At 57.0% G+C, this 72089-nt stretch overlaps 2 protein-coding genes across 2 annotated transcripts in view; both read left to right on the top strand.

Moving 5' to 3' along the window:
• LOC147086792 (uncharacterized) overlaps window positions 1-5868 on the top strand; it is a 13954-nt gene extending 8086 nt beyond the window's left edge. The window contains exons 2-4 of the mRNA XM_085978973.1: window positions 948-1099; window positions 2899-3016; window positions 4968-5868. Coding sequence (XP_085835099.1) covers window positions 948-1099; window positions 2899-3016; window positions 4968-5174 — 477 coding nt within the window. The 3' untranslated portion in view covers window positions 5175-5868. The remainder of the gene's footprint in view (window positions 1-947; window positions 1100-2898; window positions 3017-4967) is intronic.
• Window positions 5869-25679: 19811 nt separating this feature from the next.
• On the top strand, window positions 25680-51797 carry LOC147086793 (retinol dehydrogenase 12-like). Its single transcript, XM_085978974.1, has 6 exons — window positions 25680-26017; window positions 28693-28833; window positions 38553-38744; window positions 44994-45155; window positions 48364-48480; window positions 51589-51797. The coding sequence occupies exons 1-6, from the start codon at window positions 25885-25887 to the stop codon at window positions 51795-51797; spliced, it is 954 nt and encodes a 317-aa protein (XP_085835100.1). The 5' UTR covers window positions 25680-25884.
• The last annotated feature ends 20292 nt before the right edge of the window (window positions 51798-72089 follow it).

A 72089-nucleotide genomic window follows, 5' to 3' on the forward strand; every position in this document is an offset into this window, starting at 1 on the left:
CCTGGGAGTGTTTGATGGGGACAGTGTAGAGGGAGCTTTACTCTGTATCTAACCCGTGCTGTACCTGCCCTGGGAGTGTTTGATGGGACAGTGTAGAAGAAGCTTTCGAGGCACACCTTCATTCTCTTGTTAATAAAATTGATGCGCTATCAATTACTCAAAAGACTGAGGTTAAGCGAGTAACTAACAGGCTTTTATTAACAAGAGAATGAAGGTGTGCCTCGAGTGGTCGACCAGTCCAGAATACAGAGGGACTGTGGAGCAGTCACCTTTATACCTGGACTCGTGGGAGGAGTCAGCCGAGGCATGTACAGACATGTACACAGTGGAATACAAACACCCAAACAGGCAGGTATAACAGTGGTTTACCACATTCTGTATCTAACCCCGTGCTGTACCTGCCCTGGGAGTGTTTGATGGGGTAGTGTAGAGGGAGCTTTACTCTGTATCTAACCCGTGCTGTACCTGCCCTGGGAGTGTTTGATGGGACAGTGTAGAGGGAGCTTTACTCTGTATCTAACCCCGTGCTGTAGCTGCCCTGGGAGTGTTTGATGGGACAGTGTAGAGGGAGCTTTACTCTGTATCTAACCCGTGCTGTACCTGCCCTGGGAGTGTTTGATGGGACAGTGTAGAGGGAGCTTTACTCTGTATCTAACCCGTGCTGTACCTGCCCTGGGAGTGTTTGATGGGACAGTGTAGAGGGAGCTTTACTCTGTATCTAACCCGTGCTGTACCTGCCCTGGGAGTGTTTGATGCAGACAGTGTAGAGGGAGCTTTAGTCTGTATCTAACCCCGTGCTGTACCTGCCCTGGGAGTGTTTGATGGGGACAGTGTAGAGGGAGCTTTACTGTGTATCTAACTCGTGCTGTACCTGCCCTGGGAGTGTTGGATGGCGGGGGGCATTAATCACGAACAGTATTATTTAAATCCCGAATCCTGTGTTGCAGAGAGGCAACGGGACTGAGATTGTACTGGATCTTCAAGGATTTCCCAGCAGCGGAAAAGCGCACGGAATCCATATCCATGAGTTTGGAGACTTAAGTGGAGGGTGCGAGACGCTGGGCGGTCACTTTAACCCGCACAACATGCAACATGGCAGGTACGGAATTGGGGTGGTGCGATGGGGCGGGAAGGGGGTCTCGCCTGGAGACTGACCACGGGAGAGGGGGATTGCGCTGGAGTCCCCCAGGAATGAAAAGAACCCCCGGACACAGCTGAGAGCACGAAGCCAGGAGGAAAAAATCAGAAGGCGGGGAGGGAGTTAGATAGAAAAATATTCTTGCCTTTTCTTTCGAGCACTTTCGTTTATAGGACTGCGTGGGGCAGAAGGAGGCCTTTCGGCTCATCGTGCCTCTGCCGGCGCTTTGGAAGAGCCGTCCGATTAGTCCCACTCCCTCCTTGCTCTTCCTTCTTCCTCCCACCGCCCCGCCGATTTTTATCCCACTTCAAGTATCCATAGTAAGTGGTCCCTAGGGGCATACGACCGGGAGTAGGCCTGTTCAACCAGAGTGCGGCCTGTCAGCCATGGCTTGGGGCGTCGTGCTCTCATGAGCTCTGGCTCAGAAGGTTGTGGGTATTTCTTAGGATTTGAACCCACTCCCGCCGCCCTTTCAGGCAGCGCGGTCCCGATCACAACAACTCGCTGCATTCTAAACATTCTCCTCATCTCCCCCTCTGGTTCTTTTGCCAATTACATAGAAACATAGAAGATAGGAGCAGGAGTCGGCCATTCGGCCCCTCGAGCCTGCTCCGCCATTTAATGAGATCATGGCTGATCATCCGAATTCAGTACCCTGTCCCTGCCTTCTCCCCATATCCCTTGATCCCCTTAGCCTTAAGAAATATATCTAACTCCTTCTTGAATATATTTAATGAATTGGCTTCAACCGCCTTCTGTGGTAGAGAATTCCACAGGTTCACCACTCTCTGGGTGAAGAAATTCCTCCTCATCTCTGTCCTAAATGGCTTACCCCTTATCCTTAGACTGTGACCCCTGGTTCTGGACTCCCCGACCATCGGGAACATCCTTCCTGCATCTAGTCTGTCTAGTCCTGTCAGAATTTTATAACTTTCAATGAGATCCCCTCTCATTCTTCTAAACTCCAGCAAGTATAAGCCCAATCGACGCAATCTCTCCTCATACGTCATTCCTGCCATCCCAGGTATCAGTCTGGTGAACCTTCGCGGAACTCCCTCCATGGCAAGAACATCCTTCCTCAGATAAGGCGACCAAAACTGCACACAATACTCAAGGTGTGGTCTCACCAAGGTCCTGTACAACTGCAGCAAGACATCCTTGCTCCTGTACTCGAACCCTCTCGCTATGAAGGCCAACCTACCATTTGCCTTCTTAACCGCCTGCTGCGCCTGCATGCTTACCTTCAGCGACTGGTGCACAAGGACACCCAGGTCTTGTTGCACTTCCCCTTCTCCCAATCTATTGCCGTCAGATAATAATCTGCCTTCCTGTTTTTGCCACCAAAGTGGATAACCTCGCATTTATCCACATTATACTGCATCTGCCATGCATCTGTCCAATCGCCCAACCTGTCCAAATCATACTGGAGTTTCTCGGCATCCTCTTCACAGCACACACGCCCACCCAGCTTTGTGTCGTCTGCAAACTTGGAGATAGTAGTTCCCTCATTACCTCACATAATGATTATTATTATTAGTTGTAAGAATATTGGAGGTGGCAAGGGCGGGGGGTGGGGAAGGGCTATTCGACCGGGTGAGGTGTTTGGAGGGGAGATACGCCCGACCCTGGCGGTGAGGATCAGGGGAGTGGTGGGGGGTCAGACGCTGCGGAAGAACCTAGTTGACTGAGATACGCTGGGTTTTTCCAGAGGATTCCCGAATGTCCTTCCATCTTGTTTTTTTTAATTTGTTTCCCCGCAGTCACGCCGGGGATCTGGGGAACTTTCATCCCAATGCGGGTGGCGACCTGTGGCAGATGCTGGCCCCCGTGCGGCTGATCCTCCACGGGCCCCATTCGATCGTCGGGCGCTCCATCGTGGTAAGTGGCCCTTACGGGCATAGGGCCAGGAGTAGGCCCGTCAGGCCTGCTGCGCCGTTCAAACCGGATCGCGGCCTGTCAGCCGTGGCTTGGTGCCTCGCACTCTGACCTCGGAGTCAGAAGGTCATGGGTTCGAGACCTCCGACAGTGCAGTACTGCCCCTCCAACAGTGCGGCTCTCCCTCAGTACTGCCCCTCCGACAGTGCGGCGCTCCCTCAGTACTGCCCCACCGACAGTGCGGCGCTCCCTCAGTACCGCCCCTCCGACAGTGCGGCGCTCCCTCAGTACCGCCCCTCCAACAGTGCGGCGCTCCCTCAGTACCGCCCCGCTGACAGTGCGGCGCTCCCTCAGTACCGCCCCGCCGACAGTGCGGCGCTCCCTCAGTACCGCCCCTCCGACAATGAGGCGCTCCCTCAGTACCGCCCCTCCGACAGTGCGGCGCTCCCTCAGTACTGCCCCTCCGACAGTGCGGCGCGCCCTCAGTACTGCCCCTCTGACAGTGCGGCGCACCCTCAGTACCGCCCCTCCGACAGTGCGGCGCTCCCTCAGTACCGCCCCTCCGACAGTGCGGCCCTCCCTCAGTACCGCCCCTCCGACAATGAGGCGCTCCCTCAGTACCGCCCCTCCGACAGTGCGGCGCACCCTCAGTACTGCCCCCCCAACAGTGCGGCGCTCCCTCAGTACCGCCCCTCCGACAATGAGGCGCTCCCTCAGTACCGCCCCTCCGACAGTGCGGCGCTCCCTCAGTACTGCCCCTCCGACAGTGCGGCGCTCCCTCAGTACTGCCCCTCCGACAGTGCGGCGCACCCTCAGTACTGCCCCTCCGACAGTGCGGCGCTCCCTCAGTACTGGCACCGGGGGAGTGTCGGGCCTGGATTATGGGGCTCGAGTCTCTGGAGTGGGGGCTCGAAACCAGGACCTTCTGACTTGGAGGCGAGAGCAGGCCCCACTGTATGCCGGAATTTATGAAACAGTGAAGTAGAGTTTTTTGCAGCTTGGGAGCTATGAGACTGAGGTATTACAGCGCCATCACTGGTGAGAGGGTGGAATTACAGTGTGACATGTTTACATAAGAAATTCCCATTAAAAATGTCAATACAAGAATTAATAAGGGAATAAAAGATGTGACAACAAGAAAACCAACAACTTGCATTTATATAGCGCCTTTAACTTAGTAAAACATCCCAAGGCGCTTCACAGGAGCGGAAATCAGACAAAATTTGACCCCGAGCCACATAAGGAGATATTAGGACAGGTGACCGAAAGCTTGGTCAAAGAGGTCGGTTTTAAGGAGCGTCTTAAAGGAGGAGAGAGAGAGGCGGAGAGGTTTAGGGAGGGAATTCCAGAGCTCGGGGGCCCAGGCGGCTGAAGGCACGGCCGCCAATGGCGGAGCGATGGAAATCGGGGGGATGCGCGAGAGGCCGGAATTGGAGGAGCGCAGAGATCTCGGAGGGTTGTAGGGGCTGGGGGAGGTTACAGAGATAGGGAGAGGGGGCGAGGACCATGGAGGGATTTGAACAGGTGGATGAGTGTTTTAAATCGGAGGCGTTGGGGGACCGGGAGCTGATGTAGGTCAGCGAGCACGCTGGGGGGGTGATGGGTGAACGGGACTCGGTGCGAGTTAGGACACGGGGCAGCGAGTCACGTTTGGTAATACAATCTGTTATCAATCTCATCATCATGAAGAAACGACTCATGAAATAACACTGGGCAGCCAGCTGGTGGCGCCGTCCAAGGAGTATAAATACTCGGGCGTGGGCTCAGCTTGCCCAGGGACATTTTGTAAGACAGGAACTAGTGAAGTACAACTAGACCTCCATGTTTTGAAACAAGTTGATTAAAGCCTTGCTTTGTACTCGAACCAAGTGAGTAGTGAGTTTTATTACGTCACAATCCATGTGTTTTTTTTTTTCCCCTCTCTCTCTCTCTCTCTCTCTCTCTCAACACGTAGATTCACGAGAACGAGGACGACCTGGGTCACCATGGCGACCCCGGGAGCCACGTGCACGGGAATGCGGGACGGCGCCTGGCGTGCTGCGTGATCGGAGTCTCCAGCGGACGGGGCTGGCCGCAGGGCGTGCCTTCCCCCCCGGGGGGCGACCGGAACTGCGGGCGACAGAACAACCCGGGAAGGCCTCCGAGTCACGAGATGCATTGACCTAGGCAGCGCAGAGCTCGGCGGGGGGGAGGGAAGGGGAGGGGCCGTAGGCGGGGGACTCAGTGGCATTGCTCTTCGAGCGAACAAGTTTTTGGGTGCTGGCAATCAGTTCGAAGGGGGGAAATATCGGAGAGACACAACAAGCGGAAGAGGCCCAATTGGCATTTCCCGCGAGGGGGTTGGGTGTAGGGTGGTCACTGATAGCGTCCCGTAGAGCGCGCCCCAATTCTCACAGGACCGCAATGCATGATGGGAGCTGCGCCAAAGATCTGGCCTTCCCATTGGCTGAGAAATGAAAAGGTGGCCGTTATATCAGGAAGGGGAGCGGGGCGGGCGTCAATTGGAAGGGAGCGCATTGACTCGGGTCGACCTTTGACACGTTCGACCAGGCCAGTGCGTTCCCACGACGCAAAGGCCCCTTGGGCCGCGCAACAGGTTGAAGGAATGCCTCCTCCTCCATCGGATTCCAGCTCGTCCCACGATGTTGGACACTCACCACTGAAGTTAACAGAAGTTGTCCGCACCTCCCAGACTCTCAGTCTCATCGAGATTCACCAGCGGAGGCGACGGGCACCTCCTGTTTCCATGGCGACCCACAGGCCTATGCAAGCCACCACCCGCCTCTGCCTCTGTTTTCCAGTCCACTGTCTCAGCAAATCATGTGATTAAAATAAATAAAGGACAATTAACGATATCCTCGATGGTTTTATTGACTCTCACTGATGGGAACAGTGCAGTTTTACTCTGTATCTAACCCGTGCTGTACCTGCCCTGGGAGTGTTTGATGGGGACAGTGTAGAGGGAGCTTTACTCTGTATCTAACCCGTGCTGTACCTGCCCTGGGAGTGTTTGATGAGACAGTGTAGAGGGAGCTTTACTCTGTATCTAACCCATGCTGTACCTGCCCTGGGAGTGTTTGATGGGGACAGTGTAGAGGGAGCTTTACTCTGTATCTAACCCGTGCTGTACCTGCCCTGGGAGTGTTTGATGGGACAGTGTAGAGGGAGCTTTACTCTGTATCTAACCCCGTGCTGTACCTGCCCTGGGAGTGTTTGATGGGGACAGTGTAGAGGGAGCTTTACTCTGTATCTAACCCGAGCTGTACCTGCCCTGGGAGTGTTTGATGGGTTAGTGTAGAGGGAGCTTTACTCTGTATCTAACCCGTGCTGTACCTGCCCTGGGCGTGTTTGATGGGACAGTGTAGAGGGAGCTTTACTCTGTATCTAACCCGTGCTGTACCTGCCCTGGGAGTGTTTGATGGGACAGTGTAGAGGGAGCTTTACTCTGTATCTAACCCGTGCTGTACCTGCCCTGGGAGTGTTTGATGGGGAGAGTGTAGAGGGAGCTTTACTCTGTATCTAACCCGTGCTGTACCTGCCCTGGGAGTGTTTGATGGGGACAGTGTAGAGGGAGCTTTACTCTGTATCTAACCCGTGCTGTACCTGCCCTGGGAGTGTTTGATGGGTTAGTGTAGAGGGAGCTTTACTCTGTATCTAACCCGTGCTGTACCTGCCCTGGGAGTGTTTGATGGGTTAGTGTAGAGGGAGCTTTACTCTGCATCTAACCCGTGCTGTACCTGCCCTGGGAGTGTTTGATGGGTTAGTGTAGAGGGAGCTTTACTCTGTATCTAACCCGTGCTGTACCTGCCCTGGGAGTGTTTGATGGGACAGTGTAGAGGGAGCTTTACTCTGTATCTAACCCGCACTGTACCTGCCCTGGGAGTGTTTGATGGGACAGTGTAGAGGGAGCTTTACTCTGTATCTAACCCGTGCTGTACCTGCCCTGGGAGTGTTTGATGGGTTAGTGTAGAGGGAGCTTTACTCTGTATCTAACCCGTGCTGTACCTGCCCTGGGAATGTTTGATGGGACAGTGTAGAGGGAGCTTTACTCTGTATCTAATCCCGTGCTGTACCTGCCCTGGGAGTGTTTGATGGGGACAGTGTAGAGGGAGCTTTACTCTGTATCTAACCCGTGCTGTACCTGCCCTGGGAGTGTTTGATGGGTTAGTGTAGAGGGAGCTTTACTCTGCATCTAACCCGTGCTGTACCTGCCCTGGGAGTGTTTGATGGGTTAGTGTAGAGGGAGCTTTACTCTGTATCTAACCCGTGCTGTACCTGCCCTGGGAGTGTTTGATGGGACAGTGTAGAGGGAGCTTTACTCTGTATCTAACCCGCGCTGTACCTGCCCTGGGAGTGTTTGATGGGACAGTGTAGAGGGAGCTTTACTCTGTATCTAACCCGTGCTGTACCTGCCCTGGGAGTGTTTGATGGGACAGTGTAGAGGGAGCTTTACTCTGTATCTAACCCGTGCTGCACCTGCCCTGGGAGTGTTTGATGGGGACAGTGTAGAGGGAGCTTTACTCTGTATCTCACCCGTGCTGCACCTGCCCTGGGAGTGTTTGATGGGGACAGTGTAGAGGGAGCTTTACTCTGTATCTAACCCGTGCTGTACCTGTCCTCGGAGTGTTTGATGGGACAGTGTAGAGGGAGCTTTACTCTGTATCTAACCCATGCTGTACCTGCCCTGGGAGTGTTTGATGGGGACAGTGTAGAGGGAGCTTTACTCTGTATCTAACCCATGCTGTACCTGCCCTGGGAGTGTTTGATGGGGACAGTGTAGCGGGAGCTTTACTCTGTATCTAACCCCGTGCTGTACCTGCCCTGGGAGTGTTTGATGGGGACAGTGTAGAGGGAGCTTTACTCTGTATCTAACCCGTGCTGTACCTGCCCTGGGAGTGTTTGATGGGACAGTGTAGAGGGAGCTTTACTCTGTATCTATCCCCGTGCTGTACCTGCCCTGGGAGTGTTTGATGGGACAGTGTAGAGCGAGCTTTACTCTGTATCTAACCCGTGCTGTATCTGCCCTGGGAGTGTTTGATGGGACAGTGTAGGGGGAGCTTTACTCTGTATCTAACCCATGTTGTACCTGCCCTGGGAGTGTTTGATGGGACAGTGTAGACGGAGCTTTACTCTGTATCTAACCTGTGCTGTACCTGCCCTGGGAGCGTTTGATGGGGACAATGTAGAGGGAGCTTTACTCTGTATCTAACCCTTGCTGTACCTGCCCTGGGAGTGTTTGATGGGACAGTGCAGAGGGAGCTTTACTCTGTATCTTGTGTATGTCCCTTTAAGGGAATAACTGGTCTTAGACTGCAGTACCGGCAGTGACCACCCCTGTATAAAAGGCCCTAGCAGGCTTCTGTAGTTTCAGTTTCAAGCTGCCTCTTGTTCAGTAAAGTACCTGTTAAACTGTTCTCCCGAAGTCCGTGTATTATTGAGGTGCGGACTTTACAGTGGCGACGAGTAAGTTCGAACTCACCTGCAGTGTGGCATCATCTCACGGGGACCTCGCCTGAAAGGAAGGTCCTGGAAGGTCGTAGTCTGAGCAACGGGCGTCGACCGAGGGCAACCGCCCAAAGAATCCATCGGTGTTTGGAGAATTGCGGGAGAGACTGTGGTTCCAGCGAATCGTGCTGGTAGCAGGTAGCGCGCTGACCCTTCCGGACTGCGGCGGGTTCAAGCTCGATCGAGCGGCTCTCCAAATCGGGCCGCGCAGCGTTGCCGCGAAAAGAAAGCAAGAGAGAGAGGGTGGAGCGCACAGGGCGCGGTCACTGCTCGAGAACAGGACAGCGGAGAAAAACTAAACGGGGGGGAAGGAAAGCGAGACGTGCCGAAGCTGCGGGTCGCTGCCATTACCCCGTAGAACGCTAGGAGCTGCGTGGCAGTAAGGGGAAGAAGCAAAAGCGCGGGAGGCGCCATTTTAAATCGCCCAAGATGCCGAAAAGTGGCAGTATCACTGCTTTCGACAACGAGGTAGAAGACTGGACCACGTATGCGGAAAGAATTGAAGTGTACTGCAAGGCAAATGAGGTGGCTGATGGAAAGAGGGCGTCGGTATTATTAAATCTGATGGGTGTGAGTACGTACGGCCTATTGCGGAATTTAATTACCCCAGCTAAACCAATGGAGAAAAGTTTTGAGGAGATTGTTCATATCTTACATGTTAAATCTGTGAGTTGTTCAAGTAATTAATACTCAGACTTAATCAGTAACAATAAAACAGGTCTTTACTGGTTGGAGGTAGGGACTATACGTAGGTCTTTACTTCATGCCCACAGGTGGGAACTGAGGGGAGATCAGTACCCACAGTACTATTTATACCCCTATGGCCAGGAGTGGTACTGCGTATCACTACGCCCAACAAGTAGTGCAGTCCTGTCCATAGGTTCAAAGTAGCACACATATTACATACACAACATTCCTCCCTTCCTAGCTTTACAGTCATCTCCCCATTTAACATAACGTAATAACATATATACATATATAACTTCAGGTTTACATAACAGAATAACATAGATACATAGATAACTTCATGTCAAAACAGATCACAGATTCAGTCTCTGCGGAAAACAGTTCACAGATTCAATCTCTGTGGTGGAGTCGGTTTACGTTGCTGGAGTGACTCATTCAATAATCCTTCCATGGATTTAACAGTTTGAACTTCCGAACTGAATTGGCTCCGTTCGGAGGGACCACGTGTGTGATCTGGTAGAGGTGATAATGGTTCAGATGGGTCATCTTCTGTTTTTACTTTTCCTTTTCTGCTTCTTGGAGACTCTCTGGGCTCCATTGTCAGCTGCCACAGCTGCCAGCTGCATGCGCAGTTCCTCCTTCTCTTCCTCCTGTTTCCGTCGTAGAGCCAGCTCTTGTTCCAAATCCAGACATCTTTCCTGAAGAGACTTCTTCATGTGTACCTCTGCATCCAGCTTTTTCTGGGCTTTCAGCAAGTCGTTTACTAGTGACCTCATTTGTGATTTTAATACTTCAACTTCCTTTGGAGATTGATTGATCGGACTATGCAATCCCTCTACCGGAGCAGCTGTTTCAGCGGTCTGTTGTTCTACGTTGACGTGAGTCAGCGTACTTTTGGCATCCAAGGGCTGCTCTGTTGCAGTCATCTCAGTCTGTGTTGCCACCTCAGCTCTTCCAATAACCTTTGAGAGCTCCGAACCCCTTTCGTTTGAATATTGAAGTTCGTGTTCAAGTTTTTCCCATTTCAGAGTCCTGTCCTTCAGCATATGCAGGAGTTGGCTGACCGTTAACTCCTCTGACATCAGATGTTTTGTGTGCTCCTGTTCCATTTTCTCCATCAGCTGCTTCTGTTGTCTTTCCAGATTCTCCAACTCTATATCAAAGAACTCTTTCGTTGCATTCAACTCTTGCTCACAACGGCGAAGCATTTGTTCTAATTGCTGTTGTAGTTTGAAATGGAGTTGAGTTCGAGCCCGGTGTCCCTCAGAAATGGGCACATCAGTAGACTTGCCAGACTCAGAATCCACAGTTAAACTATGTTGTTGTTGCTCAGTGGAATTCTGTGCTGAAACTTTGTCTTTTGCACCTGAGTTGGGCTTACCATCATCCGTTCCAGAGTCTGGGCTGACTATCTTCACCGAGTTCTCACTCGTTATTGTTTGTAGGAAATGCCAGTCCATATTCATTTTCCTAATCCACTCCCGTCCTAGTAGTGAAGGACCTCCTTCAGATATCACATATAAGTCCATTATTTGACTGTCTTCGCCCTTGTGGACCACTGCAACCTCTATTTTCCCGATGGGGTACACTCTTTGCCCCGTGTATGTTTCCAATATAATCCCCGTATCCTGCAGGGGAATATGTTGGAATAACTTTCCGTAATCTTTCTTATTTATGACCGTCAATGCCGATCCAGTGTCCAATTCCAGTTTTACTTGGACTCCTTCTATCTGAAGAGTGACCCAAATTGTCTGGAGGTCTGCACCCTTACCAGCGTTGAGTACTCTTAAGCTAGCCAGTTCATTACTGCTAGCGTCTGAATCGGACTCCTGTTCGGTCACCCTGTGTACCTTTGCGTATTTTCCTTGCGGTGACTTCTTGTTGCTGGTCTTCTTCGCTGACCTGCATACTCTAGCTATATGTCCAAGCCTACCACAAGTTCTACATTCTTGGTTTTTAAACCAACACTGGTTCTGATCATGCGTTGTCTTTCCACAACGATAACATTTGCCAGAACTCACACCCAATTTGTGTGCACTGAGCTCCGGTGACCGTAGCTGCATTACTGCCGTGCCTCTCGCTGCGGCTTCGTGTACTGCTGCCATAGTGACCGCCTTCTCAAGTGTCAGCTCATTCTCCTCGAGCAGTCGCTTTTGTGTATCCTGTTTAAATAAACCACACACAAATGTGTCTCGAAGTGCCTCTGTCAGTCCCGTTCCAAACTGGCAATATTTCGCTAATTTACGCAATTCCAGCAAATAATCAGCATTGCTTTCATGCTGTAGCTGCCTTCTGTCGTAAAATTTAAATCGTTCCGCTAGCATCAGCGGCATGGGGTTTAGATGATCTTTCAGGACAGTAACAATCTCATCGAACGTCTTATCCGCCGGTTCATCTGGTAATAACAGGTGTTTCAATTGCCCGTATGTCTTCGCACCCATTAAATTTAATAATGTTAGAGCTTTATCTTGGTCACGAATTTTATTGGCCTTACAATAATTTTTTACTCTTTCAACATATATGGCCCAATCTTCGAGGTCACTATCAAAGGTGCTAATATTCCCGTGTTTAGGCATTGTAGATTTGCAATTTCTCAGATTTTTTTTTTTTTTACTGCTATCCAAGATGGCGGCTTCCCGCTCTTGCCGTCGTCCTCCGCCCACAAAATGGCGGTTTTCCCGCGCTTGGCGGTCTTCACCCGTCCCCCAACGCCGTCTCCCTTCAGCCCCCGAGTGCGGCCCTTATCTTCGCCGCGATCGCCCGAGTGCGGCCCTTATCAGCGGATGCGATCGCTGGATCGCGAAGCGGCTCTCGGCTCTTATCAGGAGATGCGATCGCTCCGTTGAAACGCCTCCCGCTCGAAGCGGCTCTCGCGCCCTATTCCTCCAGCTCTCCCAGCCCCGTTCGTGCGGCCAACGTGGTCGACTGCCTGTCGCGTCGCTGCCCGGCTCAGACAACGGCTTACCCACCACCAAGCTGGAGAAGAAGCTGACGGTCGCCGATGGAGGCTCCGAGGTCAGGATGTCTTCCAGTGGGGTGGAGAGGGTGGAAACCTCTCTGCAACGTCCTGGCTGTGGACGAAGCTGCCGTGGAGTGACTGCCGCAGGGTCCGAATCAGACTCGTCGCCAGTGTTAAATCTGTGAGTTGTTCAAGTAATTAATACTCAGACTTAATCAGTAACAATAAAACAGGTCTTTACTGGTTGGAGGTAGGGACTTTACGTAGGTCTTTACTTCATGCCCACAGGCGGGAACTGAGGGGAGATCAGTATCCACAGTACTATTTATACCCCTATGGCCAGGAGTGGTACTGCGTATCACTACGCCCAACAAGTAGTGCAGTCCTGTCCATAGGTTCAAAGTAGCACACATATTACATACACAACATTACAGGAACATCTAAGCCCTACACCACTGCTGATAGCAGAAAGATTCAAGTTCCATAAAAGAAACCAGCACAAAGATGAGAGCAATGCTGACTATCTTACGGAACTACGCAAGTTATCGAAGCATTGCCAGTTCGAAGCAGGACTGGCAGACACCTTACGGGATAAGTTTGCGGGCTCCAGAGTGAAGGAACCCAGAAACGACTACTTTCAAAAAAGGACCTGACGCTAGAACAGGCTTTCAGCGTGGCAGTATCCTACGAAGCAGCAGCACGGGGAGCTGCGGAAATACAACAGAAACCACAAGAATACAGCGCTAACGAAATGGCGTATGGAGCCGAAAAGTGCTATCGCTGCGGCAGAACAACCCATGAGCAGAAGGACTGCTGGTTTAAAGACAAAATACGCAGGCAATGCGGGAAAATGGGACATATAGCAAGAGTCTGCAGGTCGGGAAAGAAGACCAACACGACAAGAACTACTAAGGAACAGTACAGGAAAGTAAAGAAACTGACAGATAGTAGTTCAGAAGATCAGGAGAGTGATAAGGACTCCAGGAGCAGGCGACTAAGTTGTTTACAGTTACACAACGTGATCGCAAAAGAAGATCACCGAACCATTTGGGTCACCCTCATGATAGCAGGGTCCCCAGTGAAGATGGAATTGGACACAGGATCAGCCCTAACTGTCATGAATCAACGAGACTATGAGCGGCTATTCTCACACATACCCTTAAAGGACACGTCCATTGTATTGAAGACATACACGGGGCAAAAGGTCTACCCCAGAGGAAAAATAAGGGTGCCAGTTGAATATAACGGAAAGGAAACACAGAAACTATACATGTATATACTACGAGATGGAGGACCACCATTATTGGGATGTGAATGGATCCGAAGACTACAATTGGATTGGCATTCCATTCTGGCACTAACTGTGACTGACAAAAAAGATGATGACGTCGCACCTGGACGTCTGTCACAAATTCTATCTGACGCGGAAGAGGTGTTCCAACAAGGACTTGGGACTCTAAAAGGAGTAAAGGCAACCATAAAGATTGAGGATAACGCAACCCCAAAATTTTTCAAGGCCAGACCGGTGCCATACGCAATACGCCCAGCTGTGGAAGCTGAACTGGAGAGTCTGGAGCGTTCGGGGGTGCTGTCTAAGGTGGACTGGAGTGAGTGGGCCACACCCATTGTTCCTGTAATGAAGAAAGCATTGAGCAGCATGCCTGGGGAGCCAAGGAAGGTTCGCATCTGTGGGGACTTCAAGGTGACTGTGAACCCAGTCCTGCACACAGTACAGTATCCGCTTCTGCAGATAGAAGATATTTTCGCCTCACTATCTGGAGGGAAACGTTTTACAAAGATTGACCTGGCTCAAGCGTATCTAAAAATGGAGGTGGAAGAAGTATCTAGGAAATACCTCACGATAAACACTCACAAAGGCCTTTACCAGTACAATCGACTGGTATTTGGGGTAGCATCGGCCCCGGCTATGTGGCAGAGGGCAATGGAACAAGTCCTGCAAGGGATCCCGGGGACCCAGTGTTATTTGGACGACATCCTGGTTACGGGCGAAAATGACAATGAACACCTTGCCAACCTGGAACAGGTGCTCACGAGATTGCAGGAATATGGGCTACGAGCCAACCGTCCCAAATGCGAGTTCTTCAGGAGACAAATCTCGTATTGTGGCCACATGATTGATGAAGAAGGGTTGCATAAGTCGCCGGACAAGATTGAGGCTGTAGTCAAGGCTCCAGCACCAGAAAATGTGTCGCAACTGAGGTCGTTCCTCGGGTTGGTGAACTACTACCATAAGTTCTTGCCGAATTTATCTACAATTCTGCACCCACTAAACGCCCTCCTTCAAACTGGTGTAACATGGAAATGGAGTGATGAGTGTAAGCGTGCCTTTCAGGAATGTAAATGCCAAATCACTTCAAAAGAAGTATTGGCCCACTACAACCCAACACTACCGATTCGGTTGGCATGTGAGGCGTTACCTTATGGCATTGGAGCGGTGCTGTCACACAAATTCCGTGACAGTTCAGAGAGGCCAATAGCCTTTGCATTGCGCTCGCTAACCTCAGCCGAGCGTAACTACACCCAGATTGACAGGGAGGCCCTCAGCCTGGTGTGGGGGGGTGAAGAAGTTCAATCACTATCTGCACGGGCAGAAATTCACCCTACTGACTGATCATCAACCCCTGGTCTCAATTTTTAACCCAAAGAAGGGCGTTCCGGTGATGACGGCGCAACGGCTGCAAAGATGGTCACTTTTTCTAGGGGCACATCAGTATGACATAGAGTACAAAGGTACGAAACAACATGGAAATGCTGATGGGCTGTCGCGCCTACCGTTGCCTACGGCGGAAGAAGCACCTGCAGTGGACCCGGTGGAGATATTCCATGCGACCATAGTCGAATGTTTGCCTGTTACAAACGCAAGTATTGAGAAGGAAACACGAAATGACCCGACACTCTCTCGGGTCTATGATTTGACGGTGAAGGGATGGCCAGCATATGGCGACTCACTGTTGCCAGCATTCTCGCCAAGGAGGGAACAGCTGTCAGTGTGCCGGGGAACCTTGATGTGTGGATCCCGAGTGGTAATTCCACCCAAGTTGAGAGATAGAGTACTCAATGAGCTTCACGAGGGTCGTCTGGGAGGGGTAAAAATGAAGAGCCTAGCCAGGGCGTTTGTGTGGTGGCCGGGAATCGATAAAGAAATCGAGGATATGACCAAGAGATGCACAGGATGCCAGAAGGTCCAAAACGCTCCACCACAGGCCCCGCTACATCCATGGGAGTGGCCCTCATCTCCATGGCAATGGGTACACATTGATTTCGCTGGTCCATTTATGGACTCAATGTTTCTAATCGCTGTGGACGCCCATTCGAAATGGCCAGAGGTCATTAAAATGTCCTCCACCACCACGGAGAAAACTATTGCAGTCCTAAGGACCATCTTCGCCAGGAATGGGTTGCCAGAACAGATCTGTTCCGACAATGGCCCACAGTTTGTGTCTGAGGATTTCCGGAGGTTCCTGAAGAATAATGGGGTGAAACATTACACATCTGCCCCATATCATCCAGCCACAAATGGATTGGCTGAGAGGTTTGTTCAGACCTTTAAAAAGGCCATAAAGGCAATGTATAATGACGACATACCACTGCAACACAAGGTGGATAACTTTCTGTTTGCTTACCGGAATGCGACACATGCAGTAACCAACCAAACTCCAGCCGTACTGTTTTTAAACCGGAGACTAAGATGTCGCTTGGATTTGGTCAAACCAAACATAAGACGAGATGTTGAGGATAAGCAGTTCCAGCACATAAATGAGAAGCCAACCAGGAGCTTCAAGATAGGGCAACCAGTCTTGGCCCGCGACTACCGAACAGAAAAATGGCAGCCAGGCACGATATGCACACAGCAGGGACCACTAATGTACACAGTGGACGTTGGAGAGAGCATTGTGAGACGCCATGCTGACCAGATTCTAGAGTCACAGGAACAAGCCAAACCTGTACCACAAGCATGTGCACCTGGTAATGAGCCCGAAGTACAGATTGCGTCTACCTCAGAAGCAGGGGTATTGGAAGCTGACGAACCAACCAATGACAATGAGCCCGAATTGACTCCACCGCCAGAACAGGATACTCGAGAAAGGCGCTATCCAGTCCGGATCAGGAAGCCTCCTCAAAGACTGAACTTATAAATGACTATTTCAGTTGATGTATATATTACTGAGAAAATTGTAGTTGTAATTAGTTATTATTTAGTTGTTACATGAATGTTATGTACTGTTTATCTAAAAGGGGAGGAATTGTTGTGTATGTACCTTTAAGGGAATAACTGGTCTTAGACTGCAGTACCGGCAGTGACCACCCCTGTATAAAAGGCCCTAGCAGGCTTCTGTAGTTTCAGTTTCAAGCTGCCTCTTGTTCAGTAAAATACCTGTTAAACTGTTCTCCCGAAGTCCGTGTATTATTGAGGCGCGGACTTTACATATCTAACCCGTGCTGTACCTGCCCTGGGAGTGTTTGATGGGGACAATGTAGAGGGAGCTTTACTCTGTATCTAACCCCGTGCTGTACCTGCCCTGGGAGTGTTTGATGGGACAGTACAGAGGAAGCTTTACTCTGTATCTAACCCCGTGCTGTACCTGCCCTGGGAGTGTTTGATGGGGACAGTGTAGAGGGAGCTTTACTCTGTATCTAACCCGTGTTGTACCTGCCCTGGGAGTGTTTGATGGGACAGTACAGAGGGAGCTTTACTCTGTATCTAACCCGTGCTGTACCTGCCCTGGGAGTGTTTGATGGGGACAGTGTAGAGGGAGCGTTACTCTATATCTAACCCCGTGCTGTGCCTGCCCTGGGAATGTTTGATGAGACAGTGTAGAGTGAGCTTTACTCTGTATCTAACCCGTGCTGTACCTGCCCTGGGAGTGTTTGATGGGGACAGTGTAGAGGGAGCTTTACTCTGTATCTAACCCGTGCTGTACCTGCCCTGGGAGTGTTTGATGGGACAGTGTAGAGGGAGCTTTACTCTGTATCTAACCCGTGCTGTACCTGCACTGGGAGTGTTTGATGGGGACAGTGTAGAGGGAGCTTTACTCTGTATCTAACCCGTGCTGTACCTGCCCTGGGAGTGTTTGATGGGACAGTGTAGAGAGAGCTTGACTCTGTATCTAACCTGTGCTGTACCTGCCCTGGGAGTGTTTGATGGGACAGTGTAGAGGGAGCTTTACTCTGTATCTAACCCGTGCTGTACCTGCCCTGGGAGTATTTGATGGGACAGTGTAGAGAGAGCTTTACCCTGTATCTAACCCGTGGTGTACCTGCCCTGGGAGTGTTTGATGGGACAGTGTAGAGGGAGCTTTACTCTGTATCTAACCTGTGCTGTACCTGTCCTGGGAGTATTTGATGGGGACAGTGTAGAGGGAGCTTTACTCTGTATCTAACCCGTGCTGTACCTGCCCTGGGAGTGTTTGATGGGGACAGTGTAGAGGGAGCTTTACTCTGTATCTAACCCCGTGCTGTACCTGCCCTGGGAGTGTTTGATGGGGACAGTGTAGAGGGAGCTTTACTCTGTATCTAACCCGTGCTGTACCTGCCCTGGGAGTGTTTGATGGGACAGTACAGAGGGAGCTTTACTCTGTATCTAACCCATGCTGTACCTGCTCTGGGAGTGTTTGATGGGGACAGTGTAGAGGGAGCTTTACTCTGTATCTAACCCGTGCTGTACCTGCCCTGGGAGTGTTTGATGGGACAGTACAGAGGGAGCTTTACTCTGTATCTAACCCATGCTGTACCTGCCCTGGGAGTGTTTGATGGGACAGTGTAGAGGGAGATTTACTCTGTACCTAACCCGTGCTGTACCTGCCCTGGGAGTGTTTGATGGGACAGTGTAGAGGGAACTTTACTCTGTATCTAACCCGTGCTGTATCTGCCCTGGGAGTGTTTGATGGGACAGTGTAGAGGGAGATTTACTCTGTACCTAACCCGTGCTGTATCTGCCCTGGGAGTGTTTGATGGGACAGTGTAGAGGGAGCTTTACTCTGTATCTAACCCGTGCTGTACCTGCCCTGGGAGTGTTTGATGGGGACAGTGTAGAGGGAGCTTTACTCTGTATCTAACCCGTGCTGTACCTGCCCTGGGAGTGTTTGATGGGGACAGTGTAGAGGGAGCTTTACTCTGTATCTAACCCGTGCTGTACCTGCCCTGGGAGTGTTTGATGGGACAGTGAACTGGGGGTTGGTCTTCAGCCCAATGCAGATGGTGCTGCCTGGTGGCTGAACAATTAAAGTACATGAACCAAAGAATTGAAATTGTTTCTGTGAAAAAAAATAGCATTTAAAACACCAGTTAAATTGCACAGTGGGTCTCACTGTCGCCTCTGAGTCAGAAAATCATGGGATAGAGCCCCACTCCAGAGACTCGAGCCCCGTAATCCAGGACCGACACTTCCCCGGTGCCGGTACTGGTACTGAGGGAGCGCCGCACTGTCGGAGGGGCGGTGCTGAGGGAGCGCCGCACTGTCGGAGGGGCAGTACTGAGGGCGCGCCGCACTGTCGGAGGGGCAGTACTGAGGGCGCGCCGCACTGTCGGAGGGGCGGTACTGAGGGAGCACCGCACTGTCGGAGGGGCGGCACTGAGGGAGCACCGCACTGTCGGAGGGGCGGCACTGAGGGAGCGCCGCACTGTCGGAGGGGCGGCACTGAGGGAGCGCCGCACTGTCGGAGGGGCGGTACTGAGGGAGCGCCGCACTGTCGGAGGGGCGGTACTGAGCGAGCGCCGCACTGTCAGAAGGGCGGTACTGAGGGAGCGCCGCACTGTCGGAGGGGCGGCACTGAGCGAGCGCCGCACTGTCGGAGGGGCGGTACTGAGGGAGCGCCGCACTGTCGGAGGGGCGGTACTGAGGGAGCGTCGCACTGTCGGAGGGGCGGTACTGAAGGAGCGCCGCACTGTCGGAGGGGCAGTACTGAGGGAGCGCCTCACTGTCGGAGGGGCGGTACTGAGGGAGCGCCGCACTGTCGGAGGGGCGGTACTGAGGGAGCGCCGCACTGTCGGAGGGGCGGTACTGAGGGAGCGCCGCACTGTCGGAGGGGCAGCTCTGAGGGAGCGCCGCACTGTCGGAGGGGCAGTACTGAGGGAGCGCCGCACTGTTGGGGGGTTGTCTTTCGGGATGAAACGTTAAACCCGAGGCCCCCGTCTGCCCTCTCCGGTGGATGTAAAAGATCCCACGGCCACTATCGGAAGAAGAGCAGGGGGGAGTTCTCCCCGGTGTCCTGGGGCCAATATTTATCCCTCAACCAACATCACTAAAAAAGTGATGATCTAACGATTTATCACATTGCTGTTTGTGGGAGCTTGCTGTGCGCAAATTGTCTGCCGCGTTTCCCACATTACAACAGTGACCACACTTCAAAAGAAGTCCTTCATTGGCTGTGAAGAGCTTCGGGACGTCCTGAGGTGGGGAAAGGCGGCGGAGAAATGCAAATTCTTTCTTCATGGACACATACGATCAGACATCCATATTCCTCTCAGTCTGTTTCGTCCCGCAGTTGATCAATGCATCATCCTTCACGGTACTGAGTCATAAGGAGCAGGAAGATCCCAGAGCTCGTCCAAAACTCTGCTGGCCCGTGTCGTAACTCGCACCCAGTCCCGTTCGCCCATCACCCCCGTGCTCGCTGACCTACACTGGCTTCAGGTCCGGCAACACATCAATTTTGAAATCCTCATCCTTGTGTTCAAATCTCTCCATGGCCTCCTCGCCCCCACCTCCCTATCTCTGTGACCTCCTCCAGCCTCTTCAACCCTCCCTATCTCTGTAACCTCCTCCAGCCCCTACAACCCTCCCTATCTCTGTAACCTCCTCCAGCCCCTACAACCCTCCCTATCTCTGTAACCTCCTCCAGCCCCTACAACCCTCCCTATCTCTGTAACCTCCTCCAGCCCCTACAACCCTCCCTATCTCTGTAACCTCCTCCAGCCCCTACAACCCTCCCTATCTCTGTAACCTCCTCCAGCCCCTACACCCCTCCCTATCTCTGTAACCTCCTCCAGCCCCTACAACCCTCCCTATCTCTGTAACCTCCTCCAGCCCCCTACAACCCCCCCATCTCTGTAACCTCCTCCAGCCCCTACAACCCTCCCTATCTCTGTAACCTCCTCCAGCTCCTACAACCCTCCCTATCTCTGTAACCTCCTCCAGCCCATACAACCCTCCCTATCTCTGTAACCTCCTCCAGCCCATACAACCCTCCCCATCTCTGTAACCTCTTTCAGCCCCTACAACCCTCCCTATCTCTGTACCTCCTCCAGCCCTACAACCCTCCCTATCTCTGTAACCTCCTTCAGCCCCTACAACCCTCCCTATCTCTGTAACCTCCTCCAGCCCCTACAACCCTCCCTATGTCTGTAACCTCCTCCAGCCCCTACAACCCTCCCTATCTCTGTAACCTCCTCCAGCCCCTACAACCCTCCCTATCTCTGCAACCTCCTCGCCCCCACCTCCCTATCTCTGTAACCTCCTCCAGCCCCTACAACCCTCCCTATCTCTGTAACCTCCTCCAGCCTCTACAACCCTCCCTATCACTGTAACCTCCTCCAGCACCTACAACCCCCCGAGATCTCTGTAAACTCCTCCAGTCCCTACAACCCTCCCTATCTCTGTAACCTCCTCCAGCCCCTACAACCCTCCCTATCTCTGTAACCTCCTCCAGCACCTACAACCCTCCCTATCTCTGTAACCTCCTCCAGCCCCTACAACCCTCCCTATCTCTGTAACCTCCTCCAGCCCCTACAACCCTCCCTATCTCTGTAACCTCCTCCAGCCCCTACAACCCTCCCTATCTCTGTAACCTCCTCCAGCCTCTACAGCCCTCCCTATCTCTGTAACTTCCTCCAGCCCCTACAACCCTCCCAATCTCTGTAACCTCCTCCAGCCCCTACAACCCTCCCTATCTCTGTAACCTCCTCCAGCCCCTACAACCCTCCCTATCTCTGTAACCTCCTCCAGCCCCTATAACCCTCCCTATCTCTGTAACCTCCTCCAGCCCCTACAACCCCCCCATCTCTGTAACCTCCTCCAGCCCCTACAACCCTCCCTATCTCTGCAACCTCCTCGCCCCCACCTCCCTATCTCTGTAACCTCCTCCAGCCCCTACAACCCTCCCTATCTCTGTAACCTCCTCCAGCCTCTACAACCCTCCCTATCACTGTAACCTCCTCCAGCACCTACAACCCCCCGAGATCTCTGTAACCTCCTCCAGCCCCTACAACCCTCCCTATCTCTGTAACCTCCTCCAGCACCTACAACCCTCCCTATCTCTGTAACCTCCTCCAGCCCCTACAACCCTCCCTATCTCTGTAACCTCCTCCAGCCCGTACAACCCTCTCTATCTCTGTAACCTCCTCCAGCCCCGACAACCCTCCCTATCTCTGTAACCTCCTCCAGCCCCTACAACCCTCCCTATCTCTGTAACCTCCTCCAGCCCCTACAACCCTCCCTATCTCTGTAACCTCCTCCAGCCCCTACAACCCTCCCTATCTCTGTAACCTCCTCCAGCACCTACAACCCCCCGAGATCTCTGTAACCTCCTCCAGCCCCTACAACCCTCCCTATCTCTGTAACCTCCTCCAGCACCTACAACCCTCCCTATCTCTGTAACCTCCTCCAGCCCCTACAACCCTCCCTATCTCTGCAACCTCCTCCAGCCCGTACAACCCTCTCTATCTCTGTAACCTCCTCCAGCCCCTACAACCCTCCCTATCTCTATAACCTCCTCCAGCCCCTACAAACTCCCTATCTCTGTAACCTCCTCCAACCCCTACAACCCTCCCAGATCTCTGCGCTCCTCCAATTCCGGCCTCTCGCCCATCTCCCGATTTCCATCATTCTGCCATTGGCGACCGCGTCAGGGCCCCCGAGCTCTGGAATTCCCTCCCTCAACCTCTCTGCCTCTCTCTCCTCCTTTAAGACGCTCCTTAAAACCTAACGCTTTGACCCAAGCTTTTGGTCGCCGGTCCCTAATATCACCTTATGTGGCTCGGGGACAAAATTTGTCTGATTTACGCTCCTGTGAAGCACCTTGGGACGTTTTACTATGTTAAAGGCACTATATAAATGCAAGGTGGTGTTGTTGTTGGTTCAGCCAGCGAGAGAAGGAAAACTGAAGGCAGGGGCAGTGTTATTTGTTACAAGTTCAGTCCAAAGGGCAAGTGTAGGGTTAACCGTGTTTTTCCGGGAGATTGCTTAATGAAGGGTGAACAAAACAAGTCCACTCGATCAAAGCTCTCATACGATAGCAAAATACTGCAGATGCTGGAAATCCGAAATAACAACTGAAAACGCTGGAAAAACTCAGCAGGCCAGGGCAGCATCAGTGGAGAGAGAAACAGAGTCAAAGTTTCGGGTCGAAACCCTTCGTCAGAACTGAGAAACACAGGAAATGAAACAGATTTAAAGGCCAGTTTGGGGGGCTGGGAAATGGGGGAGGGGATGAAAGAAGAGACATTGAGAGATAATCAAGGCGAGACGAGATGGTAATAGGACCGGTAAAGAGACAAAGGATGGCTTTGATGAAGTGTGAAATGCGCTGGCAGAGTGAGAGACAGCTGCCATGTGGGGAGAGAGGAAAAAGGAAAAGGTACAGTGCGGCGCTCCCTCAGTACCGCCCCTCCGACAGTGCGGCCCTCCCTCAGTACCGCCCCTCCGACAGTGCACCGCTCCCTCAGTACCGCCCCTCTGACAGTGCGGCGCTCCCTCAGTACCGCCCCTCCGACAGTGCAGCGCTCCCTCAGTACTGCCCCTCCGACAGTGCGGCGCTCCCTCAGTACCGCCCCTCCGACAGTGCGGCGCTCCCTCAGTACCGCCCCTCCGACAGTGCGGCGCTCTCTCAGTACCGCCCCTCCGACAGTGCGGCGCTCCCTCAGTACCGCTCCTCCGACGGTGCGGCGCTCCCTCAGTACAGCCCCTCCGACAGTGCGGCGCTCCCTCAGTACTGCCCCTCCGACAGTGCGGCGCTCCCTCAGTACCGCCCCTCCGACAGTGCGGCGCTCCCTCAGTACCGCCCCTCCGACAGTGCGGCGCTCCCTCAGTACCGCCCCTCCGACAGTGCGGCCCTCCCTCAGTACCGCCCCTCCGACAGTGCAGCGCTCCCTCAGTACCGCCCCTCCGACAGTGCGGCGCTCCCTCAGTACCGCCCCTCCGACAGTGCGGCCCTCCCTCAGTACCGCCCCTCCGACAGTGCGGCGCTCCCTCAGTACCGCCCCTCCGACAGTGCGGCGCTCCCTCAGTACCGCCCCTCCGACAGTGCGGCGCTCCCTCAGTACTGCACTAGAAGTGTCAGCCAAGATGTTTGTGCTCGAGCCTCTGGAGTGGGAACTCGAACCCACAACCTTCTGACTCAGAAACGAGAGCGAGGCCCAATGAGCTGTGGTTGACGCTGTCATTCCAAGTGGCTAGCAGAAGCCAAGCTCGGATTGCAAAAGGGACTGTAAGGAGGAAAGGGAATATCGAGGGTGATCTCCTCGACTTTTGATGGTTCCTCTGCCAAACTGTGTACTGGAGTACTGGGCACAGTTTTGGTCTCCTTACCTAAGGAAGGATATACTTGCCTTAGAGATGGCACGACGAAGGTTCGCTCGATTGATTCCTGGGATGAGAGGGATTGTCCTATGAGGAGAGATCGAGCCGATACTCTCTGGAGTTTAGAAGAATGAGAGGTGATCTCATCGAAACATGTCAAATTTTTCGAGGGCTTGACAGGGTAGATGGTGAGAGAAAAATGCAGGAAATGCTCAGCTGTTTCCCCCCCTGGCTGGAGAGTCTAGCACCAGGGGTCGCAGTCTCAGGATAAGGGGCTGAACGGCCTCCTCCTGTTCCTAATGTAACAGGCTCGAGGGGGCTGAACGGCCTCCTCCTGTTCCTAATGTAACAGGCTCGAGGGGGCTGAACGGCCTCCTCCTGTTCCTAATGTAACAGGCTCGAGGGGGCTGAACGGCCTCCTCCTGTTCCTAATGTAACAGGCTCGAGGGGCTGAACGGCCTCCTCCTGTTCCTAATGTAACAGGCTCGAGGGGGCTGAACGGCCTCCTCCTGTTCCTAATGTAACAGGCTCGAGGGGGCTGAACGGCCTCCTCCTGTTCCAAATGTAACAGGCTCGAGGGGGCTGAACGGCCTCCTCCTGTTCCTAATGTAACAGGCTCGAGGGGCTGAACGGCCTCCTCCTGTTCCTAATGTAACAGGCTCGAGGGGCTGAACGGCCTCCTCCTGTTCCTAATGTAACAGGCTCGAGGGGCTGAACGGCCTCCTCCTGTTCCTAATGTAACAGGCTCGAGGGGCTGAATGGCCTCCTCCTGTTCCTAATGTAACAGGCTCGAGGGGCTGAACGGCCTCCCCCTGTTCCTAATGTAACAGGATCGAGGGGGCTGAACGGCCTCCTCCTGTTCCTAATGTAACAGGCTCGAGGGGCTGAATGGCCTCCTCCTGCTCCAAATGTAACAGGCTCGAGGGGCTGAACGGCCTCCTCCTGTTCCTAATGTAACAGGCTCGAGGGGGCTGAACGGCCTCCTCCTGTTCCTAATGTAACAGGCTCGAGGCGGCTGAACGGCCTCCTCCTGTTCCTAATGTAACAGGTTCAAGGGGCTGAACGTCCTCCTCCTGTTCCTAATGTAACAGGCTCGAGGCGGCTGAACGGCCTCCTCCTGTTCCTAATGTAACAGGCTCGAGGCGGCTGAACGGCCTCCTCCTGTTCCTAATGTAACAGGCTCGAGGGGCTGAACGGCCTCCTCCTGTTCCTAATGTAACAGGCTCGAGGGGCTGAACGGCCTCCTCCTGTTCCTAATGTAACAGGCTCGAGGGGCTGAACGGCCTCCTCCTGTTCCTAATGTAACAGGCTCGAGGGGCTGAACGGCCTCCTCCTGTTCCTAATGTAACAGGCTCGAGGGGCTGAACGGCCTCCTCCTGTTCCTAATGTAACAGGCTCGAGGGGCTGAACGGCCTCCTCCTGTTCCTAATGTAACAGGCTCGAGGGGCTGAACGGCCTCCTCCTGTTCCTAATGTAACAGGCTCGAGGGGGCTGAACGGCCTCCTCCTGTTCCTAATGTAACAGGCTCGAGGGGCTGAACGGCCTCCTCCTGTTCCTAATGTAACAGGCTAGAGGGGCTGAACGGCCTCCTCCTGTTCCTAATGTAACAGGCTCGAGGGGCTGAACGGCCTCCTCCTGTTCCTAATGTAACAGGCTCGAGGGGGCTGAACGGCCTCCTCCTGTTCCTAATGTAACAGGCTAGAGGGGCTGAACGGCCTCCTCCTGTTCCTAATGTAACAGGCTAGAGGGGCTGAACGGCCTCCTCCTGTTCCTAATGTAACAGGCTCGAGGGGCTGAACGGCCTCCTCCTGTTGGCCATTTCTCGCGTTCTCCCGCCGACTCTGCAGGGGTCAATCCAATTGTCCCAAAGGAGCCGTGATGTCACGGAACAGGGTGCGACGTCACATTGGCCGATTGTCTGGTCGTCGGGGTGTGATGTCGCAAAACCCCTTCCGTGCCACCGTTGCCGTGGCGGCCATCGCTACCCAACAAAGGCGCTGGATCCCGTTGAGGAGCTCTGACCTTAGCCGCTTCTCTTCCCGGCATTTGCCAGATTTTTTTTTGGCCAGCGCGTTTTAATCGGGTTTTTTTTTCCATTTCTCGTTGACTCCTGACTGCCTCCTCCTCCTCCTCCTCCATCTCCTCCTCTTCCTCCTCCTATGTAAAAGATACGGATCGCACGAAATGAAGCGGACGCTGCGAATAAGCTCCACCGAAGCGGCCATTGCCACCGCCACCGTCTCCTGCGAGTGCTTTAAGTCGGCGTTGCAGTTCCTCTCCGAGCATGTGTACGTCATCGCTGGGGTGGCCGTGGCAGGTGAGAGACAGAGCGAGAGGGAGCGAGAGAGAGAGAGAGAGAGGCAGAACGAGAGGGGGGAGAGAGAGAGAGCGGCGGGGAGACAGCGAGAGGGAGAGCGGGAGAGAGGCGGAACGAGAGGGAGGAGAGAGAGAGAGAGAGAGAGGAGAGTGTGTGAGAGAGAGGGGGAGACAGCGAGAGGGAGAGAGAGAGAGAGAGGGGGGAGAGTGTGAGAGAGAGGGGGAGACAGCAAGAGGGAGAGCGGGAGAGAGGGAGAATGAGGGGGAGAGAAAGAGAGGGGTGGAGTGTGTGTGAGAGAGAGAGGGGTGGAGTGTGTATGAGAGAGAGGAGGAGACAGCGAGAGGGAGAGCGGGAGAGAGGGAGAGAGGGTCTTGGTGAGACCACACCTGGAGTACTGAGTGCAGTTTTGGTCTCCTTACCTAAGAAAGGATATACTTGCCATAGAGGGAGTGCAGCGAAGGTTCACCAGACTGATTCCTGGGATGGCAGGACTGTCGTGTGAGGAGAGATTGGGTCGACTAGGCCTGTATTCACTAGAGTTTAGAAGAATGAGAGGGGATCTCATTGAAACGTATAAAATTCTGACCGGGCTAGACAGACTGGATGCAGGGAGGATGTTTCCCCTGGCTGGGGGGGGTCTAGAACGAGGGGTCACAGTCTCAGGATACGGGGTAGGACATTTAGGACTGAGATGAGGAGAAATGTCTTCACTCAGAGGGTGGTGAACCTGTGGGATTCTCTACCACAGAAGGCTGTGGAGGCCAAGTCACTGAATATATTTAAGAAGGAGATAGATAGATTTCCAGACACAAAAGGCATCAAGTGGTACGGGGAGAGAGCGGGAATATGGTATTGAGATAGAGGATCAGCCATGATCGTATTGAATGGCAGAGCAGGCTCAAAGGGCCGACTCCTGCTCCTATTATTCAATGTTTCTATGAGAGAGGGTGGGGGGGGTGTGAGGGAGAGAGAGAGGGAGAACGAGAGGGGGGGGAGAGAGGGGGAGACAGCGAGAGGGAGAGTGGGAGAGAGGGAGAATGAGTGGGGGGAGAGAGAGAGAGAGAGGACGGAGAGTGAGAGAGAGGGGGAGAGGGAGAATGAGAGAGGGAGAACGAGGGGGGAGAGTGAGAGAGACTGGGGAGAGAGAGACTGGGGGAGAGAAAGAGAGAGAGGGAAAGGGGGGAGAGTGAGAGAGACTGGGGGAGAGAGGGAGAGGGGGGAGTGTGAGAGAGAGAGAGAGAGAGAGAGAACGAGAGATGGGTGAAAGGGAGAATGTGGAAGAGAGAGGGAGAATGAGAGAGGGGGCAGAAAGAGATGGAGAACGAGAGAGGGAGCTGGGGAGGGGAGATAGATAGAGAGGAGAGAGAGGAGCGAGAGTGCGTGTGCGAGAAACAGAGAGATTGAGAGAGAGGGCGAGAGAGAGGGAGATGGAGTGAGGGAAAGCGAGAAGGGGGGAGAAAGATGGAGGGAGAGAGGGTGCGGATGTGTGCACATTGCTTTCAGATCAGCAGATTAACAGTTAGCAATGAGAGTAACTGGGCGAGGGGCTGAATGGTCGATTAATCTCGATGAGTGTAGGGTTGAGGGATAAATATTGGCCCCAGGACACCGGGGAGAACTCCCCCCTGCTCTTCTTCCAATAGTGGCCGTGGGATCTTTTACATCCACCCGAGAGGGCAGACGGAGCCTCGGTTTAACGTCTCATCTGAAAGACGGCACCTCCGGCAGTGCAGCACTCCCTCAGTACCGCCCCTCCGACAGTGCGGCGCTCCCTCAGTACCGCCCCTCCGACAGTGCGGCGCTCCCTCAGTACCGTCCCTCCAACAGTGCGGCGCTCCCTCAGTACCGCCCCTCCGACAGTGCATTGCTCACTCAGTACCGTCCCTCCGACAGTGCGGCGCTCCCTCAGTACCGTCCCTCCGACAATGCGGCGCTCCCTCAGTACCGCCCCTCCGACAGTGCGGCGCTCCCTCAGTACTGCCCCTCCGACAGTGCGGCGCTCCCTCAGTACCGCCCCTCCGACAGTGCGGCGCTCCCTCAGTACCACCTCTCCGACAGTGCGGCGCTCCCTCAGTACTGCCCCTCCGACAGTGCGGCGCTCCCTCAGTACCGCCTCTCCGACAGTGCGGCGCTCCCTCAGTACTGCCCCTCTGACAGTGCGGCACTCCCTCAGTACCGCCCCTCCGGCAGTGCGCGCTCCCTCAGTACTGCCCCTCCGACAGTGCGGCGCTCCCTCAGTACCACCCCTCCGACAGTGCGGCGCTCCCTCAGTACCGCCCCTCCGGCAGTGCGGCGCTCCCTCAGTACCGCCCCTCCAACAGTGCGGCGCTCCCTCAGTACCGCCCCTCCGACAGTGCGGCGCTCCCTCAGTACCGCCCCTCCGACAGTGCGGCGCTCCCTCAGTACCGAACCTCCGACAGTGCGGCGCTCCCTCAGTACCGCCCCTCCGACAGTGCGGCGCTCCCTCAGTACCGCCCCTCCGACAGTGCGGCGCTCCCTCAGTACCGCCCCTCCCACAGTGCGGCGCTCCCTCAGTACCGCCCCTCCGACAGTGCGGCGCTCCCTCAGTACTGGCACCGGGGGAGGGTCGGCCTGGATTACGGGGCTCGAGTCTCTGGCGTGCGGCCTCGATGATAGCGTTGTTGCCCCGTAATGACTCCCGCTTCGTTCCCAAGGCGCCAGCTTCCTGATCTTGCAGAACTGGTTAGCGGGCGGAACCTGCAGGTGCAGCAAGAGGATGGACGGGAAAACCGTGATCATCACCGGCGCGAACAGCGGGATCGGGAAGGAGACGGCACGGGAGCTGGCCCGAAGAGGTACACGCGCTGTCGACGGTGTTTCCCCCCCCCCGCCACCCCCGCCCCACCACATCTCCCGGGGAATGGTGCAGCCCGCTCGCTAGCTACCCGCCTCGTGCCACGGGAAATGGTCTGACCAACTCATTGAACGCCCCTCTCCACTCAGACAGACAGTACGTCCCATCGACCGTCCCCCGCAGACGGTGCGTCCCATCGACCGTCTCCCTCAGACAGACGGTGCGTCCCATCGACTGTCCCCCGCAGACGGTGCATTCCATCGACTGTCTTCCTCAGACAGACAGTGCGTCCCATCGACCGTCCCCCGCAGACGGTGCGTCCCATCGACCGTCTCCCTCAGACAGACGGTGCGTCCCATCGACTGTCCCCCGCAGATGGTGCATTCCATCGACTGTCTTCCTCAGACAGACAGGGCGTCCCATCGACTGTCCCCCGCAGACGGTGCATTCCATCGACTGTCTTCCTCAGACAGACAGTGCGTTCCATCGACTGTCCCCCGCAAACGGCGCGTCCCATCGACCGACCCCGCAGACAGACGGTGCGTCCCATCGACCGTCCCCCTCAGACGGTGCATCCCATCGACCGTCCCCCTCAGACAGACGGTGCGTCCCATCGACCGTCTCCCTCAGACAGACGGTGCGTCCCATCGACTGTCTCCCTCAGACAGACGGTGCGTCCCATCGACTGTCTCCCTCAGACAGACGGTGCGTCCCATCGACCGTCTCCCTCAGACAGACGGTGCGTCCCATCGACCGTCCCCCTCAGACAGACGGTACGTCCCATCGACCGTCCCCCTCAGACAGACGGTGCGTCCCATCGACTGTCTCCCTCAGGCAGACGGTGCGTCCCATCGACCGTCCCCCGCAGACAGTGCGTCCCATCGACCGTCTCCCTCAGACAGACGGTGCGTCCCATCGACTGTCTTCCTCAGACAGACTGTGCGTCCCATCGACCGTCTCCCTCAGACGGTGCGTCCCATCGACCGACCCCGCAGACAGACGGTGCGTCCCATCGACTGTCTCCCTCAGACAGACGGTGCGTCCCATCGACCGTCTCCCTCAGACAGACGGTGCGTCCCATCGACCGTCTCCCTCAGACAGACGGTGCGTCCCATCGACCGTCTCCCTCAGACAGACGGTGCGTCCCATCGACCGTCTCCCTCAGACAGACTGTGCGTCCCATCGACCGTCTCCCTCAGACGGTGCGTCCCATCGACCGACCCCGCAGACAGACGGTGCGTCCCATCGACTGTCTCCCTCAGACAGACGGTGCGTCCCATCGACCGTCTCCCTCAGACAGACGGTGCGTCCCATCGACTGTCTCACTCAGACAGACGGTGCGTCCCATCGACCGTCTCCCTCAGACAGACGGTGCGTCCCATCGACCGTCTCACTCAGACAGACGGTGCGTCCCATCGACTGTCCCCCTCAGACAGACGGTGCGTCCCATCGACCGTCTCCCTCAGACAGACGGTGCGTCCCATCGACCGTCTCCCTCAGACAGACGGTGCGTCCCATCGACTGTCTCCCTCAGACAGACGGTGCGTCCCATCGACCGTCTCCCTCAGACAGACGGTGCGTCCCATCGACCGTCTCCCTCAGACAGACGGTGCGTCCCATCGACTGTCCTCCTCAGACAGACGGTGCGTCCCATCGACCGTCTCCCTCAGACAGACGGTGCGTCCCATCGACTGTCTCCCTCAGACAGACGGTGCGTCCCATCGACTGTCTCCCTCAGACAGACGGTGCGTCCCATCGACCGTCTCCCTCAGACAGACGGTGCGTCCCATCGACTGTCCCCCTCAGACAGACGGTACGTCCCATCGACCGTCCCCCTCAGACGGTGCGTCCCATCGACCGTCTCCCTCAGACAGACGGTGCGTCCCATCGACCGTCTCCCTCAGACAGACGGTGCGTCCCATCGACTGTCTCCCTCAGACAGACGGTGCGTCCCATCGACCGTCTCCCTCAGACAGACGGTGCGTCCCATCGACCGTCTCCCTCAGACAGACGGTGCGTCCCATCGACCGTCCCCCTCAGACAGACGGTACGTCCCATCGACCGTCCCCCTCAGACAGACGGTGCGTCCCATCGACTGTCTCCCTCAGACAGACGGTGCGTCCCATCGACCGTCTCCCTCAGACAGACGGTGCGTCCCATCGACCGTCTCCCTCAGACAGACGGTGCGTCCCATCGACCGTCTCCCTCAGACAGACGGTGCGTCCCATCGACTGTCCCCCTCAGACAGACGGTACGTCCCATCGACCGTCCCCCTCAGACGGTGCGTCCCATCGACCGTCTCCCTCAGACAGACGGTGCGTCCCATCGACTGTCTCCCTCAGACAGACGGTGCGTCCCATCGACCGTCTCCCTCAGACAGACGGTGCGTCCCATCGACCGTCTCCCTCAGACAGACGGTGCGTCCCATCGACTGTCTCCCTCAGACAGACGGTGCGTCCCATCGACTGTCTCCCTCAGACAGACGGTGCATCCCATCGACCATCCCCCTCAGACAGACGGTGCGTCCCATCGACCGTCTCCCTCAGACAGACGGTGCGTCCCATCGACCGTCTCCCTCAGACAGACGGTGCGTCCCATCGACCGTCCCCCTCAGACAGACGGTGCGTCCCATTGACCGTCCCCCTCAGACAGACGGTGCGTCCCATCGACCGTCTCCCTCAGACAGACGGTGCGTCCCATCGACTGTCTCCCTCAGATAGACGGTGCATCCCATCGACTGTCCCCCTCAGACAGACGGTGCGTCCCATCGACTGTCCCCCTCAGACAGACGGTGCGTCCCATCGACCGTCTCCCTCAGACAGACGGTGCGTCCCATCGACCGTCTCCCTCAGACAGACGGTGCGTCCCATCGACCGTCTCCCTCAGACAGACGGTGCGTCCCATCGACCGTCTCCCTCAGACAGACGGTGCGTCCCATCGACCGTCTCCCTCAGACAGACGGTGCGTCCCATCGACCGTCCCCCTCAGACAGACGGTGCGTCCCATCGACCGTCTCCCTCAGACAGACGGTGCATCCCATCGAATGTCTCGCTCAGACAGACAGTGCGTCCCATGGACTGCCTCCCTCAGACAGACGGTGCGTCCCATCGACCGTCTCCCTCAGACAGACGGTGCGTCCCATCGACCGTCCCCCTCAGACAGACGGTGCGTCCCATCGACTGTCCCCCTCAGACAGACGGTGCGTCCCATCGACCGTCTCCCTCAGACAGACGGTGCGTCCCATCGACTGTATCCCTCAGACAGACGGTGCGTCCCATCGACTGTCTCCCTCAGACAGACAGTGCGTCCCATCGACCGTCTCCCTCAGACAGACGGTGCGTCCCATCGACCGTCTCCCTCAGACAGACGGTGCGTCCCATCGACCGTCTCCCTCAGACAGACGGTGCGTCCCATCGACCGTCCCCCTCAGACAGACGGTGCGTCCCATCGACCGTCTCCCTCAGACAGACGGTGCGTCCCATCGACCGTCTCCCTCAGACAGACGGTGCGTCCCATCGACTGTCCCCCTCAGACAGACGGTGCGTCCCATCGACCGTCTCCCTCAGACAAACCGTGTGTCCCATCGACCGTCTCCCTCAGACAGACGGTGCGTCCCATCGACCGTCTCCCTCAGACAGACGGTGCGTCCCATCGACCGTCTCCCTCAGACAGACGGTGCGTCCCATCGACCGTCTCCCTCAGACAGACGGTGCGTCCCATCGACCGTCCCCCTCAGACAGACCGTGTGTCCCATCGACCGTCCCCCTCAGACAGACGGTGCGTCCCATCGACCGTCTCCCTCAGACAGACGGTGCGTCCCATCGACCGTCTCCCTCAGACAGACGGTGCGTCCCATCGACCGTCTCCCTCAGACAGACGGTGCGTCCCATCGACCGTCCCCCTCAGACAGACGGTGCGTCCCATCGACCGTCTCCCTCAGACAGACGGTGCGTCCCATCGACCGTCTCCCTCAGACAGACGGTGCGTCCCATCGACCGTCTCCCTCAGACAGACGGTGCGTCCCATCGACCGTCTCCCTCAGACAGACGGTGCGTCCCATCGACCGTCTCCCTCAGACAGACGGTGCGTCCCATCGACTGTCTCCCTCAGACAGACGGTGCGTCCCATCGACTCTCCCCCTCAGACAGACGGTGCGTCCCATCGACCGTCCACCTCAGACAGACGGTGCGTCCCATCGACCGTCCCCCCTCAGACAGACGGTGCGTCCCATCGACCGTCCCCCCTCAGACAGACGGTGCGTCCCATCGACCGTCTCCCTCAGACAGACGGTGCGTCCCATCGACTGTCCTCCTCAGACAGACGGTGCGTCCCATCGACCGTCTCCCTCAGACAGACGGTGCGTCCCATCGACCATCTCCCTCAGACAGACGGTGCGTCCCAACGACTGTCCCCCTCAGACAGACGGTGTGTCCCATCGACAGTCTCCCTCAGACAGACGGTGCGTCCCATCGACCGTCTCCCTCAGACAGACGGTGCGTCCCATCGACCGTCCCCCTCAGACAGACGGTGCGTCCCATCGACCGTCTCCCTCAGACAGACAGTGCGTCCCATCGACTGTCTCCCTCAGACAGACGGTGCGTCCCATCGACTGTCCCCCTCAGACAGACGGTGCGTCCCATCGACTGTCTCCCTCAGACAGACGGTGCGTCCCATCGACCGTCTCCCTCAGACAGACGGTGCGTCCCATCGACCGTCCCCCTCAGACAGACGGGGCGTCCCATCGACCGTCTCCCTCAGACAGACGGTGCGTCCCATCGACCGTCCCCCTCAGACAGACGGTGCGTCCCATCGACTGTCTCCCTCAGACAGACGGTGCGTCCCATCGACCGTCCCACTGAGACAGACGGTGCGTCCCATCGACTGTCCCCCTCAGACAGACGGTGCGTCCCATCGACCGTCTCCCTCAGACAGACGGTGCGTCCCATCGACCGTCTCCCTCAGACAGACGGTGCGTCCCATCGACCGTCTCCCTCAGACAGACGGTGCGTCCCATCGACCGTCCCCCTCAGACAGACGGTGCGTCCCATCGACCGTCTCCCTCAGACAGACGGTGCGTCCCATCGACCGTCTCCCTCAGACAGACGGTGCGTCCCATCGACTGTCTCCCTCAGACAGACGGTGCGTCCCATCGACCGTCTCCCTCAGACAGACGGTGCGTCCCATCGACTGTCCCCCTCAGACAGACGGTGCGTCCCATCGACCGTCCCCCTCAGACAGACGGTGCGTCCCATCGACCGCCCCCGTCAGACAGACGGTGCGTCCCATCGACCGTCTCCCTCAGACAGACGGTGCGTCCCATCGACTGTCCCCCTCAGACAGACGGTGCGTCCCATCGACTGTCTCCCTCAGACAGACGGTGCGTCCCATCGACCGTCTCCCTCAGACAGACGGTGCGTCCCATCGACCGTCTCCCTCAGACAGACGGTGCGTCCCATCGACCGTCTCCCTCAGACAGACGGTGCGTCCCATCGACCGTCTCCCTCAGACAGACGGTGCGTCCCATCGACTGTCCCCCGCAGACGGTGCGTCCCATCGACCGTCTCCCTCAGACAGACGGTGCGTCCCATCGACCGTCTCCCTCAGACAGACGGTGCGTCCCATCGACCGTCCCCCTCAGACAGACGGTGCGTCCCATCGACCGTCCCCCTCAGACAGACGGTGCGTCCCATCGACCGTCTCCCTCAGACAGACGGTGCGTCCCATCGACTGTCCCCCTCAGACAGACGGTGCGTCCCATCGACCGTCTCCCTCAGACAGACAGTGCGTCCCATCGACCGTCCCCCTCAGACAGACGGTGCGTCCCATCGACCGTCCCCCTCAGACAGACGGTGTGTCCCATCGACCGTCTCCCTCAGACAGACGGTGCGTCCCATCGACCGTCTCCCTCAGACAGACGGTGCGTCCCATCGACTGTCCCCCTCAGACAGACGGTGCGTCCCATCGACCGTCTCCCTCAGACAGACAGTGCGTCCCATCGACCGTCCCCCTCAGACAGACGGTGCGTCCCATCGACCGTCCCCCTCAGACAGACGGTGTGTCCCATCGACCGTCTCCCTCAGACAGACGGTGCGTCCCATCGACCGTCTCCCTCAGACAGACGGTGCGTCCCATCGACTGTCCCCCTCAGACAGACGGTGCGTCCCATCGACCGTCTCCCTCAGACAGACGGTGCGTCCCATCGACTGTCTCCCTCAGACAGACGGTGCGTCCCATGAACCGTCTCCCTCAGACAGACGGTGCGTCCCATCGACCGTCTCCCTCAGACAGACGGTGCGTCCCATCGACCGTCTCCCTCAGACAGACGGTGCGTCCCATCGACCGTCTCCCTCAGACAGACGGTGCGTCCCATCGACCGTCTCCCTCAGACAGACGGTGCGTCCCATCGACCGTCCCCCTCAGACAGACGGTGCGTCCCATCGACCGTCTCCCTCAGACAGACGGTGCGTCCCATCGACTGTCCCCCTCAGACAGACGGTGCGTCCCATCGACCGTCCCCCTCAGACAGACGGTGCGTCCCATCGACCGTCTCCCTCAGACAGACGGTGCGTCCCATCGACCGTCTCCCTCAGACAGACGGTGCGTCCCATCGACCGTCTCCCTCAGACAGACGGTGCGTCCCATCGACCGTCTCCCTCAGACAGACGGTGCGTCCCATCGACAGCCCCCCTCAGACAGACGGTGCGTCCCATCGACCGTCCCCCTCAGACAGACGGTGCGTCCCATCGACCGTCTCCCTCAGACAGACGGTGCGTCCCATCGACCGTCTCCCTCAGACAGACGGTGCGTCCCATCGACCGTCCCCCTCAGACAGACGGTGCGTCCCATCGACCGTCCCCCCTCAGACAGACGGTGCGTCCCATCGACCGTCTCCCTCAGACAGACGGTGCGTCCCATCGACTGTCCCCCTCAGACAGACGGTGCGTCCCATCGACAGCCTCCCTCAGACAGACGGTGCGTCCCATCGACCGTCTCCCTCAGACAGACGGTGCGTCCCATCGACCGTCCCCCTCAGACAGACGGTGCGTCCCATCGACAGCCTCCCTCAGACAGACGGTGCGTCCCATCGACCGTCTCCCTCAGACAGACGGTGCGTCCCATCGACCGTCCCCCTCAGACAGACGGTGCGTCCCATCGACCGTCCCCCTCAGACAGACGGTGCATCCCATCGACCGTCCCCCTCAGACAGACGGTGTGTCCCATCGACTGTCCCCCTCAGACAGACGGTGCGTCCCATCGACTGTCTCCCTCAGACAGACGGTGCGTCCCATCGACCGTCTCCCTCAGACAGACGGTGCGTCCCATCGACCGTCCCCCTCAGACAGACGGTGCGTCCCATCGACCGTCCCCCTCAGACAGACGGTGCGTCCCATCGACCGTCCCCCTCAGACAGACGGTGTGTCCCATCGACTGTCCCCCTCAGACAGACGGTGCGTCCCATCGACTGTCTCCCTCAGACAGACGGTGCGTCCCATCGACCGTCTCCCTCAGACAGACGGTGCGTCCCATCGACCGTCTCCCTCAGACAGACGGTGCGTCCCATCGACTGTCCCCCTCAGACGGTGCGTCCCATCGACCGTCCCCCTCAGACAGACGGTGCGTCCCATCGACCGTCCCCCCTCAGACAGACGGTGCGTCCCATCGACCGTCCCCCTCAGACAGACGGTGCGTCCCATCGACCGTCCCCCCTCAGACAGATGGTGCGTCCCATCGACTGTCCCCCTCAGACAGACGGTGCGTCCCATCGACCGTCTCCCTCAGACAGACGGCGCGTCCCATCGACCGTCTCCCTCAGACAGACGGTGCGTCCCATCGACCGTCCCCCTCAGACAGACGGTGCGTCCCATCGACCGTCCCCCTCAGACAGACGGTGCGTCCCATCGACCGTCTCCTTCAGACAGACGGTGCGTCCCATCAACCGTCCCCCTCAGACAGACGGTGCGTCCCATCGACCGTCCCCCTCAGACAGACGGTGTGTCCCATCGACCGTCCCCCTCAGACAGACGGTGCGTCCCATCAACCGTCCCCCTCAGACAGACGGTGCGTCCCATCGACCGTCCCCCTCAGACAGACGGTGCGTCCCATCGACCGTCCCCCTCAGACAGACGGTGCGTCCCATCGACCGTCCCCCTCAGACAGACGGTGCGTCCCATCGACCGTCCCCCTCAGGCAGACGGTGCGTCCCATCGACTGTCTCCCTCAGACTGACGGTGAGTCCCATCGACCGTCTCCCTCAGACAGACGGCGCGTCCCATCGACCGTCTCCCTCAGACAGACGGTGTGTCCCATCGACCGTCTCCCTCAGACAGACGGTGCGTCCCATCGACTGTCTCCCTCAGACAGACGGTGAGTCCCATCGACCGTCCCCCTCAGACAGACGGTGCGTCCCATCGACTGTCTCCCTCAGACAGACGGTGCGTCACATCGACCGTCTCCCTCAGACAGGCGGTGCGTCCCATCAACCGTCTCCCTCAGACAGACGGTGCGTCCCATCGACCGTCTCCCTCAGACAGACGGTGCGTCCCATCGACTGTCCCCCTCAGACAGACGGTGCGTCCCATCGACCGTCCCCCTGAGACAGACGGTGCGTCCCATCGACCGTCTCCCTCAGACAGACGGTGCGTCCCATCGACCGTCTCCCTCAGACAGACGGTGCGTCCCATCGACTGTCTCCCTCAGACAGACGGTGCGTCCCATCGACCGTCTCCCTCAGACAGACGGTGCGTCCCATCGACTGTCTCCCTCAGACAGACGGTGCGTCCCATCGACTGTCTCCCTCAGACAGACGGTGTGTCCCATCGACTGTCTCCATCAGACAGACGGTGCGTCCCATCGACCGTCCCCCTCAGACAGACGGTGCGTCCCATCGACCGTCTCCCTCAGACAGACGGTGCGTCCCATCGACCGTCCCCCTCAGACAGACGGTGCATCCCATCGACTGTCTCCCTCAGACAGACGGTGCGTCCCATCGACCGTCCCCCTCAGACGGACAGTGCGTCCCATCGACCGTCTCCTTCAGACAGACGGTGCGTCCCATCGACCGTCTCCCTCAGACGGTGCGTCCCATCGACCGTCCCCCTCAGACAGACGGTGTGTCCCATCGACCGTCTCCCTCAGACGGTGCGTCCCATCGACTGTCCCCCTCAGACAGACGGTGCGTCCCATCGACTGTCCCCCTCAGACAGACGGTGCGTCCCATCGACCGTCTCCTTCAGACAGACGATGCGTCCCATCAACCGTCTCCCTCAGACGGTGCGTCCCATCGACTGTCCCCCTCAGACAGACGGTGCGTCCCATCGACCGTCTCCTTCAGACAGACGGTGCGTCCCATCAACCGTCTCCCTCAGACGGTGCGTCCCATCGACCGTCTCCCTCAGACAGACGGTGCGTCCCATCAACCGTCTCCCTCAGACAGACGGTGCGTCCCATCGACCGTCCCCTCAGACGGTGCGTCCCATCGACTGTCCCCCTCAGACAGACGGTGCGTCCCATCGACCGTCCCCCTTAGACAGACGGTGCGTCCCATCGACCGTCTCCCTCAGACAGACGGTGCGTCCCATCGACTGTCCCCCGCAGACGGTGCGTTTCCCTCTCCCTCACCCTCTCCCTCACCCTCTCCCTCACCCTCACCCTCGCCCACACACCGCCACTGACGGAGACCCTTCCCCTCCCCGCTGCCGGTGGGGGGGGTTATGCCACCAGGTGCCCGGGTGATCATGGCATGCCGGAACCTGGAGAAGAGCGAGCCGGTGGCAGAACAGCTGCGGGCGTCCGTGTGCAACGACAACATCGTGGTGTACAAGCTGGACCTGGCCTGCCTGGACTCCATCCACTGCTTCGCCAAGGAGATCGCCGAGAGTGAGGAGCGCATTGACATACTCATCAACAACGCAGGTGAGGGCAGGGGGTGGGGGCGGGCGGGCGGGAGGGGCTGGTGTTGGGGGTAGGGGGTAAGGGTTTGGTGCTTGGGTGGGTTTAAGGGGGTAGAAGTTATGCTGCAGCTTGACATGAATCAACTGAGCAGCCTGCGGGTGGCGCTGTCCAGGGAGAGTATAAATACTCGGGCACGGGCCCAGCTTGCGCAGGACATTCTTTAACAGGAACTAGTGAAGGACACAGCTAGACTTCCATGTTGTAAAACAGTTGATTAAAGCTTTGTTTAACGCTTAGACCGAGTGCCTAGTAGTTTTCTTATGTCTCCCACATCCCGAGAATTAATTAAACAAATTCGGCCTGGATTACGGTGCTCAAGTCTCCGGAGCCGGGGGCTCGAACCCACGACCTTCCGACCCTCCCCCACAAGTGGAAACATCTTCTCTACGTCTACCCGGTCGAAACCCCTTTCCGAATCCTCTAATCGGGCCACCCCCTCAGCCTTCTCTTAGAGAGAACGAGAGCCCCAGCCCGTTCGGATTGTCCAGTGCGTCTGTAACCTCTCTGTAATACAGGGACCAGAACTGCGCACAACCGTGGCTCATGGCAATGTCGTTCCTCCTACTCCTCTGCTTTGTTTATCATACAAATGCCATAAGAAATGCCTTCATAGCGAGAGGGTTCGAGTACAGGAACAAGGATGTCTTGCTGCAGTTGTACAGGGCCTTGGTAAGATCACACCTTGAGTATTGTGTGCAGTTTTGGTCGCCTTATCTGCGGAAGGATGTTCTTGCCATGGAGGGAGTGCAGCGAAGATTCACCAGACTGATACCTGGGATGGCAGGAATGGTGTATGAGGAGAGATTGGGTCGATTGGGCTTGTACTTGCTGGAGTTGAGAAGAATGAGAGGGGATCTCATCGAAACTTATAAAATTCTAACAGGACTGGACAGACTAGATGCAGGAAGGATGTTCCCGATGGCGGGGGAGTCCAGAACCAGGGGTCACAGTCTAAGGATAAGGGGTAAGCCATTTAGGACTGAGATGAGGAGGAATTTCTTCACCCAGAGAGTGGTGAACCTGTGGAATTCTCTACCACAGAAGGCAGTGGAGGCCAATTCATTAAATATATTCAAGAAGGAGTTCGATATAGTTCTTAAGGCTAAGGGGATCAAGGGGTATGGGGAGAAGGCAGGGACAGGGTACTGAATTTGGATGATCAGCCATGATCTCATTAAATGGCGGAGCAGGCTCGAGGGGCTGAATGGCCTCCTCCTGTTCCTAATGTAACAGGCTCAAGGGGCTGAATGGCCTCCTCCTGTTCCTAATGTAACAGGCTCGAGGGGCTGAATGGCCTCCTCCTGTTCCTAATGTAACAGGCTCGAGGGGCTGAACGGCCTCCTCCAGTTCCTAATGTAACAGGCTCGAGGGGCTGAATGGCCTCCTCCTGTTCCTAATGTAACAGGCTCGAGGGGTTGAATGGCCTCCTCCTGTTCCTAATGTAACAGGCTCGAGGGGCTGAACGGCCTCCTCCTGTTCCTAATGTAACGGGCTCGAGGGGCTGAATGGCCTCCTCCTGTTCCTAATGTAACAGGCTCGAGGGGCTGAATGGCCTCCTCCTGTTCCTAATGTAACGGGCTCGAGGGGCTGAATGGCCTCCTCCTGTTCCTAATGTAACAGGCTCGAGAGGCTGAACGGCCTCCTCCTGTTCCAAATGTAACGGGCTCGAGGGGCTAAATGGCCTCCTCCTGTTCCTAATGTAACAGGCACGAGGGGGCTGAACGGCCTCCTCCTGTTCCTAATGTAACAGGCTCGAGGGGGTTGAATGGCCTCCTCCTGTTCCTAATGTAACAGGCTCGAGGGGGCTGAACAGACTCCTCCTGTTCCTAATGTAACAGGCTCGAGGGGCTGAACGGCCTCCTCCTGTTCCTAATACAACAGGATCGAGGGGGCTGAATGGCCTCCTCCTGTTCCCAATGTAACAGGCTCGAGGGGGCTGAATGGCCTCCTCCTGTTCCTAATGCAACAGGCTCGAGGGGACTGAATGGCCTCCTCCTGTTCCTAATGCAACAGGCTCGAGGGGACTGAACGGCCTCCTCCTGTTCCTAATGTAACAGGCTCGAGGGGCAGAATGGCTTCCTCCTGTTCCTAATGTAACAGGCTCGAGGGGCTGAATGGCTTCCTCCTGTTCCTAATGTAACAGGCTCGAGGGGGTTGAATGGCCTCCTCCTGTTCCTAATGTAACAGGCTCGAGGGGGTTGAATGGCCTCCTCCTGTTCCTAATGTAACAGGCTCGAGGGGGCTGAACAGACTCCTCCTGTTCCTAATGTAACAGGCTCGAGGGGCTGAACGGCCTCCTCCTGTTCCTAATACAACAGGCTCGAGGGGGTTGAATGGCCTCCTCCTGTTCCTAATGTAACAGGCTCGAGGGGGCTGAACAGACTCCTCCTGTTCCTAATGTAACAGGCTCGAGGGGCTGAACGGCCTCCTCCTGTTCCTAATACAACAGGCTCGAGGGGGCTGAATGGCCTCCTCCTGTTCCTAATGTAACAGGCTCGAGGGGCTGAACGGCCTCCTCCTGTTCCTAATGTAACAGGCTCGAGGGGGCTGAATGTCCTTCTCCTGTTCCTAATGTAACAGGCTCGAGGGGCTGAACGGCCTCCTCCTGTTCCTAATACAACAGGCTCGAGGGGGCTGAATGTCCTTCTCCTGTTCCTAATGTAACAGGCTCGAGGGGCTGAACGGCCTCCTCCTGTTCCTATGGTCTTGGGGGGGCAAGGGTTTGGAGTAAGGGTTTGGTGTTGGGGATGAGGGAACGGTTATGTTACTGGACTCTCAATGTTTTCAAGGGGAGACTGGATAGGCACTTGAGGGAAATAAACTTGCAGGGCTACAGGGATAGAGCGGGGGGATTGTGACTGACTGGATCGCTCTGCAGAGAGCCAGCATGGACTGGATGGGCCGAATGTCCTCCTTCTGTGACATAGAAACATAGAAGATAGGAGCAGGAGTCGGCCATTCGGCCCCTCGAGCCTGTTCCGCCATTCAATGAGATCATTGCTGATCATACAAATTCAGTACCCTGTCCCTGCCTTCTCCCCATATCCCTTGATCCCTTTAGCCTTAAGAAATATATCCAACTCCTTCTTGAATATATTTAATGAATTGGCCTCCACTGCCTTGTGTGGTAGAGAATTCCACAGGTTCACCACTCTCTGGGTGAAGAAATTCCTCCTCATCTCTGTCCTAAATGGCTTACCCCTTATCCTTAGACTGTGACCCCTGGTTCTGGACTCCCCGACCATCGGGAACATCCTTCCTGCATCTAGTCTGTCTAGTCCTGTTATAGAATTTTATAAGTTTCAATGAGATCCCCTCTCATTCTTCTAAACTCCAGTGAGTATAAGCCCAATCGACCCAATCTCTCCTCATACGTCATTCCTGCCATCCCAGGTATCAGTCTGGTGAATCTTCGCTGCACTCCCTCCATGGCAAGAACATCCTTCCTCAGATAAGGCGTTATGACTCTATGACTAGTAATCCAGAGGCCTGGACTCATGAAACGTGAGCTCAAATCCCACCACGGCAGCTGGGGAATTTAAACTAAATTAATTGAACAAATCTGGAATTAAAAGCTAGCATCAGTAATGGTGACCTTGAAACTATCGGATTGTCGTTAAAAACCCATCTGGTTCTCTAATGTCCTTTCGGGAAGGAAATCTACCGCCCTTACCCGGTCTGGCCGATATGTGACTCCAGACCCACAGCAATGGGGTTGACTCTGAACTGCCCTCTGAAATGGCCGAGCGAGACACTCAGTCGTACCAAACCACTGCAAAGAGCAGCGGTTCAAGAAGGCGGCTCACCACCACCTTCTCCAGGGCAGCTAGAGCTGGGCAATAAATGCCGGCCTTGCCAGCGACGCCCACATCCCTTGAGCGAATTAGTCATAGAGTCATCGAGTTATACAGCACAGAAAGCGGCCCGTCGTGTCCGCGCCGGCCATCAAGCCCTGCCTATTCTAATCCCATTTCCCAGCACTTGGTCCGTAGCCTTGTATGCTGTGGCGTTTCAAGTGCTCATCTAAATGCTTCTTGAATGTTGTGAGGGTTCCTGCCTCTACCACCCTTTCAGGCAGTGAGTTCCAGATTCCAACCACCCTCTGGGTGAAAAAGTTTTTCCTCAAATCCCCTCTAAACCTCCTGCCCCTTACCTTGAAACTATGCCCCCTGGTTATTGACCCCTCTACTAAGGGGAAAAGTTCCTTTCTATCCACCCTATCTCTGCCCCTCATAATTTTGTACACCTCAATCAGGTCCCCCCTCAGCCTTCTCTGCTCTAAGGAAAACAACCCCAGCCTGTCCAGTCTTTCTTCATAGCTGAAGCGCTCCAGCCCAGGTAACATCCTGGTGAATCTCCTCTGCACCCTCTCCAATGCAATCACATCCTTCCTATAGTGTGACGACCAGAACTGCACACTGTATTCCAGCTGTGGCCTAACTAGCGTTTTGTACAGTTCCATCATAACCTCCCTGCTCTTATATTCTATGCCTCGGCTAATGAAGGCAAGTATCCCATATGCCTTTTTAACCACCTTATCTACCTGTCCTGCTGCCTTCAGGGATCTATGTACATGCACACCAAGGTCCCTCTGATCCTCTGTCCTTCCTAGGGTCCTACCATTCATTGTGTATTCCCTTGCCTTGTTAGTCCTCCCAAAATGCATCACCTCACACTTTTCAGGGTTAAATTCCATTTGCCACAGTTCTGCCCATCTGACCAACCCACCTATATCATCCTGTAGCCTGAGGCTTCCCTCCTCGCTATCTATCACTCCACCAATTTTCGTGACATCTGCGAACTTACTGATTAAAAAAAGGGTTTGGCGTTGGGTAGGGGTAAGGGGTTTGGTTGTGGGCAAGTCCATTCTGTGAAGACATTTAAGGGGGGTGGGGAGGAGGTGTTCCCAGGACCGCCACTCCAGAAAAGCCCACGTAGACAGGGCAACGAGAATTATCGGTCAGCACTTCGACCTTGTGATGCATCGCAGGTAGCCGTGGTCACCCGGAGCTTGACTGTCGGAGGGGCAGTACTGAGGGAGCGCCGCACTGTCGGAGGGGCAGCACTGAGGGAGCGCCGCACAGTCGGAGGGGCAGCACTGAGGGAGCGCCGCACTGTCGGAGGGGCGGTACTGAGGGAGCGCTGCACTGTCGGAGGGGCAGTACTGAGGGATCGCCGCACTGTCGGAGGGGCAGTACTGAGGGAGCGCCGCACGGTCGGAGGGGCAGTACTGAGGGAGCGCCGCACTGTCGGAGGGGCGGTACTGAGGGAGCACCGCACGGTCGGAGGGGCAGTACTGAGGGAGCGCTGCACTGTCGGAGGGGCGGTACTGAGGGAGCGCCGAACGGTCGGAGGGGCAGTACTGAGGGAGCGCTGCACTGTCGGAGGGACGGTACTGAGGGAGCGCCGCACGGTTGGAGGGGCAGTACTGAGGGAGCACTGCACGGTCGGAGGGGCAGTACCGAGGGAGCGCCGCACTGTCGGGGGCAGTACTGAGGGAGCACCGCACTGTCGGAGGGGCGGTACTGTGGGAGTGCTGCACTGTCGGAGGGGCAGTACGGAGGGAGCGCCGCACTGTCGGCGGGGCGGTACTGAGGGAGCGCCGCACTGTCGGCGGGGCGGTACTGAGGGAGCGCCGCACTGTCGGAGGGGCAGTACCGAGGGAGCATCGCACTGTCGGAGGGGCGGTACTGAGGGAGCAGCGCACTGTCGGAGGGGCGGTACAGAGGGAGCGCCGCACTGTCGGAGGAGCCGTCTTTCGGATGAGACATCAAACCCGAGGCCCCCGTCTGCCATCTCAGGTGGACGTAAAAGATCCCACGGCCACTATTGGAAGAAGAGCAGGGGGGAGTTCTCCCCGATGTCCTGGGCCCAATATTTATCCCTCAACCAACATCACTAAAACAGATGATCCGGTCATTTATCACATTGCTGTTTGTGGGAGCTTGCTGTGCGCAAATTGGCTGCCGCGTTTCCTACATTACAACAGTGAGCACACTTCAAAAAAAGTCCTTCATTGGCTGTGAAGGGCTTTGGGACGTCCTGAGGTGGAGAAAGGCGCTGGAGAAATGGGAGTCTTTCTTGTTATGATAAACAAATTAGGCGGCCTCTGGTTTTGGTTTCTTTGTGGGTCAAGGGTTAAGTCTGTGCCCACTTCTCACCCCCGACACCTGACCTCCCCCCCGACCCCTCTCTTTTCTCCTCCTTCAGGGGCTCCCATTGGACCGAGGCAGGTGACCGAGGACGGCTTCGAGATGCAGATCGGGGTCAACCACTTCGGCCACTTCCTGCTGACCGTCCTGCTCCTGGAGCAGCTCAAGAACAACGCGCCCAGCCGCATCATCAACGTTTCGAGCCGGGCCCACAGGATCGGTGAGTCCGGACGCGCCCCCCGCGCGGCTTCCACGTCTCTGATCCACCTGGGGTGGGGTCGGTCGGGGGGGGAGAGAGCTGGGGTCAGCCCCTGAGCGCCAGCGAGAGAGAGTGTGTGTGGGGTGGGGGTAGGAAGTAATCAGCCAGGCCTCCTTGTTCCAGGTCGTTAACAGTTGAGGCCTACCCAGGCTTCCTTGGCCTGGAAGGAAATAAGAACATAACATAAGGACATAAGAACATAAGAAGTAGGAGCAGGAGTAGGCCATGCGGCCCCTCGGGCCTGCTCCGCCATTCAATAGGATCATGGCTGATCCGAACCTAGACTCACGTCCACTCCCTGCCCTCTCCCCGTAACCCCTAATTCCCTTATCTGCTAGGAAACTGTCTATCTCCGTTTTAAATTTATTTAATGTCGCAGCTTCCACAGCTCTCTGAGGTAGCAAATTCCACAGATTTACTACCCTCGGAGTGAAGAAGTTGCTCCTCATCTCAGTTTTGAAAGGGCAGCCCCTTATTCTAAGATTATGCCCCCTAGTTCTAGTCTCACCCATCAGTGGAAACATCCTCCCCGCATCCACCCGATCAAGCCCCCTCACAATCTTATATGTTTCGATAAGATCGCCTCTCATTCTTCTGAATTCCAATGAGTAGAGGCCCAACCTACTCAACCTTTCCTCTCAGGCTTCCTCGGCCTAGAAGGAAAGGCTTACTCGGGCTCCCTTGGTCTGAAAGAAAGGCTTACTCAAGCTTCCTCGGCCTAGAAGGAAAGGCTTACTCAAGCTTCCTCGGCCTAGAAGGAAAGGCTTACTCAGGCTCCCTCGGCCTAGAAGGAAAGGCTTACTCAGTCTCCCTTGGCCTTCAGGGAGAGGCTTACTCAGGCTCCCTTGGCCTGGAAGGAAAGGCTTACTCAGGCTCCCTTGGCCTAGAAGGAAAAGCTTACTCAGGCTCTCTCGGCCTAGAAGGAAAGGCTTGCCCAGGCTACCTCGGCCTTAAAGGAAGGGCTTACTCAAGCCCCCTTGGCCTGGAAGGAAAGGCTTACTCAGGCTTCCTCGGCCTAGAAGGAAAGGCTTACTCAAGCTTCCTCGGCCTAGTAGGAAAGGCTTACTCAAGCCCCCTAGGCCTGGAAGGAAAGGCTTACTCAGGCTTCCTCGGCCTAGAAGGAAAGGCTTACTCAAGCTTCCTCGGCCTAGAAGGAAAGGCTTACTCAAGCTTCCTCGGCCTAGAAGGAAAGGCTTACTCAAGCCCCCTAGGCCTTGAGGGAAGGGCTTACTCAGGCTCCCTTGGCCTGGAAGGAAAGGCTTACTCAGGCTTCCTCGGCCTTGAAGGAAAGGCTTACTCAATCTCCCTCGACCTGGAAGGAAAGGCTTGCCCAGGCTACCTCGACCTTGAGGGAAGGGCCTACTCAGGCTCCCTAGGCTTTGAGGGAAGGGCTTACTCAGGCTCCCTTGGCCTAGTTAGAAAGGCTTACTCAGTCTCCCTTAGCCTGGATAGAAAGGCTTACACTGGTGAAGCAATGGCCTACCTGGGCTGATCCATGGAAGCGGGACACAAGCGAGAGTACGCGCCTTCGGGAGAGGCAGAGGGCACGGTGAAAAACAGGGAACGATGGCGTGACAGCAAGAGCAAACTAATCGGGCAACAGACTGGGATGCAGAAGGCCAAGAGGGCTTCTTCATAAAGGGTCATTCGAGCCCCGTAATCCAGGTCGACACTCCCCTGGTATCAGTACTGAGGGAGCGCCGCACTGTCGGAGGGGCGGTACTGAGGGAGCGCCGCACTGTCGGAGGGGCAGTACTGAGGGAGCGCCGCACTGTCGGAGGGGCGGTACTGAGGGGGCGCCGCACTGTCGGAGGGGCGGTACTGAGGGAGCGCCGCACTGTCGGAGGGGCGGTACTGAGGGAGCGCCGCACTGTCGGAGGGGCGGTACTGAGGGAGCGCCGCACTGTCGGAGGGGCGGTACTGAGGGAGCGCCGCACTGTCGGAGGGGCGGTACTGAGGGAGCGCCGCACTGTCGGAGGGACGGTACTGAGGGAGCGCCGCACTGTCGGAGGTTCGGTACTGAGGGAGCGCCGCACTGTCGGAGGGGCGGTACTGAGGGAGCGCCGCACTGTCGGAGGTTCGGTACTGAGGGAGCGCCGCACTGTCGGAGAGGCGGTACTGAGGGAGCGCCGCACTGTCGGAGGGGCGGTACTGAGGGAGCGCCGCACTGTCGGAGGGGCGGTACTGAGGGAGCGCCGCACTGTCGGAGGGGCGGTACTGAGGGAGCGCCGCACTGTCGGAGGGGCGGTACTGAGGGAGCGCCGCACTGTCGGAGGGGCGGTACTGAGGGAGCGCCGCACTGTCGGAGGGGCGGTACTGAGGGAGCGCCGCACTGTCGGAGGGGCGGTACTGAGGGAGCGCCGCACTGTCGGAGGGGCGGTACTGAGGGAGCGCCGCACTGTCGGAGGGGCGGTACTGAGGGAGCGCCGCACTGTCGGAGGGGCGGTACTGAGGGAGCGCCGCACTGTCGGAGGGGCGGTACTGAGGGAGCGCCGCACTGTCGGAGGGGCGGTACTGAGGGAGCGCCGCACTGTCGGAGGGGCGGTACTGAGGGAGCGCCGCACTGTCGGAGGGGCGGTACTGAGGGAGCGCCGCACTGTCGGAGGGGCGGTACTGAGGGAGCGCCGCACTGTCGGAGGGGCGGTACTGAGGGAGCGCCGCACTGTCGGAGGGGCGGTACTGAGGGAGCGCCGCACTGTCGGAGGGGCGGTACTGAGGGAGCGCCGCACTGTCGGAGGGGCGGTACTGAGGGAGCGCCGCACTGTCGGAGGGGCGGTACTGAGGGAGCGCCGCACTGTCGGAGGTGCCGTCTTTCGGGATGAGACATTAAACCCGAGGCCCCCGTCTGCCCTCTCAGGTGGATGTAAAAGATCCCACGGCCACTATTGGAAGAAGAGCAGGGGGGAGTTCACCCCACTGTCCTGGGGCCAATATTTATCCCTCAACCAACATCACTCAAAAACAAATGATCCGGTCGTTCATCACGTTGCTGTTCGCGGGATCCTGCTGTGCGTAAAACGGCGGCCGCGTTTTCCCGTATTACACCAGCGATGAGCAATTCAGTTTCTGCGAAGCGCTTTGTGATGTCCGGCGGTCGGGAGAGGCCTCCTTACCCTCCATTCCCTCCGCAGCTAACACACAAGCCTTCCGTCTCTAACCACCTCCGCAGGTAAAATCCGCTTCAACGACATCAACATGAAGGAGTGCTACGACCCCCTGGTGGCCTACTGCCAGAGCAAGTTGGCCAACATCCTCTTCACCCGGGAGCTGGCACAGAGGCTGCAAGGTACGGCGGGACGGGGCGGGAGGGTGGTGGGTGTTGGGGAGGGCCCGGCCGGTGTCCATTTGGGTACCATTTCTTCTTCTTCTTCTCTCCTCTTAGGCAGTCATTCGGAACTGAGGATGACTTGCTTCCACACTAACAATGAGTTCTCAGGTGACTGATGAGTCCGATGCGGGACCTACAGTCTCTGTCACAGGTGGGGCAGACGGTGGTTGAAGGGGCGGGTGGGTGTGGGGTGCTTGGGTTGACATGCGCTCCTTCCACTGTTTTGCGCTTGGCTTCCGCTTGCTCCCGGCAAAGAGACTCGAGGTGTTCATAGAAACACAGAAGATAGGAGCAGGAGTAGGCCATTCGGACCCTCGAACCTGCTCCGCCATTCAATGAGATCATGGCTGATCATCCACATTCAGTACCCTGTCCCTGCCTTCTCCCCATATCCCTTGATCCCTTTAGCCTTAAGAAATATATCCAACTCCTTCTTGAATATATTTAATGAATTGGCCTCAACTGCCTTCTGTGGTAGAGAATTCCACAGGTTCACCACTCTCTGGGTGAAGAAATTCCACCTCATCTCAGTCCTAAATAGCTTACCCCTTATCCTTAGACTGTGACCCCTGGTTCTGGACTCCCCCGCCATCGGGAACATCCTTCCAGCATCTAGTCTGTCTAGTCCTGTTAGAATTTTATAAGTTTCAATGAGATCCCCTCTCATTCTTCTAAACTCCAGCGAGTACAAGCCCAATCGACCCAATCTCTCCTCATACGTCATTCCTGCCATCCCAGGTATCAGTCTGGTGAATCTTCGCTGCACTCCCTCCATGGCAAGAACATCCTTCCTCAGATAAGGTGACCAAAACTGCACACAATACTCAAGATGTGGTCTCACCAAGGCCCTGTACAACTGCAGCAAGACATCCTTGCTCCTGTACTCGAATCCTCTCGTTACGAAGGCCAACTTACCACTTGCCTTCTTAACCGCCTGCTGCACCTGCATGCTTACCTTCAGCGACTGGTGCACAAGGACACCCAGGTCTCGTTGCACTTCCCCTTCTCCCAATCTATTGCCGTTCAGATAATAATCTGCCTTCTTGTTTTTGCCACCAAAGTGGATAAACTCGCATTTATCCACGTTATACTGCCATGCTTCTGCCCAATCACCAACCTGTCCAAATCATACTGGAGTTTCTCAGCATCCTCCTCACAGCACACATGCCCACCCAGCTTTGTGTCATCTGCAAACTTGGAGATATTGCATCCAGTTCCCTCGTCTAGATCATTAATATATATTGCTTGTCCTCCACTTTGTGCTGTGGTCTCGGGCCAGGGATTCCCAGGTGTCGGTGGGGATGTTGCACTTTTTCAAGGAGGCTTTGAGGGTGTCCTTGAAGCCTTTCCTCTGCCCACCTGGGGCTCCCTTGCCGTGTCAGAGCTCCGAGTAGAGCGCTTGTTTTGAGAGTCTCGTATCGGGCATGCGGACAATGTTTCCCGTCCATCGGAGCTGATCGAGCGCGGTCAAAGCTTCAATGCTGGGGATGTTAGCCTGAGCGAGAACACTGACGTTGGTGCGCCATTCCTGCCAATGGATTTGCAGGATCTTGCGGAGGCAGCGATGGTGGTACCTCTCCAGTGCTTTGAGGTGCCTGCTGTACATGGTCCATGTCTCTGAGGCATACAGGAGGGCAGCCATCTACCGGTCGCCATTGGCAACCATCTACCAGGGGGGCCTCTCAGGTGATTGGCTTAGAATAAAATCAACCACTCAATGATTGGCTCCCCCTGGTCACCGGGACCCTGAAGCCCCGCCCACTCTTTGTTCCTTTACTAAGATGGCCGCGCCGGCGCGCTGCTGCATGCTGGCGGCGCGCCAACCCCCCTCCCGCTTTCCATTACAAAGATGGCGGCCGTTAACCAGGGGAAAAAAAGCCCGATAGCTCCAAATGCCGGGAGCTGTATTCCGGGCTTGCGACCTACGCCTTGCTGCTGATGAAGACTTTCCCCCAATCTCCCTCCACCCGCCAGCTCATTTACAGCCCCGCGCCTCAGCAACACAACGGAGAGCTCGCTGGGAGTTCAGGCCATGCCCAGGCCTCACCGGCGCCGATCTCAGGCCTAGCTGCCTAGGTCGAAATTTCACCGGAATCTGGGTTGAGATGTAGGCAAGCGTTCTGGGACAGTGTAGAGGGAGCTTTACTCTGTATCTAACCCTTGCTGTACCTGCCCTGGGAGTGTTTGATGGGGACAGTGTAGAGGGAGCTTTACTCTGTATCTAACCCGTGCTGTACCTGCCCTGGGAGTGTTTGATGGGACAGTGTAGAGGGAGCTTTACTCTGTATCTAACCCGTGCTGTACCTGCCCTGGGAGTGTTTGATGGGACAGTGTAGAGGGAGCTTTACTCTGTATCTAACCCGTGCTGTACCTGCCCTGGGAGTGTTTGGTGGGACAGTGTAGAGGGAGCTTTACTCTGTATCTAACCCGTGCTGTACCTGCCCTGGGAGTGTTTGATGGGGACAGTGTAGAGGGAGCTTTACTCTGTATCTAACCCGTGCTGTACCTGCCCTGGGAGTGTTTGATGGGACAGTGTAGAGGGGGTTTTACTCTGTATCTAACCCGTGCTGTACCTGCCCTGGGAGTGTTTGATGGGACAGTGTAGAGGGAGCTTTACTCTGTCTAACCCGTGCAGTATCTGCCCTGGGAGTGTTTGATGGGACAGTGTAGAGGGAGCTTTACTCTGTATCTAACCCGTGCTGTACCTGCCCTGGGAGTGTTTGATGGGACAGTGTAGAGGGAGCTTTACTCTGTATCTAACCCGTGCTGTACCTGCCCTGGGAGTGTTTGATGGGGACAGTGTACAGGGAGCTTTACTCTGTATCTAACCCGTGCTGTACCTGCCCTGGGAGTGTTTGATGGGACACAGTGTAGAGGGAGCTTTACTCTGTATCTAACCCGTGCTGTACCTGCCCTGGGAGTGTTTGATGGGGACAGTGTAGAGGGAGCTTTACTCAGTGCTGTACCTGTGTAGTTGGGTTGGGAGACTGTTGAACGTGGGGGATGGGTGTCGGTAGGTGTTGCCGCCCCTTGGTTGAGCAGTCACTGTGTCGCTTGTACCCCCAGGGACGGGGGTGACGGTTAACGCGGTGCACCCTGGCATCCTGTGGACCGAGATGACCCGCTGCATGATGTCCCACCAGCCCTTCTGGGTGCGTTTACTTGTGGCTCCCTTTTACTTCTGCCTGAAGACGGCCAAGCAGGGGGCCCAGACCACCATTCACTGCGCCGTGGCCCCGGAGCTGGAGACCGTCAGCGGGCAGTACTTCAGGTGAGGGCACGCCCTGCTCCGCACACACCCGCCCCACACACTCACACACACCCCCCGGGATAGGATCACATCACCACCCGCCCCACACACTCACACACACACCCCGGGATAGGATTGTTATAAATCTCATCATCATAAAGAAACTACTCATGAAATGACACTGGACGGCCAGCTGGTGGCGCCGTCCAAGGAGTATAACTACTCGGGCATGGGCCCCAGCTTGCCAGGGACATTTTGTAAGACAGGAACTAGTGAAGTACAACTAGACCTCCATGTTCTGAAACAAGTTGATTAAAGCCTTGCTTTATACAGGAAACTTTTTGTTATCCGGCACCGACGGGACCGACGCGGTGCCGGTTCATCAGAAATTCCGGATAACCGAGAGCTATAGTAAAAGATACGGAGAGCTGAGAGCTCCGTTTAAAGCAACAAACCCTGTTGCTTAGCAACAGCTGCAGAACAATGGCCACAAGTTCCAAGCGTCACTGTAGCTTAGCAACAGCTGCAGCCACACCCTTGCACAGCAACACATCGAGGGAGGAAGTACAATATGAAGTAAAACTTACCTGAACCTACTCCTGAATTTTGCCGGTTCACCGAGATTTCTGGTTATTTAGGTGCCAGTAAATCGAAAGTTTCCTGTAGGATCACAACATCACTCGTCCCACACACTCACTCACACACCCCCCGGGATAGGATCACAACATCACTCGCCCCACACACTCACACACACACCCCCCGGGATAGGATCACAACACCACCCGCCCCACACACTCACTCACACACCCCCCGGGATAGGTTCACAACACCACCCGCCCCATACATTCACTCACACACCCCCCGGGATAGGATCACAACATCACTCGCCCCACACACTCACTCACACACCCCCCGGGATAGGATCACAACACCACCCGCCCCACACACTCACTCACACACCCCCCGGGATAGGTTCACAACACCACCCGCCCCACACATTCACTCACACACCCCCCGGGATAGGATCACAACATCACTCGCCCCACACACTCACACACACACCCCCCGGGATAGGATCACAACATCACTCGCCCCACACACTCACTCACACACCCCCCGGGATAGGATCACAACACCACCCGCCCCACACATTCACTCACACACCCCCCGGGATAGGTTCACAACACCACACGCCCCACACACTCACACACACTCCCCCCGGGATAGGATCACAACATCACTCGCCCCACACACTCATACCGCCCCCCGGGATAGGATCACAACAACACTCGCCCCACACACTCACTCACACTCCCCCCGGGATAGGATCACAACATCACTCAGCCCACACACTCACACACACACCCCCCGGGATAGGATCACAACATCACTCACCCCACACACTCACACTCACACCCCCCGGGATAGGATCACAACATCACTCGCCCCACACTCTCACTCACACACCCCCCGGGATAGGATCACAACATCACTCGCCCCACACACTCACACCCCCCGGGATAGGATCACAACATCACTCGCCCCACACACTCACACACACACCCCCCGGGATAGGATCACAACATCACTCGCCCCACACACTCACTCACACTCCCCCCAGGATAGGATCACAACATCACTCGCCCCACACACTCACACACACCCCCCGGGATAGGATCACAACATCACTCGCCCCACACACTCACACACACACCCCCCGGGATAGGATCACAACACCACCCGTCCCACACACTCACACCGCCCCCCGGGATAGGATCACAACATCACTCGCCCCACACACTCACACCGCCCCCCGGGATAGGATCACAACACCACCCGCCCCACACACTCACTCACACACCCCCCGGGATAGGATCACAACATCACTCACCCCACACACTCACACCGCCCCCCGGGATAGGATCACAACATCACTCGCCCCACACACTCACACACACACCCCCCGGGATAGGATCACAACATCACTCGCCCCACACACTCACACCGCCCCCCGGGATAGGATCACAACATCACTCGCCCCACACACTCACACCGCCCCCCGGGATAGGATCACAACATCACTCGCCCCACACACTCACACCGCCCCCCGGGATAGGATTACAACATCACTCGCCCCACACACTCACACCGCCCCCCGGGATAGGATCACAACATCACTCGCCCCACACACTCACTCACACACCCCCCGGGATAGGATCACAACATCACTCGCCCCACACACTCACTCACACTCCCCCCGGGATAGGATCACAACATCACTCGCCCCACACACTCACACACACTCCCCCCGGGATAGGATCACAACATCACTCGCCCCACACACTCACTCACACCGCCCCCTGGGATAGGATCACAACACCACTCGCCCCACACACTCACACCGCCCCCCGGGATAGGATCACAACATCACTCGCCCCACACACTCACACCGCCCCCCGGGATAGGATCACAACATCACTCGCCCCACACACTCACACACACACCCCCCGGGATAGGTTCACAACATCACTCGCCCCACACACTCACTCACACCCCCCGGGATAGGATCACAACATCACTCGCCCCACACACTCACACACACACCCCCCGGGATAGGATCACAACATCACTCGCCCCACACACTCACACACACACCCCCCGGGATAGGATCACAACATCACTCGCCCCACACACTCACACACACACACCCCCCGGGATAGGATCACAACATCACTCGCCCCACACACTCACTCACACTCCCCCCGGGATAGGATCACATCACTCGCCCCACACACTCACACCGCCCCCCCGGGATAGGATCACAACATCACTCGCCCCACACACTCACACACACACCCCCCGGGATAGGATCACAACATCACTCGCCCCACACACTCACACACACGCACCCCGGGATAGGATCACAACATCACTCGCCCCACACACTCACTCACACACCCCCCGGGATAGGATCACAACATCACTCGCCCCACACACTCACACACACGCACCCCGGGATAGGATCACAACATCACTCGCCCCACACACTCACTCACACTCCCCCCGGGATAGGATCACATCACTCGCCCCACACACTCACACACACACCCCCCGGGATAGGATCACAACATCACTCGCCCCACACACTCACTCACACACCCCCCGGGATAGGATCACAACTTCACTCGCCCCACACACTCACACACCGCCCCCCGGGATAGGATCACAACATCACTCGCCCCACACACTCACACCACCCCCCGGGATAGGATCACAACATCACCCGCCCCACACACTCACACACACAACCCCCGGGATAGGATCACAACATCACTCGCCCCACACACTCACTCACACACCCCCCGGGATAGGATCACAACATCACTCGCCCCACACACTCACTCACACACCCCCCGGGATAGGATCACAACATCACTCGCCCCACACACTCACACCCCCCGGGATAGGATCACAACATCACCCGCCCCACACACTCACACACACACCCCCCGGGATAGGATCACAACATCACTCGCCCCACACACTCACTCACACACCCCCCGGGATAGGATCACAACATCACTCGCCCCACACACTCACTAACACACCCCCCGGGATAGGATCACAACATCACTCACCCCACACACTCACTCACACACCCCCCGGGATAGGATCACAACATCACTCGCCCCACACACTCACTCACACACCCCCCGGGATAGGATCACAACATCACTCGCCCCACACACTCACACCCCCCGGGATAGGATCACAACATCACCCGCCCCACACACTCACTCACACACCCCCCGGGATAGGATCACAACATCACTCGCCCCACACACTCACACCCCCCGGGATAGGATCACAACACCACTCGCCCCACACACTCACACACACACCCCCCGGGATAGGATCACAACATCACTCGCCCCACACACTCACTCACACACCCCCCGGGATAGGATCACAACACCACTCGCCCCACACACTCACATCCCCCGGGATAGGATCACAACACCACTCGCCCCACACACTCACATCCCCCGGGATAGGATCACAACATCACTCGCCCCACACACTCACACCCCCCGGGATAGGATCACAACATCACCCGCCCCACACACTCACACCCCCCGGGATAGGATCACAACACCACTCGCCCCACACACTCACACACACACCCCCCGGGATAGGATCACAACATCACTCGCCCCACACACTCACTCACACACCCCCCGGGATAGGATCACAACACCACTCGCCCCACACACTCACATCCCCCGGGATAGGATCACAACACCACTCGCCCCACACACTCACATCCCCCGGGATAGGATCACAACATCACTCGCCCCACACACTCACACCCCCCGGGATAGGATCACAACATCACCCGCCCCACACACTCACACCCCCCGGGATAGGATCACAACACCACTCGCCCCACACACTCACATCCCCCGGGATAGGATCACAACACCACTCGCCCCACACACTCACTCACACACACTCCCCCCGGGATAGGATCACAACATCACTCACCCCACACACTCACACACTGTCAGGGTTGGGGAGCCACGGGGCCGTATAAATACGAGGCCGTGCTCTCCGGGCAAAAGTAGGTTCTGGACCCAAGTGCAGAAACCAGACAAGAGACAAATATACAGTACTTTATTTGAACTTTACTAGATTTACACATAACCAGATTAACACAAGGGACACAGCAATATACATAAGAACTAGAGACAAGAGAACTAGAGACAAGTTACAAGACGGCTAGTCAAGATAGGAACTCAGGACAGCTTCCATGAGGAAGCCCACTTGTCTATACTGAGCTTGCAACAAGCTACCACAAGGGGCAACCGGCTTGCCGAGGCACAACTCCAGACAAGCTACCCCGAGGGTAATCGGCTTATCAATGCAAGGCTCAAGACAAGATCCCAACGGCTCCCACATAGCAACACGCTAGTCCAAACAGCACCTTACCAAGACAAGCAGCTCAACAGAACAAGACTTAAATACATCTTAAATCCAGAGACAAGAACACAGACTTAGATACATAACTCGAGAGAACTAGAACACAAACTTAGATACATAACTCGAGAGAACTAGAACACAGACTTAGATACATAGCTCGAGAGAACTAGAACACAGACTTAGATACATAGCTCAAGAGAACTATGGCAGCCAGCTTGTGAAGGCAAGCTGCCATAGAGGAAAGGCTAGTCACACAGAGAACCTAGTCAAGACAAGGACCATTGTCAAGACTAACTCCCTGGTTCACCCTAGTGAGGACTAAGCACTGAGTGAAACAACAACAGAACTTATATACCAAGAAAACCAGGTGCCACCCATAAACAGCTAACAGGCTGATTAAAAACTAACACAGGGTTAGAAACAATTAACACCAGAGAACGAGAAACAATTAACAAAGGAACAGTGACAAGTGAAGGTGCCATCTAGAGGTTACAAAAAGGAACTGACTGGCACCCTCACACACACACACCCCCCAGGATAGGATCACAACACCACTCGCCCCACACACTCACACACACACCCCCCAGGATAGGATCACAACACCACTCGCCCCACACACTCACACACACACCCCCCAGGATAGGATCACAACATCACTCGCCCCACACACTCACACACACCCCCCAGGATAGGATCACAACATCACTCGCCCCACACACTCACACACACACCCCCCAGGATAGGATCACAACATCACTCGCCCCACACACTCACACACACCCCCCAGGATAGGATCACAACATCACTCGCCCCACACACTCACACACACACCCCGGGATAGGATCACAACATCACTCGCCCCACACACTCACACACACACCCCCCGGGATAGGATCACAACATCACTCGCCCCACACACTCACACACACACCCCCCAGGATAGGATCACAACATCACTCGCCCCACACACTCACTCACACCCCCCAGGATAGGATCACAACACCACTCGCCCCACACACTCACTCACACCCCCCGGGATAGGATCACAACATCACTCGCCCCACACACTCACTCACACACCCCCCGGGATAGGATCACAACATCACTCGCCCCACACACTCACACACACACCCCCCGGGATAGGATCACAACATCACTCGCCCCACACACTCACTCACACTCCCCCCGGGATAGGATCACAACATCACTCGCCCCACACACTCACACACACACCCCCCGGGATAGGATCACAACATCACTCGCCCCACACACTCACTCACACACCCCCCGGGATAGGATCACAACATCACTCGCCCCACACACTCACACCCCCCGGGATAGGATCACAACATCACTCGCCCCACACACTCACACACACACCCCCCGGGATAGGATCACAACATCACTCGCCCCACACACTCACACACACACCCCCCGGGATAGGATCACAACATCACTCGCCCCACACACTCACACCCCCCGGGATAGGATCACAACATCATCCGCCCCACACACTCACACCGCCCCCCGGGATAGGATCACAACATCACTCGCCCCACACACTCACACACACACCCCCCGGGATAGGATCACAACATCACTCGCCCCACACACTCACTCACACCCCCCGGGATAGGATCACAACATCACTCGCCCCACAAACTCACTCACACTCCCCGGGATAGGATCACAACATCACTCGCCCCACACACTCACAAACACCCCCCGGGATAGGATCACAACATCACTCGCCCCACACACTCACACCGCCCCCCGGGATAGGATCACAACATCACTCGCCCCACACACTCACTCACACACCCCCCGGGATAGGATCACAACATCACCCGCCCCACACACTCACTCACACCCCCCGGGATAGGATCACAACATCACTCGCCCCACACACTCACACACAACCCCCGGGATAGGATCACAACATCACTCGCCCCACACACTCACTCACACACCCCCGGGGATAGGATCACAACATCACTCGCCCCACACACTCACACCGCCCCCCGGGATAGGATCACAACATCACTCGCCCCACACACTCACACCGCCCCCCGGGATAGGATCACAACATCACCCGCCCCACACACTCACACTCACACCCCCCGGGATAGGATCACAACATCACTCGCCCCACACACTCACACACACTCCCCCCGGGATAGGATCACAACATCACTCGCCCCACACACTCACACACACTCCCCCCGGGATAGGATCACAACATCACTCGCCCCACACACTCACACACACACCCCGGGATAGGATCACAACATCACTCGCCCCACACACTCACTCACACACCCCCCGGGATAGGATCACAACATCACTCGCCCCACACACTCACTAACACACCCCCCGGGATAGGATCACAACATCACTCGTCCCACACACTCACTCACACTCCCCGGGATAGGATCACAACATCACCCGCCCCACACACTCACTCACACCCCCCGGGATAGGATCACAACATCACTCGCCCCACACACTCACTCACACACCCCCCGGGATAGGATCACAACATCACTCGCCCCACACACTCACACACACACCCCCCGGCATAAGATCACAACATCACTCGCCCCACACACTCACTCACACTCCCCCCGGGATAGGATCACAACATCACTCGCCCCACACACTCACTCACACACCCCCCGGGATAGGATCACAACATCACTCGCCCCACACACTCACACACACACCCCCCGGGATAGGATCACAACATCACTTGCCCCACACACTCACTCACACACCCCCCGGGATAGGATCACAACATCACTCGCCCCATACACTCACACACACACCCCCCGGGATAGGATCACAACATCACTCGCCCCACACACTCACACACACACCCCCCGGGATAGGATCACAACATCACCCGCCCCACACACTCACACACACACCCCCCGGGATAGGATCACAACATCACTCGCCCCACACACTCACACACACACCCCCCGGGATAGGATCACAACATCACTCGCCCCACACACTCACACACACACACCCCGGGATAGGATCACAACATCACTCGCCCCACTCACTCACACACCCCCCGGGATAGGATCACAACATCACTCGCCCCACACACTCACACACACACCCCCCGGGATAGGATCACAACATCACCGGCCCCACACACTCACACACACACCCCCCGGGATAGGATCACATCATCACTCGCCCCACACACTCACACCGCCCCCCGGGATAGGATCACAACATCACTCGCCCCACACACTCACACACACTCCCCCCGGGATAGGATCACAACATCACTCGCCCCACACACTCACTCACACACCCCCTGGGATAGGATCACAACATCACTCGCCCCACACACTCACTCACACACCCCCCGGGATAGAATCACAACATCACTCGCACCACACAATCACACCGCCCCCCGGGATAGGATCACAACATCACTCGCCCCACACACTCACACACCCACCCCCCGGAATAGGATCACAACATCACTCGCCCCACACACTCACACACGCCCCCCGGGATAGGATCACAACATCACTCGCCCCACACACTCACACACACCGCCCCCCGGGATAGGATCACAACATCACTCACCCCACACACTCACACCGCCCCCCGGGATAGGATCACAACATCACTCGCCCCACACACTCACACCGCCCCCCGGGATAGGATCACAACATCACTCGCCCCACACACTCACACACGCCCCCCGGGATAGGATCACAACATCACTCGCCCCACACACTCACACACGCCCCCCGGGATAGGATCACAACATCACTCGCCCCACACACTCACACACACACCCCCCGGGATAGGATCACAACATCACTCGCCCCACACACTCACACCCACACCCCCCGGGATAGGATCACAACATCACTCGCCCCACACACTCACACACACACCCCCCGGGATAGGATCACAACATCACTCGCCCCACACACTCACTCACACTCCCCCCGGGATAGGATCACAACATCACTCGCCCCACACACTCACACACACACCCCCCGGGATAGGATCACAACATCACTCGCCCCACACACTCACTCACACACCCCCCGGGATAGGATCACAACATCACTCGCCCCACACACTCACACCGCCCCCCGGGATAGGATCACAACATCACTCGCCCCACACACTCACACACACACCCCCCGGGATAGGATCACAACATCACTCGCCCCACACACTCACTCACACTCCCCCCGGGATAGGATCACAACATCACTCGCCCCACACACTCACACCGCCCCCCGGGATAGGATCACAACATCACTCGCCCCACACACTCACTCACACACCCCCCGGGATAGGATCACAACATCACTCGCCCCACACACTCACTCACACACCCCCCGGGATAGGATCACAACATCACTCGCCCCACACACTCACACCGCCCCCCGGGATAGGATCACAACATCACTCGCCCCACACACTCACTCACACACCCCCCGGGATAGGATCACAACACCACTCGCCCCACACACTCACACACACACCCCCCGGGATAGGATCACAACATCACTCGCCCCACACACTCACACACACACCCCCCGGGATAGGATCACAACATCACTCGCCCCACACACTCACACACACACCCCCCGGGATAGGATCACAACATCACTCGCCCCACACACTCACTCACACACCCCCCGGGATAGGATCACAACATCACTCGCCCCACACACTCACTCACACACCCCCCGGGATAGGATCACAACATCACTCGCCCCACACACTCACTCACACACCCCCCGGGATAGGATCACAACATCACTCGCCCCACACACTCACACACACCCCCCGGGATAGGATCACAACATCACTCGCCCCACACACTCACTCACACACCCCCCGGGATAGGATCACAACATCACTCGCCCCACACACTCACTCACACACCCCCCGGGATAGGATCACAACATCACTCGCCCCACACACTCACTCACACCCCCCGGGATAGGATCACAACATCACTCGCCCCACACACTCACACACACACCCCCCGGGATAGGATCACAACATCACTCGCCCCACACACTCACTCACACACCCCCCGGGATAGGATCACAACATCACTCGCCCCACACACTCACTCACACACCCCCCGGGATAGGATCACAACATCACTCGCCCCACACACTCACTCACACCCCCCGGGATAGGATCACAACATCACTCACCCCACACACTCACACACACCGCCCCCCGGGAGAGGATCACAACATCACTCGCCCCACACACTCACACCGCCCCCCGGGATAGGATCACAACATCACTCGCCCCACACACTCACTCACACACCCCCCGGGATAGGATCACAACACCACTCGCCCCACACACTCACACACACACCCCCCCCGGGATAGGATCACATCATCACTCGCCCCACACACTCACTCACACACCCCCCGGGATAGGATCACAACATCACTCGCCCCACACACTCACACACACACCCCCCGGGATAGGATCACATCATCACTCGCCCCACACACTCACTCACACCCCCCGGGATAGGATCACAACATCACTCGCCCCACACACTCACTCACACACCCCCCGGGATAGGATCACAACATCACTCGCCCCACACACTCACACACACACCCCCCGGGATAGGATCACATCATCACTCGCCCCACACACTCACTCACACCCCCCGGGATAGGATCACAACATCACTCGCCCCACACACTCACTCACACACCCCCCGGGATAGGATCACAACATCACTCGCCCCACACACTCACACACACCCCCCGGGATAGGATCACTCGCCCCACACACTCACACACACCCCCCGGGATAGGATCACAACATCACTCGCCCCACACACTCACTCACACACCCCCCGGGATAGGATCACAACATCACTCGCCCCACACACTCACACCGCCCCCCGGGATAGGATCACAACATCACTCGCCCCACACACTCACTCACACACCCCCCGGGATAGGATCACAACACCACTCGCCCCACACACTCACACACACACCCCCCGGGATAGGATCACAACATCACTCGCCCCACACACTCACACACACACCCCCCGGGATAGGATCACAACATCACTCGCCCCACACACTCACACACACACCCCCCGGGATAGGATCACAACATCACTCGCCCCACACACTCACTCACACACCCCCCGGGATAGGATCACAACATCACTCGCCCCACACACTCACTCACACACCCCCCGGGATAGGATCACAACATCACTCGCCCCACACACTCACTCACACACCCCCCGGGATAGGATCACAACATCACTCGCCCCACACACTCACACACACCCCCCGGGATAGGATCACAACATCACTCGCCCCACACACTCACTCACACACCCCCCGGGATAGGATCACAACATCACTCGCCCCACACACTCACTCACACACCCCCCGGGATAGGATCACAACATCACTCGCCCCACACACTCACTCACACCCCCCGGGATAGGATCACAACATCACTCGCCCCACACACTCACACACACACCCCCCGGGATAGGATCACAACATCACTCGCCCCACACACTCACTCACACACCCCCCGGGATAGGATCACAACATCACTCGCCCCACACACTCACTCACACACCCCCCGGGATAGGATCACAACATCACTCGCCCCACACACTCACTCACACCCCCCGGGATAGGATCACAACATCACTCACCCCACACACTCACACACACCGCCCCCCGGGAGAGGATCACAACATCACTCGCCCCACACACTCACACCGCCCCCCGGGATAGGATCACAACATCACTCGCCCCACACACTCACTCACACACCCCCCGGGATAGGATCACAACACCACTCGCCCCACACACTCACACACACACCCCCCCCGGGATAGGATCACATCATCACTCGCCCCACACACTCACTCACACACCCCCCGGGATAGGATCACAACATCACTCGCCCCACACACTCACACACACACCCCCCGGGATAGGATCACATCATCACTCGCCCCACACACTCACTCACACCCCCCGGGATAGGATCACAACATCACTCGCCCCACACACTCACTCACACACCCCCCGGGATAGGATCACAACATCACTCGCCCCACACACTCACACACACACCCCCCGGGATAGGATCACATCATCACTCGCCCCACACACTCACTCACACCCCCCGGGATAGGATCACAACATCACTCGCCCCACACACTCACTCACACACCCCCCGGGATAGGATCACAACATCACTCGCCCCACACACTCACACACACCCCCCGGGATAGGATCACTCGCCCCACACACTCACACACACCCCCCGGGATAGGATCACAACATCACTCGCCCCACACACTCACTCACACACCCCCCGGGATAGGATCACAACATCACTCGCCCCACACACTCACACACACTCCCCCCGGGATAGGATCACAACATCACTCGCCCCACACACTCACACACCCACCCCGGGATAGGATCACAACATCACCCGCCCCACACACTCACTCACACCCCCCGGGATAGGATCACAACATCACTCGCCCCACACACTCACACACACCCACCCCGGGATAGGATCACAACATCACCCGCCCCACACACTCACTCACACCCCCCGGGATAGGATCACAACATCACTCGCCCCACACACTCACACACACACCCCCCGGGATAGGATCACAACATCACTCGCCCCACACACTCACACACACTCCCCCCGGGATAGGATCACAACATCACTCGCCCCACACACTCACACACACCCACCACGGGATAGGATCACAACATCACCCGCCCCACACACTCACTCACACCCCCCGGGATAGGATCACAACATCACTCGCCCCACACACTCACTCACACACCCCCCGGGATAGGATCACAACATCACTCGCCCCACACACTCACACCCCCCGGGATAGGATCACAACATCACTCGCCCCACACACTCACTCACACACCCCCCGGGATAGGATCACAACATCACTCGCCCCACACACTCACACACACACCCCCCGGGATAGGATCACAACATCACTCGCCCCACACACTCACACACACTCCCCCCGGGATAGGATCACAACATCACTCGCCCCACACACTCACTCACACCGCCCCCCGGGATAGGATCACAACACCACTCGCCCCACACACTCACACACACACCCCCCGGGATAGGATCACAACATCACTCGCCCCACACACTCACTCACACACCCCCCGGGATAGGATCACAACATCACTCGCCCCACACACTCACACCGCCCCCCGGGATAGGATCACAACATCACTCGCCCCACACACTCACACACACACCCCCCGGGATAGGTTCACAACATCACTCGCCCCACACACTCACTCACACCCCCCGGGATAGGATCACAACATCACCCGCCCCACACACTCACACCCCCCGGGATAGGATCACAACATCACTCGCCCCACACACTCACTCACACACCCCCCGGGATAGGATCACAACATCACTCGCCCCACACACTCACACCCCCCGGGATAGGATCACAACATCACTCGCCCCACACACTCACTCACACACCCCCCGGGATAGGATCACAACATCACTCGCCCCACACACTCACACACACACCCCCCGGGATAGGATCACAACATCACTCGCCCCACACACTCACACCGCCCCCCGGGATAGGATCACAACATCACTCGCCCCACACACTCACTCACACACCCCCCGGGATAGGATCACAACATCACTCGCCCCACACACTCACAATCACACCCCCCGGGATAGGATCACAACATCACTCGCCCCACACACTCACACACCACCCCCCGGGATAGGATCACAACATCACTCGCCCCACACACTCACACACCCCCCCGGGATAGGATCACAACATCACTCGCCCCACACACTCACACTCACACCCCGGGATAGGATCACAACATCACTCGCCCCACACACTCACACACACTCCCCCCGGGATAGGATCACAACATCACTCGCCCCACACACTCACACCGCCCCCCGGGATAGGATTACAACATCTCTCGCCCCACACACTCACACCGCCCCCCGGGATAGGATCACAACACCACCCGCCCCACACACTCACACACCCCCCGGGATAGGTTCACAACATCACTCGCCCCACACACTCACTCACACACCCCCCGGGATAGGATCACAACATCACTCGCCCCATACACTCACACCGCCCCCCGGGATAGGATCACAACATCACTCGCCCCACACACTCACACACACCGCCCCCCGGGATAGGATCACAACATCACTCGCCCCACACACTCACTCACACACCCCCCGGGATAGGATCACAACATCACTCGCCCCACACACTCACTCACACTCCCCCCGGGATAGGATCACAACATCACTCGCCCCACACACTCACTCACACCGCCCCCCGGGATAGGATCACAACACCACTCGCCCCACACACTCACACACACACCCCCCGGGATAGGATCACAACATCACTCGCCCCACACACTCACTCACACACCCCCCGGGATAGGATCACAACATCACTCGCCCCACACACTCACACCGCCCCCCGGGATAGGATCACAACATCACTCGCCCCACACACTCACACACACACCCCCCGGGATAGGTTCACAACATCACTCGCCCCACACACTCACTCACACCCCCCGGGATAGGATCACAACATCACTCGCCCCACACACTCACACACACACCCCCCGGGATAGGATCACAACATCACTCGCCCCACACACTCACTCACACTCCCCCCAGGATAGGATCACAACATCACTCGCCCCACACACTCACACCGCCCCCCGGGATAGGATCACAACATCACTCGCCCCACACACTCACTCACACTCCCCCCGGGATAGGATCACATCACTCGCCCCACACACTCACTCACACCGCCCCCCGGGATAGGATCACAACATCACTCGCCCCACACACTCACACCGCCCCCCGGGATAGGATCACAACATCACTCGCCCCACACACTCACACACACACCCCCCGGGATAGGTTCACAACATCACTCGCCCCACACACTCACTCACACCCCCCGGGATAGGATCACAACATCACTCGCCCCACACACTCACACACACACCCCCCGGGATAGGATCACAACATCACTCGCCCCACACACTCACTCACACTCCCCCCAGGATAGGATCACAACATCACTCGCCCCACACACTCACACCGCCCCCCGGGATAGGATCACAACATCACTCGCCCCACACACTCACTCACACTCCCCCCGGCCGGGATAGGATCACATCACTCGCCCCACACACTCACACACACACCCCCCGGGATAGGATCACAACATCACTCGCCCCACACACTCACTCACACACCCCCCGGGATAGGATCACAACATCACTCGCCCCACACACTCACTCACACACCCCCGGGATAGGATCACAACTTCACTCGCCCCACACACTCACACACACACCCCCCGGGATAGGATCACAACATCACTCGCCCCACACACTCACACACACCGCCCCCGGGATAGGATCACAACATCACTCGCCCCACACACTCACACACACCGCCCCCCGGGATAGGATCACAACATCACTCGCCCCACACACTCACACCACCCCCCGGGATAGGATCACAACATCACTCGCCCCACACACTCACACCCCCCGGGATAGGATCACAACATCACCCGCCCCACACACTCACACCCCCCGGGATAGGATCACAACATCACTCGCCCCACACACTCACTCACACTCCCCCCGGGATAGGATCACAACATCACTCGCCCCACACACTCACACCGCCCCCCGGGATAGGATCACAACATCACCCGCCCCACACACTCACTCACACACCCCCCGGGATAGGATCACAACACCACTCGCCCCACACACTCACACCGCCCCCGGGATAGGATCACAACATCACTCGCCCCACACACTCACTCACACACCCCCCGGGATAGGATCACAACATCACTCGCCCCACACACTCACTCACACACCGCCCGGGATAGGATCACAACATCACTCGCCCCACACACTCACACACACACCCCCCGGGATAGGATCACAACATCACTCGCCCCACACCCTCACACCGCCCCCGGGATAGGATCACAACATCACTCACCCCACACACTCACTCACAGTCCCCCCGGGATAGGATCACAACATCACTCACTCCACACACTCACTCACACTCCCCCCGGGATAGGATCACAACATCACTCGCCCCACACACTCACACCGCCCCCCGGGATAGGATCACAACATCACTCGCCCCACACACTCACTCACACACCCCCCGGGATAGAATCACAACATCACTCGCCCCACACACTCACTCACACCGCCCCCCGGGATAGGATCACAACATCACTCGCCCCACACACTCACTCACACTCCCCCCGGGATAGGATCACAACATCACTCGCCCCACACACTCACACACACACCCCCCGGGATAGGATCACAACATCACTCGCCCCACACACTCACTCACACACCCCCCGGGATAGGATCACAACATCACTCGCCCCACACACTCACTCACAATCCCCCGGGATAGGATCACAACATCACTCGCCCCACACACTCACACACACACCCCCCGGGATAGGATCACAACATCACTCGCCCCACACACTCACTCACACTCCCCGGGATAGGATCACAACTTCACTCACCCCACACACTCACTCACACACCCCCCGGGATAGGATCACAACATCACCCGCCCCACACACTCACACACACACCCCCCGGGATAGGATCACAACATCACTCGCCCCACACACTCACACACACACCCCCCGGGATAGGATCACAACATCACTCACCCCACACACTCACTCACACACCCCCCGGGATAGGATCACAACATCACTCGCCCCACACACTCACACACACCCCCCGGGATAGGATCACAACATCACTCGCCCCACACACTCACACTCACACCGCCCCCCGGGATAGGATCACAACATCACTCGCCCCACACACTGACTCACACACCCCCCGGGATAGGATCACAACATCACTCGCCCCACACACTCACACCGCCCCTCGGGATAGGATCACAACATCACTCGCCCCACACACTCACTCACACCCCCCGGGATAGGATCACAACATCACTCACCCCACACACTCACTCACACCCCCCGGGATAGGATCACAACATCACTCACCCCACACACTCACTCACACACCCCCCGGGATAGGATCACAACATCACTCGCCCCACACACTCACACCGCCCCCCGGGATAGGATCACAACATCACTCGCCCCACACACTCACACCCCCCGGGATAGGATCACAACATCACTCGCCCCACACACTCACACCCCCCGGGATAGGATCACAACATCACTCGCCCCACACACTCACACACACCGCCCCCCGGGATAGGATCACAACATCACTCGCCCCACACACTCACACCGCCCCCCGGGATAGGATCACAACATCACTCGCCCCACACACTCACACACACACCCCCCGGGATAGGATCACAACATCACTCGCCCCACACACTCACACACACACCCCCCGGGATAGGATCACAACATCACTCGCCCCACACACTCACACACACACCCCCCGGGATAGGATCACAACATCACTCGCCCCACACACTCACACACACACCCCCCGGGATAGGATCACAACATCACTCGCCCCACACACTCACTCACACACCCCCCGGGATAGGATCACAACATCACTCGCCCCACACACTCACTCACACACCCCCCGGGATAGGATCACAACATCACTCGCCCCACACACTCACTCACACACCCCCCGGGATAGGATCACAACATCACTCGCCCCACACACTCACACACACCCCCCGGGATAGGATCACAACATCACTCGCCCCACACACTCACTCACACACCCCCCGGGATAGGATCACAACATCACTCGCCCCACACACTCACTCACACACCCCCCGGGATAGGATCACAACATCACTCGCCCCACACACTCACTCACACCCCCCGGGATAGGATCACAACATCACTCGCCCCACACACTCACACACACACCCCCCGGGATAGGATCACAACATCACTCGCCCCACACACTCACTCACACACCCCCCGGGATAGGATCACAACATCACTCGCCCCACACACTCACTCACACACCCCCCGGGATAGGATCACAACATCACTCGCCCCACACACTCACTCACACCCCCCGGGATAGGATCACAACATCACTCACCCCACACACTCACACACACCGCCCCCCGGGAGAGGATCACAACATCACTCGCCCCACACACTCACACCGCCCCCCGGGATAGGATCACAACATCACTCGCCCCACACACTCACTCACACACCCCCCGGGATAGGATCACAACACCACTCGCCCCACACACTCACACACACACCCCCCCCGGGATAGGATCACATCATCACTCGCCCCACACACTCACTCACACACCCCCCGGGATAGGATCACAACATCACTCGCCCCACACACTCACACACACACCCCCCGGGATAGGATCACATCATCACTCGCCCCACACACTCACTCACACCCCCCGGGATAGGATCACAACATCACTCGCCCCACACACTCACTCACACACCCCCCGGGATAGGATCACAACATCACTCGCCCCACACACTCACACACACACCCCCCGGGATAGGATCACATCATCACTCGCCCCACACACTCACTCACACCCCCCGGGATAGGATCACAACATCACTCGCCCCACACACTCACTCACACACCCCCCGGGATAGGATCACAACATCACTCGCCCCACACACTCACACACACCCCCCGGGATAGGATCACTCGCCCCACACACTCACACACACCCCCCGGGATAGGATCACAACATCACTCGCCCCACACACTCACTCACACACCCCCCGGGATAGGATCACAACATCACTCGCCCCACACACTCACACACACTCCCCCCGGGATAGGATCACAACATCACTCGCCCCACACACTCACACACCCACCCCGGGATAGGATCACAACATCACCCGCCCCACACACTCACTCACACCCCCCGGGATAGGATCACAACATCACTCGCCCCACACACTCACACACACCCACCCCGGGATAGGATCACAACATCACCCGCCCCACACACTCACTCACACCCCCCGGGATAGGATCACAACATCACTCGCCCCACACACTCACACACACACCCCCCGGGATAGGATCACAACATCACTCGCCCCACACACTCACACACACTCCCCCCGGGATAGGATCACAACATCACTCGCCCCACACACTCACACACACCCACCACGGGATAGGATCACAACATCACCCGCCCCACACACTCACTCACACCCCCCGGGATAGGATCACAACATCACTCGCCCCACACACTCACTCACACACCCCCCGGGATAGGATCACAACATCACTCGCCCCACACACTCACACCCCCCGGGATAGGATCACAACATCACTCGCCCCACACACTCACTCACACACCCCCCGGGATAGGATCACAACATCACTCGCCCCACACACTCACACACACACCCCCCGGGATAGGATCACAACATCACTCGCCCCACACACTCACACACACTCCCCCCGGGATAGGATCACAACATCACTCGCCCCACACACTCACTCACACCGCCCCCCGGGATAGGATCACAACACCACTCGCCCCACACACTCACACACACACCCCCCGGGATAGGATCACAACATCACTCGCCCCACACACTCACTCACACACCCCCCGGGATAGGATCACAACATCACTCGCCCCACACACTCACACCGCCCCCCGGGATAGGATCACAACATCACTCGCCCCACACACTCACACACACACCCCCCGGGATAGGTTCACAACATCACTCGCCCCACACACTCACTCACACCCCCCGGGATAGGATCACAACATCACCCGCCCCACACACTCACACCCCCCGGGATAGGATCACAACATCACTCGCCCCACACACTCACTCACACACCCCCCGGGATAGGATCACAACATCACTCGCCCCACACACTCACACCCCCCGGGATAGGATCACAACATCACTCGCCCCACACACTCACTCACACACCCCCCGGGATAGGATCACAACATCACTCGCCCCACACACTCACACACACACCCCCCGGGATAGGATCACAACATCACTCGCCCCACACACTCACACCGCCCCCCGGGATAGGATCACAACATCACTCGCCCCACACACTCACTCACACACCCCCCGGGATAGGATCACAACATCACTCGCCCCACACACTCACAATCACACCCCCCGGGATAGGAT

This window comes from Somniosus microcephalus, unplaced genomic scaffold (assembly GCF_052327205.1).
Source record: "Somniosus microcephalus isolate GS21.2 unplaced genomic scaffold, FLI_Smic_1.0 unresolved_chr7, whole genome shotgun sequence".
Classification (NCBI taxonomy): domain Eukaryota; kingdom Metazoa; phylum Chordata; class Chondrichthyes; order Squaliformes; family Somniosidae; genus Somniosus; species Somniosus microcephalus.

Coding starts and splice junctions, on each gene's coding strand:
- LOC147086793 (XM_085978974.1), top strand. CDS start 25,885: ATGAAGCGGACGCTGCGAATAAGCTCCACCGAAGCGGCCATTGCCACC. Junction 26,018..28,692: donor CGCTGGGGTGGCCGTGGCAG/GTGAGAGACAGA, acceptor TTCGTTCCCAAG/GCGCCAGCTTCCTGATCTTG. Junction 28,834..38,552: donor ACGGGAGCTGGCCCGAAGAG/GTACACGCGCTG, acceptor TTATGCCACCAG/GTGCCCGGGTGATCATGGCA.